This window comes from Phyllostomus discolor, chromosome 1 (genome assembly GCF_004126475.2).
Source record: "Phyllostomus discolor isolate MPI-MPIP mPhyDis1 chromosome 1, mPhyDis1.pri.v3, whole genome shotgun sequence".
Taxonomy (NCBI): Eukaryota; Metazoa; Chordata; class Mammalia; order Chiroptera; family Phyllostomidae; genus Phyllostomus; species Phyllostomus discolor.
Window position 1 is genome coordinate 163584675 of NC_040903.2, and position 62261 is coordinate 163646935.

A 62261-nucleotide genomic window follows, 5' to 3' on the forward strand; every position below is an offset into this window, starting at 1 on the left:
TGGGTGCCCAGGGCCTTGCATGTAGTAGATGCACAGCAAATGGTCATAAGAGGTATGACACTTTGTGCTCTAGTGCTGGGGAAAACAGAAGAGAGGAGGCCGTTTGTCCGCTTCCCCGCCACCCAGGCCCAACCCAGTGAGGCAGCTGATGAGCCCGCGTGCCTCTAGCCACCCCCGCAGCACGCAGCGACCAGTCACGGTTGTTGGAAATTCCAGCGCGTGCAGACGCGGGGCTGGGCGGGGGCGGGGGAACTCGTGGAGTGAGCCTGTGACGTGTGGGGGCGTGTCACCGGGAGGCCCCGCCCCTCTCCCTCGCCCTCTCTCGCGGGTCGGGGTTACATGGCGGCGACTGCGGCAAAGCGAGAGCCTCGGAGACTCCGCTGCCGCCAGCACAGCCGGAGACCTGAGCCGACATTGGGGGCTGTCCGCGGGCCCCGCACTCCCTCGATGAGTCGGAGAAGTCCCGTGAGTGTGTGTGTGTACGTGTGTTGGGCGCGCCGGCGGGGCGGCTCGGGAGGGCGCCGCGGCGGGCCCGGCAGTGGCAGAGCTGGCTCCCTCCTCCATTGTATGTGACCCTCTGGCGGCCGCGGCTCAACAAAGGCGCTTTTGTTCCATCTCTCACCCGCCCCCTGCCCGCCTGCCGACTCGCCAGCTTGGGCCTGGCCGGCGTGTCCCCGCGCGGCCGGTGGGCCGGGGGTCCCCGCGTGGGGCCGGCAAAGCGGCTGGCGCGCCCCTCCCACCCGGCACGCCCCTCGCCGGCGGCGGGTCTGGGCCGCGCCCGCCTTTCCCAGAGCCCCGCTTGCTGGTTGCAGTATCTCCACCCGCTCTTGGGTCCGCGGGTTCGAAGCCCAGCCGGGCTGCGAGTTAGGGGCGGCGGCTGGGAGGGGCGCGTCCCGGAGAGCTTGAGGTGGCGCGGAGTCTGGCCTTTCTGGCACGCTGCCTGTCGAACTGCGCCCGCGTCTCCTCCCCCATCCCATTCCAGTGACTCGGCCTCAGCTGACTCCGGCCGGGCAAAGTCTCCAGTGCACTCTGCAAATTGCGTAGCGCGCACCACTTAACCGGCTTGTCTTGGAGCCCTGAAGTCCTCTGCCCAAGTTTTGAGTCTAGCCATAAATGAGATACAGAAAACTCGTGAGTCGGAATTCTTAATTTCCTACCCTCTTCTGCTGCAGCTTTTCCTTAGCCGCTTTCGGGACAATGAGCTGTGGTCTGTGAAAGTACCCAAATGAAAAACTTATTTTTTATCAGTTCACTAAAAAGGGACTTCACTGTGCGTTTTTATCTGATTTGGTGAGGTGCACAGAAAAGTAAAGATGTTTGGGCCGCCTTTTGTTCCTGATTTTAGTAATGAGACGCGACTGATTCAGGTGTTAGGTGGGAGTTCTATGAAGCAGGATCTTTTTGATTCCTGTTTTTTCTTTTGCTTGCTTATTGGAAAAAGTCCAGTGAAGGGAACTGGTGATGTGGACTTGGAAGCCTACTGCATTTGCAGCAAAATTCGTGTTCTTTCCTTCAGTGGTAAAAATGCCTTTAAAAGTCAGACTCAGTATTAACTTTTTTAAAAGAACGGATACAAGATGATTTGTTGAAAAAAGTTAACAAGGGACGAAATGAAGCGTAAACAGCTTCAGAGTAATTTTCTGATTGCTTGATTCTTTTTGCCTTATTTTTTTAAGTTCTGATTAGACGTAGCCTCTCTTTCAACGCTGGGAAACTGAGATAGGAAGAGTAATCTGACTAGGTGAATGTAGGGTCCAAAGAGGGAATTACCACTATATTTCTCTTAGGAACGTCAGATTTTTAATGTCTGAAAAGTAATTTTGAATTGGTTGGAAGAAACTTTACATATTTTTGGCACTCAGTTCAAACATATTTATGCGGGACTTGCTATGTGCCAAGACATGTGAAGTCCTTTCACACACATACATGCTACATCACTTAATGAGTATTGTCTTATGAAACTTGTAAAATTGCTTATTGGTGTTCTACATTCAGTAATTGCTGTCATCTAGAAAAAGCCAGATTTGAGCAGGATATGTTTTATCATCTATTCTAGATCATTACTATTAAGGGGGAAAAAGAAAAACAAAAAACCTCTGGGAAATGGAGAATTGTTTATAAAATTTTTATATATCATCATAATTTGGAGTTCACTTGTTGCAAAGGAGGATTAAAAGTAGCTTTTGACCACTATCTGTAATTAAGAATCTAGAGGAGATTGATTTGAAGATCAGTTAATTTTGCAATAGAAAAAGCACATGTTCTAATGACAAGTGCTAGTACTAAATGTGTTTCAGTGTTCTGCATGTTCATTTAAGCATCGTGAGAATTCATAACTGACAAAATGGTAAGGTTTGCTGACTCAGGGTACATTGCTGAAGGGGATGGGGTCGGGTAGGAGGAAGCTTGAAGTGCTGCAAGTCTTGAGTTGGTGATGATGACTCATCCTGCCCACGGACTGCTACGTGGCCTTTTTTTATACACTGTATTTTTTAAATGATAGGCTAAAATGTTTCTGTCCACATTACATTTCTCTCTCTCTCTCAGGAGTAGCTGCAATTTCTCTAAAAACAAAATTACTTCTTAAATTGCATTTTTTAAAGATTGTATATCCTACAGGTGGAATTTTATAATGTTTGTTGAGAGGAAAGGTAAAATTAGCTGGTCAGTTCCTACAAGTAAATGTTTGATCCCAATTGAGAGAGACTTGTTACAGATTATTTACAAAGGACAGATAGTACTTTTATGGTGTGGGTAGACATTAACCTTTTGTTTTCATTGGTAATGTAAAAGTTATCTTTAAAAAATATGTAGAAATTAGTTTAAATGAGTAAGTGGTAAAGGTAGAATATAGTTCACGTGAATATGAGCTTTTCATTCTGGTGGAATTTATACATAGTGCTTTCTCCTGATCTGTATGAATTTTCAGTTTTAATGAAGACAACTTGAAGTAGGTATTGTTTATAGGCACTGTTTTTCATCAGTCTTTTTAAAAGATATGTTGGCTCTACAGTTTCACATTTAGGACATACACTGAAATTTGGTATTAAAATATTTTGACTGATTCTAAAAAGCAACTGTTTAAGCTGATTGGCTTAAAATAAGACTGAGAAGAAAAAGATTGAGAATAGCAGTTTGTTTTAAAAATGAGAATAGAAAACTCCTATGTACACTATTTTCTCAAAGTGACTTCCTTGAAGAGTTTTGTGGGCAATAAAGTGTATTGTTAATGTGAATTAAATCTTTGGAGAGATTTTGGAAAAGCATTTCATGATTTATATAGAGGAACTTTAATAAAGTTTAACTTAAACTTTAAAATATATTTCCTACTAAAGAAAATATAAAAATACAAATATAAATGTGTACAGATTTTCAAAGCATCCTGTCACCTAGAAGTTGAACAAGTACTTCCTGTGTATGTGTTTTTAAGAATATAGGTAATTAGCTGTCATACATAATTCAGAATTTATAAACAAACTGGATATCTTAGCTTTTTTACTGTGAGGTATATTGCCTTATGAAATGTTTAGCCTTACCACTGCTATCTGGCTCCGTGTTCTTGTTGCCTGCTTGAACCATGTGTTTTTCTAGGGCCCCTGTTAACATAGAAAGAAGATGCCTCAAAAGCAAATTCTTTGTGGCATTGTTGGCTGTCTCCTGTCAGCTCCTTCAGCCTGTTTTGTGGGCAGTTACATTACTCTACAGCCTGCCAGTGTTTTGGGGATTTTGATCAGTTTCATGGCTCACAGTCATGACTTACAAAAACAACAATAATGTTATTATAATTAATGGCCTTTTCCAGGGAGTTGCTTTTCATGTGAGACTGATGCTTTTAAGGTAACTGTATAGACTGTATCCAGCATTGTTTTTTTATCCATGAACTGCATATTTGGAAAATACAAGGTGTCACTCTGATAGTTTTTAGAAGTATGTCTTTCATACATGCCAGCTTTTTAAATCCAATTCAGAAAAGTTGTATAGAGATTGAAAGTTTATATAGCAAATAACATTTTTAAATTTGATATGTCTTTTCATGGGGAAAAATGACATCACAAAAATTGTTTGTTAGAATTCTAGCATTTACTTTAGGAAAGATACTGACTCTGCAGAGAGTATGAAATCTCCATGAATTTAATTCTGTATAACCAAAAAAACTGTAAAATGTTAGTGTATACAGAGAGGTCATGGGCATTATCTTGCTCCTGGTACATCATTTGACAACTGAAGAAACAGGTGCACAGAGATCTAAGACTTTGGTACTCAGAGTGTGGTTTCTGGACCAGCAGTGTTAGCATCACATGGCAGTTTGTTAGAAGTGCAGAATCTTGACCCCATCTTATGACCTACTGAATTAGAATCTACATTTTAACAGGATTTGCAGATGATTCAAAATGTACATTTTTAGAAGCACTGCTAAGCGATATATACATAGTTGCTCAGCTGATTAGTGACCAATTTGGAAAAGTCAGGTCTTGAGTTGCCCTTTCCATTGGCCCTCCTGAAAAAGTCAAAAGGAAAATTGAAGATCTAATCACTGTCCAACAAGATTTTCTGTGATGATTAAAGGATTCTGTGCTGTCCAGTGAGTAGCCACTAGCCACAGGTGACTTTTGGGCACTTGACAGGTGGTGTACCTGAGGAACTGAATTTTTAATTTTCTTTAATTTATATTTAAGTAGCAGCAGTGGCTACCATACTGGACGGCACAAATCTGGATGATCTTACCCACACAAAATATAAAATAACCTAAGCTGTAATTTAATAACTGATTAGGTTCAATTTAATAATTTCTGTCTTCATTTACAAACTGGAGAGATGGTAGGTTTCTACTTACTTTTCTATGATGCTCAAATATTATTTAATACTTACGGTAAAGCAATGCCAGTTTTCTGATTGATAACTCCTGTGTTCGGTATAGTGATAACCTAAGTTACAAGAATGTACATTTTCCCTCTTGTCTCAATAAAGGTATTTTCCACTGGATTAAAACATTTAAAAATAGCTGTTAAATAAGTGATCCTTAACTATCTTTGTGGATAGTATTGAGGGGACAGTTTTTGCTGTTGGCCTAGTACCTCCAGGCTTGTTGGCACTAGTAGATGGCTATATCAGATTGGTATGTCACTTGTTATTTATTTCCAGGTACAGAAGCATTTGAGTGGTTCTTAATCTAGCACCTTATGGAGTGGGGATATTCTAATTTTCGAGTAAGTCAGTAGGCCTGTGTTCAGATCTTGACCTTCTCTAAATGTGTGATTTCAGTGAAGTTGCTTTACCCCTCAGGGCATCAGTGCTCTTGCTTGGTAATGTTTGGGAATAACAGAAATAATTTGTTACTTAGAACATGCCTGGCTCTTAATAGGTACTCAATAGGTATGAATTACCTTCCCTTTTTCTACTACTTAGCTTTTAAAGCTTTCTGTAGTTTAGCCTGTGCTTCGGATTCCAACCAGGTTTAAGATATATCCTGATTTTAGGTTTCATTGTTTCCTATGGTTCTGTAATTTCGGGCCTTGCTTCACTTGTGTTGTATCATATCATTTGTAGGTTCCCCCACTTGTGCTCTGGATTCCTTCTCCAATATTTCTTTTTCTGTTGGGTCATTTTTAGTAGTATACAAATATGCCCCAAAGTTACACTGTCCAATATGGTAGCCACATTTCAGTTGTTCAGTAGCTATATGTGACTGTTGGCTACCTTACTGGACAGTGGAGATACAGAAATCTCTTAACAGACCCTCTCATGGTTCCACATTCTTATCCTCTGGCTATTGTCCCATTTCTCTCATCTTCTTTCAAGCAAATTTTTATGAGTTGTCTTTGTATGCTCTTTCCACTTTCCTTTGCTCTTCAACCTACTCCAGCACCATCTCACCACTGAAATTGTTCTAGTCAAGGTTACCAGTGAATTGCATTTACCAAACCCACATCTTGCTGTAGCATTCAGTATTGTTGACCAGTATTTTCTGCCCATCTACTTGCTTCTGTTAGCTTATGAGACATAGTCTTTGTTTTTCTCCTACCTCATACCTTGTCATACTATTTTAGAATCTTCTATCCTCTTCCTGCCTCTAAGAATTGGCAAATCCCAGAGTTTAGTCCTGGACTTTTTTCCCTTCTCTTTCTAAATTCTTTCCCTACGCCGTCTCATTCAACTTACTGTTTTAAATGCAATGTATATGTGGATAAGTCTCAATTTATGTTTCTGGTTTTGACTTCTTGGTTGAGCTCTGGACACATTATTCATTTGCCTGCTTCCTATTACCACTCATTTATGTAAATGATCTAATAGGCTGAAGAGTTCCAAAATAAAACTCTTTCTCCTGTTTTATTCTTCTCTCAGTCTTTCCAATCTCAGTAATTGGAACCTAGGAGTTATCCCTGAATCCTCTTGGTTCCTTATGCCTCATATCTACTCGATCATCAGTTTTTCTTGGTCTCTAAAATATCATTTGAATCTGTCTCCTATTTGACATCTTCATTTCTACCAGCCTAGTCTCAGCCACCATCATCTCATAGGCCTACTGAAATAGCTTTTAACTGATTTCAGTTCATTCTCTTCTCAGTCACCAGAATCATCTTTTAAAAATGTAAATTAAACCATACCAAAGTTTTCATTACCTCTTAGTTATGAAATTTAAAATCCTGTCTTGTGTGTTCTTTCAACCTATCCAGTCTTATCTCCACTTAGTTCCCACTGCCTCTCCTCAAGACTCTGTGGGTACACTGGCATCTTTTCTTTTCCTTCAAAATACTGAGTCCTGTCTTTGCTCTTCCCTCTGTTTGTGATGCTCTTCTCCCAGTGCTGGTATGTTCTCCTCATTCAGGTTTCAGCTTCTTAGATGGCCATTTCCCAGCTATCCAGTCATAGATAGCACTTGGCCAAATCTGAAATTATTAGTTTACTTATTAGTCATTCTTCACTAGAATGTAAACTCTTTGGAAGTAGAAGAACCTTAACTGTCTTATTGTCCGCTGTGCCATCAAACAGTGCCTTGCACATGTCACATGCTCAGTGACTTTTTGTAGACTAGATAAAGTAATTGATTCCTTTCAACTTCTAAAGGGTTGTATTGGGTTGGCCAAAAAGTCTCTATGGTGTTTTCCATAAAATAAAAGACACATTTTTAATTTTCACCAGTAACTTTATTGATTTGGATATTTGGAGTATGTCGGCTATATCCCACTGTTGGCTTCTAGTGGGTAGAGACCAGGGGTGCTGCCGGAATGTCAGTAGTACCAAGAAACTTCACAAACCACATGGACATGTTTGATCAGTCACAGCATCTTTTTCACATGCTGCACAAATATTTTTTTTTTTTTTTTGCATTTTGGTTGTGTTTTTACCTTTTTTGAAATAATAAAGCATAATATACTGAAAATGTTGCATATTTTCTTCCATCTTCATTATTAAAATGGCTGAACAAAAATTCACCAGTTTTGATAAGTTTTTTTTTTTAATGCACACCAGTATGACAGTTGTCCCAATGCAGTCTAACAGAATTGTTTTGAGTGAAGTTTAAGACAACTGAGTACTACTAGAGCCATTGTATGGAAAGAAGGTAATGGACTTTCTGGCCAACCCAGTTAATGTAACATGGGATTCTGGAATGTTTTTTTTTCCCCTTTCAAGTATATTATTGGTACAGTGGCAGAAACTTAAACAGGATCTGAGTGTTAGTTGGTTGTACTATACCAGTATTAACTTCATGATACTTAAAAAAATTTTTTAAGAAAGATTTTATTTACTTATTTTTAAAGATTTTATTTATTTATTTTAGAGAGGGGAAGGGACGGAGAAAGAGAGGGAGAGAAACATCAATGTGTGGTTGCCTCTCATGCGCCCCTTGTGGGGGACCTGGCCTGCAACCCAGGTATGTTCCCTGACTGGGAATCAAACTGACAACCGTTTGGTTTGTAGACTGGCGCTCAATCTACTGAGCCACACCAGCCAGGGCAGATTTTATTTATTGTTAGAGAGAGGGGAAGGGAGGGAGAAAGAGAGGGAGATAAACATCAACCCATTGCCTCTTACATACCCCCAACCAGGGATCTGGCCTGCAACCCCGGGCACGTGCCCTGACTGGGAATCGAACTGGCAATGTTCCGGTTCACAGGCCGGTGCTCAATCCACTGAGCCACAACACCTAGGGCTAATTTTCCGATTTTGATTATTATATTTGGTTATGCAAAATGTTCTGCCGGAAATACACTCTACTCTTAAAGGGTTGGGGGTGGTGGTGCATGTGTACTGCATTTGTCAATTAAAAAGTTACATTATTGCTTGAGAGAAGATCATGGGCTTTGATTTAAAAACCTGAAGTTCAAATCCTGGCTCTCTCACTGATGTGTGATCTTGAATGCATTATTTAAATTTTCTAGAATAAAGATCTTATGACCCACCTTGCAGTGTTGTTAGAAGGACTTAGTGTAAGACTATATGCCCAGCACAATGCTTCACATATAATATGTACTTAATAAAGTTTGCTGTTCCTTATATTCTTTTTTTTTTTTGCTCCTTATATTCTTTTAAAATTCAAATAGTAAAAAAATTTATTGTTCAGTCTTAGCTGATGTGGCTCAATGGATTGAGTGCCAGCCTGCAAACCAAATGGTTGCTGGTTTGATTCCCAGTTAGGGTACATGCCTGGGTTGTGGGTCAGGTCCCTGGTAGGGGGCACACAAGAGGCAACCACATATTGATGTTTCTCTCCCTCTCTTTCTCCCTCCCTTCTCCTCTCTCTAAAAATAAATAAAATCTTTAAAAAAAATTTTATTGTTCAGTACTATGGCTTTCTTTATAATATAAACAAATATGTTTAAAAATTAATTGCTTTTATAATTGTTCATAATGTGTTATAGCTATGAACTAAATATGTTCTTTATATCTTCAAGTTAGAATTTTGGGGCCATATTCCATAACATAATTTTTTTAATATCTTCAAACTGTATACTTTTAAAGCAGAAAGTAGAACCCCTTGAAATTATTTCAATTAAAATATGTACATGTATCCTCCTGGCTGGTGTGGCACAGTCGATTGAGTGCCGGCCTGTAAACCACAGGTTCGCAGGTTGATTCCCAGTCAGGGCACATGCCTGGGTGGCAGGCCCGGCCCCCTATAGGGGGTGCATGACTCCTACCCTCTCACTCTCTCTCTCCCTTCCCTTCTCTCTAAAAATAAATAAATCAAACCTTAAAAAAATATGTATATCTATCCTGCTTCACATGGTTAATTACCATTTCCTTTGGAATTGCCAATGAACCTGTGATATTTAAATGTTTAGTAGTTTTATTATTATTGATGTAAAAGTACATAAAAACTGCATGGCAAAATAAATCATTACTTAAAATTGGTTTAGTTTTCTCTCTCTTCCTTTACTCCTCATTGATGGATATGTTATTAGTAAACATAATGATCAGAAAAGAGAAGTGTTTAAAGATGACCCACGAGCCTTTCATTAATTATAGTTTGTTTTAAATACTAAAGTTACTTCACCAATACTGTAAACTTTACAATTGCATGATTCAGTTTGCCCTCTTTTATTTTGTCTTATATTTTACTTGTATCAACACGTGTGCTGTAAATCCGTGATACATTATTTTTGGCTTTAAACAACAGTCTCTTAGAGATATTTAAACATGTGGGTAGATTTTTTAAGACTTTTAATAGTTTTCAGTAATTTACCCTTTGTTGTTTGGGATTTTGTTCCTTTCTGAATACCAATGGATGTCATTTTCCTTCAGCCTAAAGAAATTCTTTTAGCATTTCTTGTAATGTAAGTCTGCTGCGGACAAATTCTTTCTGCTTTTGTGTCTTTGAAAATGTCTTTAATTTATCCTCAGTTTTGAAATAGATTTCCTTAGATATAGAATTATGGATTGATTTAGTTTCTCTTTTCTTTTTGGTGCTTCAAAGATAATGTTCTATTCTCTTCTGGCTTTCAATACTTCTAGTGAATATTAGTAAACATTAAATGGGGAATCAAACCAGTGACCTTTCAGTTCACAGGCTGGCACTCAGTCCACTGAGCCACACCAGCCAGGGCTGCCCATTATTTCTTCATATGCTTCTGCCCTATTAATTTTCTGAACCTTGGGGCTTTCTGCTTTTCAGCCTTAGCTTCCAGCTCTTTGGAGTACTTGGACGTTTCCTTTGTTTTCCAGTCCCACCTCAGTTTTTCTTTACCTCATGTTTTTGCTGTATTTCTTTGCTTTACATTCAGAATGCCTCAGAGGGGCTTATCTCATGCTTTCTGTTTTTGTCCCCACCTTTAGAGGGTAGCTGCCTTGGACCTGGTGGTGGCCCATATACTTCATGAGATTCTCTCAACTTCCTTGACTTGGCCTTAGACTTGTGCACTCATTGAAGACTCACAGGGAAGAGTTGGCAGGTGGGGCTTGTAACTGGACCTCCTCTGAATTGTAATCTGTTATCTGAATCCACATGTAGCCATTAAAAGTTGGTTATAAATTTGGTTGGTTTCTTCTTAATCCTGTTAGTGGAAAATTTCTGTTTTTTGTTCATTTGTTTGTTTGTTTTTAACAATTTGCCAGGAATGAGAACAGCCATGGTCTCTTCTCTTATGAAGGACTTGGCATTTTCTGGAATTTATTTAGATTTCTTTGCATCCTTAGCTTTTTGATGGTTTTTTAAAAAAACTGATTTTGTAGCTTATCCATCTTGTCATGGTTTATAGGGCAAGAGTAATGATGTCTTTCATCTTTCAGCATTCTAATTAGAAATGGAAATCCTGAGCCTTTCTTTAAAACTATAAAATTTCAGAGCTGGAAAAGACTATAGAAATCATATAGTTTAGCTACATCATTTACCTGATGAGAAACTGAGACCTAGGAATGTGAAATGCTTTGATTGCCAACTGATTAACTGATTAGTCACGGATCCTGGTTAGATGTCAGATCCTTTTTTTTTTTTTTTTTTTTTTTAGATTTTTAATTTATTTTTAGAGACAGGAAAGCAGGAAGAGAGAAACATCGATTGTGAGAGAGACATCCATTGATTGCTTTTGACACGACCCCAACTGGGGACCTGGCTCACAACCCAGGCATGTGCCCTGACTGGGAATCAAACTGGCAATCTTTTGGTTCAAAGGCTGGCACTCAATTGACTGAGCCACAACAGCCAGGGCTAGATGTTAGATCTTTTTGACTTGTGTTTTTTTCTTTTAATACGAGCTTAGTAAAATCAGATAGGAATTTTTCAAAGTGATGCACTGTAGTGTGAATCTGATGGTAAACTTACACTCTCTTTCTCTCTCTCTTTTTTTAAGCTTTGTTCAGATCTGGAGAAAATGAGAAACAAAGGAGGAAAGATATTCCAGAAAAGCTATATGCCATTTTGAAATCACTTTTTAGAATTGGGAACTCTGCAACCAATCATGTGGTTCTCTCCATTTGATCAGAGTCCAAAAATGTTTTGCATGGTCTTGTACAGTGTAGCCTCCCTTCAGACCCTCAACAGGGTTAGATGAAAAATGACAGCAGTTGTATTTGATATGCAGTCTGGAAAGCTGTGGTGCTAGATGCTGTAGACCCTGCTAAGATGCACTGAAAAAGAGTAAAATCAGTAATTCAAGGTCTTGTGTATCTTTATGATACCTATGTATTATATGAACTGATAGGACTTTTTATAGAATTTTACTTTCTGGTTGTATAGGACACTGTTTCAGTGGCACAGTTCCTTCCCATTACCTCAACAAAACAAAACGGGCTATAACAAACTGAAGTGTGTGGGGGTTTTATTTTTTTCCCAGTCTGAGTGGGTTGAAATCAGTTGCTTTTGCATGTGTTGGCAGACAGACTTATGTGTTCACTGTAGGGCACAAGTGGCAAACACAAGGCCCGAGGGCTGAATCCGGCTCCACCTTGTTTTATCTGGCCTGGCACCTTGTTTCTACCTGGCAGCAGTGCCAAGTTCCTTGCCCCTAGCTAAGGAGTAGTTATATTTATACAGTCCTAAAATTACATTTGGCCCTTTGCAGGCAACCACTAGGCTGATGTGGCCCCCAGTGAAAATGAGTTTGACACCCCTGCCATAGGGTATAGCTCCTGGGGGAATGCCTAAAAAAGAAAGTACCATATCTAGGGGTCATCACTGATGTTTCCCCATGGTAGGTCAGAATGTGATCAGATTCTAAAAAAGTTGTGGGTAGAGGTTATCTTTTCTGAAAATTCCTACTATCAAAGAGCATATACTTTATATACTAATTCATTCAGGACAGGCTTTTTTTTTCTAATCCTCACCTGAGGATATATCTATTGCTTTCAGAGAGAGAGAAAGAGAGAAACCATCAATGTAAGAGAGAAACATTGATTAGTTGCCTCTTGTGTGCGTTCCAACCAGGGATCAAACCCATAACCTTTTTGGTGCAAGGGATGATGTTCCAACCAACTGAGCCACCTGGCCAGGGCCATTCAGTACAGTTAAGTTGCCTTCTAAGTACCAGGTACTATGCTCAGAAAATATCAGTAAAACTACTCAATACTTACTCCCAAACCTTTTATTTTAAAATAGTGCTATAGGACTTCAGCCAAAATGGAGGCATAAGTGGATACACTTTACCTCCTCACACAACCAAAAGAAGGACAATGAATAATTTAAAAACAAAAAATAACCAGAACTGCCAGAAAACCGAACTGTATGGAAGTTCAATGACCAGGAAATTAAAAAAGAAACATTCACCCAGACTGTAGGAGGGGTGGAGATGAGCAGTCAAGGGGACAGGACTCGGGGCAAGGCAGTGGCTGGAGGCCTGGGTGGCTGCTGGCAGACCAGAACAGGCAGGGTAGTGGCTGGCGGACTGAGTGGTCCTACATTTGTGTGTGGGTAACTAGGAGGAACAACTGGGGTACAAAACAGACTGAGCAACCCAGGGTTCTGGCACGGGAAATAAAGCCTCATAACCTCTGGCTGTAAAAACCTATGGGGGTTGCTTCGGTGGTAGGGGAAACTCCCAGCCTCATAGGAGAGTTTGTTGGAGAGGTCCTGGGGTCCTAGAACATACACAGACCCACCCACCTGGAAATCAGCACCAGAAGGGACTAATTTGATTGTGGGTAGCAGGGGAAGTGACTGAAAACTCGCCAGAGCTGAGCAAACAGCATTATCCCCTCTCTGACCCCTCCCCCACATATAATGCCATGCCACAGCGATATGGGTTGCCCCACCCTGGTGAATAACTAAGCCTCCACTCCTTACAACATAACAGGTGCACCGAGAAAAAGAAAATAAGGCCCTAATGAAAGAACAGATCAAAGCTCCAATAATAGAACTAAGCGACAAAGAGAGAGCCAACTTAACAGATGCAGTGTTCAAAACACTGGTAATCAGGATGCTCACAGAAATGTCTGAGTATGGTCGCAAGATGGAGGAAAAAGTGAAGGCTATGAAAAGTGAAATGGAAGAGAAATGTACCAGGAACCAACAGTGAAGGGAACGAAACCAGGACTCAAATCAACAGTTTGGAGCAGAAGAAAGAAAGAAACATTCAAACAGAACAGAATGAAGAAATAAGAATTCAAAAAAAAATGAGGAGAGGCTTTAGAACTTCTGGGACAACTTTAAATGTTCCAACATCTGAATCATAGAGGTGCCAGAAGGAGAAGAGGAAGAGCAAGAAATGGAAAACGTATTTTTAAAAAAGTAAAGGAGAACTTCCCCAATGTAGCAAAGGAAATAAACTTCCAGGAAGTCCAGGAAGCTCAGAGAGTCCCAGAGAAGTTGGACCCAAGGAGGCACACATCAAGGCACATCATAATTACATTACCCAAGATTAAAGATAAAGAGAGAATCTTAAAAGCAGCAAGAGAAAAGGAGACAGTTACATACAAAGGAGTTCCCATGAGACTATCAGCTGATTTCTCAAAAGAAACCTTGCAGGCAAGGAGAGGCTAGAAGGAAGTATTTGAAGTCATGAAAGACAGGACCTACATCCAAGATTGCTCTATCCAATAAACCTATCATTTAGAATGGAAGGACAAAGTGCTTCCCAGATAAGGTCAAGTTAAAGGAGTTCATCCTCACCAAGCCCTTACTGTATGAAATGTTAAGGGGATTTATCTAAGAAAAAGAAGATCAAACCTTGAACAGTAAAATGACAACAAACTCACAACTATCAACAACTGAACCTAAAAAATAAAATAAAATAAAAACAAAGCAAACACCCAGAACAGGAACAGAATCACAGAAATGGACATCACATGGAGGGTTATCAGTGAGGACGGGGAGGAGGGAGGATGGGGAAAAGGTACAGGGAATAAGAAGAATAAATGGTAGGTACAAAATAGACAGGGCAGTTAAGAATAGTATGGGAAATAGAGACGCCAAAGAATTTTTATGTACAACCCGTGGACATGAACTAACAGGTGGGATGTGGGTGGGAGGGGATTGCAGGGCAGAGGAGAAAAGAGTGGGGGAAATGGGACAACTGTAATAACATAATCAATAAAATATATTAAAAATAAAATTTTTTATTTTATTCAGCAAAGGGGAAGGTCATGGTGCCCTGGAAAATAAAGAGTAGAGGATCTGAAGAATAGGGATTAAATTAAATTAGATTGGGGAAGATGGCCAAGACAAGAAAAAGAAAATGCTATTAGAAAAAAGAGGAGAAAGAAATGTTAGTAGGACAGGGAAGAATCTACTACAGTGCTCTAGCAGGGCACAGTCAGTGAGGTTAGGTTTTTGTTTTATTTTCTGATCAGCTCCTGCTCTACCTTAATGCCTAAAACAAGGCCTGACATTTGGTAAGCACTTAATAAGGTGTTTTTTTTTTCACATTTATTTTTAGAAAGAGGGGTTTGGAGGGAGAAAGAGGGAAAGAGACATCGATGTGAGAAACATCAGTTGCTTCTTGTAGGTGCCCTGATAGGGGATCAAACCCACAACCCAGGTATGTGCCCTGACAGTGAGTCAAACCTATGACCCTTCACTGTGTGTGATGTTGCCCAAGCAGTTGTGCCACACCAGTCCGGGCCTTAATACAGTTTTTTTGAGTAAAAATGTAACGGATGGATGGAAGAATGAAAGATGTTTTACTCAAAGTTGTTCAAAGCATCTTGGTTCTCTCTGCTTTGGGGCCATGGTGGGATTGCATTTCCCTTCTCCTTGAAGTAGGTGTTACTGTGTGATCAGAGGTGAATAAAATGTGAATACAAGTGAAATGTATTATTTTTGGATGTAAGTTTTCGGCACCAGTGATATATTTCCATCTTTCCTTTGGGGCACATTGAGTTGCAATGGTAGAATTGATGGTGGCTACTTTGACATTCTGGATGACAGCTTTGTGGGGCTCGTTGGCATGAGCAAGACTTAATAAGTCACTGAGGGGTTATTTGTTACTAACCTATCCTGACTGCTACAGAAATTTCTACTAATTTTTGTTTGTTGGAATCCTCAGATATCCAAAGGTACTTGAAGAAGGAGGCTGTCTACATGTCTCCTGCATGTATATTTGCTCCAATGTTTCCTTAACGTTAGGAGAGGAGTCAGAAATGAAGGCTTGAGTAGGAAGTAGATCAGAGAGGAGATGAAGGGTTATTATAATTGTTTTTAAATTCCTAGCCATAAATTTGTAGAAGGGATTGTTTGTTTATTCAGTTTAGAATGGCTTCAGTCACATTTCTGCTGTTCTGGGTATATCATCATAATTGCTTGGGAACAAAAATCTGTGAAATAAAAGACTTGTACTGTGCTTTCATAGATCATCGATTTTTAGAATTGGAAGGGTCTGTAGAAATGCTTTGACTATCCTGTTTATCTGGTCTGTGAAGTACTGATAATTCCAGTATGGATATCCTAGAGTAAATGGAAACTAGGTATGAGCATCAAAATAAACACAGTGACATTTACTTTATAATGGCTTTTTGAAGAAAGGCAAATTAAAATGGATTTTGGCAAAGACTCAGACAATTTAAGCATGGAGGTTGGAAATGGAAGAGAAGTTTTGAAAATTTGGATACCGTGCAGCCTTGTAATCATCTGTTTTTGATTTTGAAAGTTTCTGTAACTAGCAGTAGTTAGTAGTTCCTGGTAGCAGGCAAAGCCTGTTGGGTTTTGGTGTTTTAATTTAAGGTCTTCCCTCCCACTCCAGGTTCCTAAGATCGTTCACTGACACTAATTTATTTGCACTCTAGGCCTCTTTGAAGTCCAAATCCTGAGACAGGTTCCTGATAACTCCTAGGACTGACTATTCTACATTAGCAGCCAGGGCATTGTCAAGAATACATATGAGCAGACAGTTAAGCTGTAGCTTTTGGCTTTCTGTGCCCTAGTAACTTAGTAGTTTTAATGAGAGCCTGAGATGTGATTTTAGGGAAGGGTGAATTTCCTATAACAACACCTCTCTGTGCCAGGGTTAGGAGGCAGCCCTGAGTGACTATAAGTAGAGCTAAACCTTTCCCTTCTCTCCAGTAGCAGCTGGGTTTTGGCTGAGATGTGAGGCTGGCTGGATTCCAGTTAACTCAAATTACTCACTTGACCCTGGAGAAGAGCAAAATAGGCAAGAGCTGTTGAGGAGAGAGGAGGGGGAGACCTGTCAGCAAGTGTGATCAGGCCAGATGACCCTCATCAGCATTTAACCTGAGAAGCTGCAGAGTGGAAAATGGAAGAGAGACCAGAAAAGTAACCTTTATGTTTAAGGCCCTCATCTTAAACTTGCTTTGCACATCCAGGCTCCCTTATGACACAGGCCAAGTTGTAACTGGATAAGAAAGGAAAGAAAACCCATTTTATATAGAATGGGGGTGATGGGGCAGAGTGAAGTTATTCTATATTATATTTTTTCATTTGCATTTTATAACTTTATTTCATACACTTAGGGTTGACTCAGAATACCTGTGTTTCTCTTGGTCTGGGGGCTGGGCTAAATTACAAGAAAGCAGGAGTAAATTTACAGAAGAAAGGAATGCTTGAAGAGACAGTTGTGTCTAATGCAGTTTCAGGGAACTGTCTCATAAATGTAGAAAGTTGCTGCCCAGCCTGGGCTACACAAAGAGCTTTTACCTCCATGTTATGGTGGATCACTGAAAGAAGACCACTGGTAGAGCACAAAGCCAGCTGCATTCTTATAAACCATTCTCTGTACTTTGTATTCATCAAATTGTTAAAAACAAAGCAGCGTTGACCTAATTAAAGCTTAATTAATGATCTCTCTCTAAGCAGCACAGTATTGGCACTAGGTTAGTAGTAATGGATAACATTTGGCAGTAGAGAAATTGGAAGGATGCTAAGAAGGGCCATTTTTAAAATTTTAAGTTACTGTGCTATCTTAGTGTTCCTTTTCTTCCCTTGAAGTGTGTGGAAAGTGCAAAAGGAATATGTAACCTCAGATCTTTCTTGAGCTTGAACTTTGCTTTATGAAGTTAAACATGAAAGATGGTGGTGAAAATGGTATAAATAGGACATTTCTAGAGGTTATTGATGTGGATGGAGGATGCTCTGACCAGTAATTTGCTGGTGGAGTAGAGTTGTACCTGCTTGCTTTAGTGATGCCAAGGAGCTCCATGATTGATGTGAAAGATGGAGGTGGTTGGAGAGATCAGGAATTGGAATATACCGGTAACTGCTGTAAGGGTCAAGGTGTGATAAGGATAAGGAGGAAGCTGTTTTCATGGTCACTAAGTGAGCATGGGAGGCTTCTGCTTTTTTTTTTTTTTTTTGACTCTTAAAGGCACACACACATCCTGACTTCCCTAATTAGGTCAGCTCCCCCAGTGTGTGGGCTTTCATAGCATCCTGTACCACCCCTTGGTACCGTACCACTATTCCCTTTGCATTCCCCTTTTTGCTGTGTTACTTTATTGTTTGTCTCCAACCATACTGTAAACTCCATGAGGGCAGGGCTCAAGTTTATTTTTACTTACCATTTTATCTCTGGTTTCTAGTACATTATATTGACAGGTACATAATATGTAATTAGCAAATACTTGCTGAATGGAGTGTGACTAAATTTGAAACATTTGCTGGACCTACTTTATCGTGCAGAAGTATAACATTACCTCCAACTTAACTAATTAAGGTGGGCTTACTTTCTAAGCTCTCGGATGAAAAGGTGCTCCAGTAGCTTTTGGTCTAATGGATATTGAAAGACTTTGAAGAATACTATTCAGGGAATAATGAGGCAGATCACTGGGAAAGCAGTTATTGTCAATAATGGCTTCTTTTTTCCCCAACTTTTTTGATTGGCACAGACCTCACTGTCTAGTGGAATTACAGTTTTGTTGATAAATGTTACGATCTCTCTTTAGAATGGTCTCATATTTCTGAAGTCTGTTGAAGACTTTCAGTATAGTCATCGTCTGAATCTATTGATATAATGAGGACTCGGCAATTCTCAGCATAGACACAGTCTCCTACCTTCCCCTAAAGATGAAGTTTTACCCACTCTCTGCCCTTATAAGTGCTGATCAGTCATTGAGATTTCTAAAAAGGCATTTTCACCCTTTTACTTGTTTCCAGTCTGTGATGTTTCTTCGTCTCGCAAAAATTTAAAGGGGGCAGATATGGATGGGGAGGGGTTCTTGAGAAAGATCTCATTCTCATGCCTCTCTCTAATCTGGCTGCAGTTCCTACTATAGTGCTATTCTGTCAGATAATATTGGTGTCATTTTTGACAAAGCGTTATTTGTGCTTGACTATGATTGCTCTATTAGTGAAGTAGAAACTTAAGAGAGTACTTAGAGATTTTATTGTTCTTACGTCAAGTTTATAGAATTGACTTAAAAAGGTATATTTATCAGAAAAACTCAACTGAGCTTTAAGGAATTGTCTACATTAGGGCAGGAAAGCAGGTGTGAATAATCACCCTATTTCAGGTGGAAACTAGAAATAAAATTTCAAACTACTGTAGCTTTTGAAAAATTCTGCTTTTCTAGGATATTTGGTAGAAAATAAAAACTGTCAACATGTATACAAATAGGAAATTTGACAGGGGGCATACAGTATTAATTAAAGCCCTTTACAAATCTGAAGTATTTTTTTAAAGTCAAAAGTTTATTTGCAAACTTTAGCTTTTCAGTGCTTTACTACCAATAGACTGACAAGCTACAGAATTTTTAGGAGTCTGCTTTTTTTAAGTGTGATTTCTGAAAAGCCCACAAAAACTTTCGGAGGAAACCATCTCTGTCATAGTAAAACAAAGAAAGCTATTATACTATTGCTGTCCTTCACAATATTAAGCAGATACAAGAAGCGCCCATATTTGTTAAAAGATCTCAGGGATAGTAAATACTAATTTTTGTTAAATAAAGTTGCTGCCATCAGGATCGTTTATCTACTTAGTCTCTGAGTTATTAGTATCATCAGTTTCTCTTTTACACAGTAATTTTTCATGTTTGTTGATTTCTCAAAATTGAAGATTTGTTCAGATTGAGGCAAGTGCTCTTACCATATTATGTTTTTTAGAATATTGTATTTCCACATGTGAAGTGTGTAGGAATATGAAGCAGGTGGGAAATTAAGCCAGCTTCCCTGTAGAATTATACGAAAGCTTTCCTGCTGTGAAACAGCTGATATGTTTGAGAGTCTCAGTGGTTCTCTTATGCCACAGCTGAAGGTGATTGAAGTTCTCATTGCCTTTAAATGATTGGCCCTTTGAATAAAGGAATTCTGCATCTGTATCACCTTTTTAGATCAAAAGTCAGCAACAGGAAGCTTTTCCATTTAGGGGTTAGGCTGTATTACTTGCATATACATTTAAATGAGCTACTACCTTGGCCTCCTAGCTGTTTCTCTGGGATGCATACTCACCTTCAGTGCTAGTCCCTCTGTCTGGAACAGTTACTCCTACATAACATCCCTGAGGCCCATCCACTCCTGAACTTCCTACTGTAGAGTTTTGTTGCAATACCACCAAAGAGGCATTCCCTAACCAACCCCCTGCTCCCTTTCTTTATTTTTCCCACACCACTTACTGCCTCTGACATCTGTACATCTGTGTGTTTTTGCTTGTCAACCTATTTTCCCCCCCACTATAATATGAGCTCTTCACATACATACCACTCAGCTCTATAAGATTCTAATAATTTGTCATACTTCAGTTTTTCAAGAAGAAATAATACATTAGAGATATATTTTTAAGCATCCTGTGTGATACTATTCTGATCATAATCCCTTCCCTTATTCTTCAAGAAAATTACTATGAATTTGTTAGTCAATCTCATGTATGTTTTTTATACTTTGGGTTATATGTATGCAACCATAAAATAACATTATTTTGCGTTTTTATGAACCTGATATAACTGGTTTCAGCATGCACATTTCCATCTGCAATTTACTTTTTTAAATTTAGTGTATATTTAGTGATTTCAACCATCTTTATTCAGTTTTTTATTATATAGTAGTCCACTAAATGAATTTTTCTGTATTCTATTGTTGAAAGTTTGGCTGTCTTTAATATTTTGCTACTACAAGAAAAGTGAGCATTTTGTATGTTGTCAAGGATTTCAGTAGGAAGTGCTCCTTGAAGGGAAATTGCAAGTCAAATGGACTGTTTATTCTTTTATGTTACTAATGTTTTAACCATCAAAAAATTCTGAAGAATTCTGTAAAAATATTCTGAACTTCCCTTCCTTTACTTACTGGCTTTTAAGAATTAATACAACCTAATGAGCCTAAATATTACAAAGAACCTAGTGTGGTGAGATCTGGAGTCTGAGCCAACACATGGGAATTACTTACAACACAGATAGCTATTTCTGATTAAAGGTAATCTTAACGTTTAGTGACTATAAAATAAGTTGAATGTACCAGTAGTAGCTTATAGCTAAATGCCCAATTCATGTCATTTACAGAGTTGAAGAAAAGAGCATTTCCTGCAATGTTAACTATTTTCCTTTTTTCTTATCCCCTAGGTTGTATCAGAGTAAGATGGACGGTAGTTTTGACTGTGATTGTGGTGAGCTGGAGCCACCTGATCACTAACAAAAGACATCTGTTAACCAACAGCTGCCAGGGCTTCCTGTTGAAATATACAGCAACAAAGGAAGAAAAGAAGCAAAACAGAAATAGTGCTTACTGGCACCTTAGAACGATGCTGCTCAGGACCAGTCCAACACTGAATGTATCTGCACTGTGAGGAGAATGTTCATAGAAGCCTGTTGTGTGCATATTTATTCACATTTTGTTAAATGTTAAATCGTTTAGCACAGTAAATCTGAGTGCATAGTATGTCATTTCATTCCGTTTGAGTTTCTCGAGTGTTTTCTTTAGATGTCTGCAGAGTTGCTGCCCCTTTCTTGAACTATGAGTACTGCAATCTATTTAATTCTCAATATGAGGAGAGCTTTTTGAGCTTTAAATCTAAGGGGAACTCAACGGGCCTGGTTGGCATATGCAATGAACATCAAGAAACCATCTTGCTGTGGAAGCAAAATTATTTTTCTTCTCCCTTTTTGAAAGATCTTTCCTTTTGATGCCAGTTTTCTTCCTTGTTTACACAAGTTCAACAATTGGAAAGGAAAAGGCAATAGTAAGAGTTTCAAAATGGCAGAGAAATTTGAAAGTCTCATGAACATTCATGGTTTTGATCTGGGCTCTAGGTATATGGACTTAAAACCATTGGGTTGTGGAGGCAATGGCTTGGTTTTTTCTGCTGTAGACAATGACTGTGACAAAAGAGTAGCCATCAAGAAAATTGTCCTTACTGATCCCCAGAGTGTCAAACATGCTCTACGTGAAATCAAAATTATTAGAAGACTTGACCATGATAACATTGTGAAAGTGTTTGAAATTCTTGGTCCTAGTGGAAGCCAGTTAACAGATGATGTGGGCTCTCTTACCGAACAGAACAGTGTTTACATTGTTCAGGAGTATATGGAGACAGACTTGGCTAATGTGCTAGAGCAGGGCCCTTTACTGGAGGAGCATGCCCGGCTTTTCATGTATCAGCTGCTACGTGGGCTCAAATATATTCACTCTGCAAACGTACTGCACAGAGATCTCAAACCAGCTAATCTTTTCATTAACACTGAAGACTTGGTGCTGAAGATAGGTGACTTTGGTCTTGCGCGGATCATGGATCCCCATTATTCCCATAAGGTATGTGGAAAGCCAGCTGAGACAGACCTTTACTTGTACATCATTAGAAATAGGTACTTTTGTATTTCCTTTACATATTGGTGGCAGAGTTTCTAGTTAGTTGTATTAAACTTTACACAGTACCTTTTCTTCTGATAGAGATCTTTCATTCACAATCTCCTGTGTTTGAAATGAAAATTGAGTTGGTTTCTAATTAAATACAAATTCCTAAAAATGTATGGTTATTTATTATAATTGAAATTCTCCCTTATTTAAAAGTAAAATACATTCTTCTGTATTTAGGGCAAAAGTGTAGTCTTACCTAAAGGTAAGAGAAGATGCTATTTCAAATTTTAGGTCTTTTATTTCTTTGATTTTATAAAATAGGCAGTAATACTAGCCAAAGAATTCACAGTAGCTTTGCCTTAGGTAACTTGCTTTTGTACAAGAAGTTAATATTTTCCAAGTCAAACCCTGGTCTTTTAGTTTTCAAATGAAATGATGTACAGGACTCTGATGTTTAAAATATAAAAGTGGAGCTGCTTTGGTTATAAAGTACCCCTCGGAGTCCTGCTTGTTTGGCTGCCATAGCACGTGTCTAAAATCTTTTTATTCATTTATCAGCTCATGTTAAGTATAACTTATTAAAAAAAAACCCAATAACATAGAAATTGAGTATTAAAATGAAATGGATGACCACACCCTCCTTATGGGCAACCATGAAGTATTGTGGGGAGAACCCTGAACAACTGAACCAGAGTTACACTATCTAAAATTGAATTCCATTTCTACATCCATCTGAGCTATATGACTTTTAGGCAGATTCCTTATCTCTCTATTATTGCCCCTGCAGATGGAATTAATATCTACCATCACAATTTCTCAGGGTTCTTTTGAGGATGAAATAAGACAATATATGTATAACTTTTTGTCAAATGCTTTATAACGTAAAGTAGTAAAGTTGATTACAAATGGGTTGTGTAGTAGAGCCTGGTCCCCTGGGTTGTGAGTAACGTGGTTGGTGTTGGTTTATAAGGAGCACCTCTGGTGCCCTTTCTTACCTTTCATTGATTTGAAGCATACCTGCTCCTTAATTAACAAGACTTACAGTGAAAAATGGCTCCTGTTCTGAAACATGTTTCGAATGTATGACCTAGAATTATAGTATATTTTGGTAAGCATCATAAGATGATGTGAGCATCGTCTTATAGATGATATACCCCAGGGGGAGTTTAACCTCAGCATTGCAAGAGACTTGAAAATAGGCATAGAACTCGACAGTATTGTTTTAAGATTTAACAATTATGTGTTTTCGTGGGTTTTTTTGTAGATCAAGGATTCTTTAATAAATCAAGTTTTATGTGCTGTTCTTCAGCTATAGTAAAAAATTAAAGTATGTCTTTGTTTCTTTTGCAGGGTCATCTTTCTGAAGGATTGGTTACTAAATGGTACAGATCTCCACGCCTTTTACTTTCTCCCAATAATTATACTAAAGCCATTGACATGTGGGCTGCAGGCTGCATCTTTGCTGAAATGCTGACTGGTAAAACCCTCTTTGCAGGTTAGAAATTTAAAATATATGGGGAAAAATTCCCAAGAGAAATAATTTTGCATATATCTATGAAGAAAGATTTATAACAATTTATTATAGTCTAGAATATTAAAATGTAAAATGGTGTTTTTAATATTTAAAAAAATTGAGGAAACTTATTTACATATTCACTGAATTGTTCACTCAGGAAATTTAGTCAGAATTCTAGTGTTCTTTTATATATATTCTTTTTTAAAAGATTTATTTATTTATTTACTTTTAGAAAGAGGGAAGGGAGGGAGAAAGAGAGGGAAACAAATATCAATGTGGGGTTGTTTCTCTTGAGCCTCCCACTGGGTACCTGGCCCCAAATCCCAGGCATGTGCCCTGATTAGGAATCGAATCAGCAACCTTTGGTTTGCAGGCTGGCACTCAATCCACTGAGCTACGCCAGCCAGGGCTACATATTATTTGTTAAACATAATTTTATATTTCATTGCTCCATAATACTTGGTAATCTCTGTTAAATGGTATGTAAGTGAGTTTGTCTTGTGCTGTCAGTTTTTGTCACTTCCTGGTGAAACTTTTTAGCTATCATTAAAAACCTAGTAATTCCTTCTTTGTCTGCCATGCCCAGTCATCTCTGTTGCTTGAGCTGCCATTTCCTGTTGTTTGACTACTCTGACCTTTCAGAAAAAAACATGCAAGTAATTTTTTGCTGAGTTTAGTGCTGTGAGGGAGTCGGAAGTATAAGAGAGGGAATTTAGTCAAAAGGGGAAGAAGTGAATAATCCATGAAAAACACCAACCTATATCATACAGCAAAGTATGAGTCTGTATAAGATTACCTAATATAGCCTATAAGAGTTGCAAACTTAGAGAAGCTACATCTGTGATAGCTGGAACAGAAGACATGAAGGAGTCAGGATTTTTCACTACATAGGAATAGTGAAGAGAGAGGTGAAAAGAGAAAAAAGTAGTATCTCTTTAAGGGTATCTGTGTAAATAAGAGCATGAGCCTGGTATACTTATGAATTAGAAAAGTTTGATGAAAGCAAGGTATCAAAAATAATGAAGCTACTTATATCTGGTTAAGATGGGCCAGAACACTTAGAAAGTAGGCAGAGGAGTTTCCATTTGAAAAACTTAGAAGTAGTAAGGTACTGAAGATAGTTTTATTGAAGTAAGGTAATGGTGATTTAGGTCTTGTCTTCTCTTCTGACATTATTTTTTTTCCTTTCTCTAACCAATCTTAGAGTGGCCTTCCCAAAACTCCCAGTTTGTGCCAAGGGCAGAAAGAAGGGAATAGAACAGAGTCTGCTTACAAAAGGAGGGTTAATGAAAGAAAGATTAGTGTTTATAAGAGAGCATTGTTGAAGAAAGGATGGTACGCATAAATGCTGTTAAATTTTTAATACTGATTACTTGTTGTAGCCCACAGCTTACATAACATTAACAAATCCTTTGTAATTTCCTCCTAAATTTATTTAAAATTTCTCTCATAATGTGTGATAGTAATTGAATTTCATTGTAGAAAACTGAGAAAATACCAGTGATTACAAGATACTAAATTGTTAAGTGGATTGAAATTTTTCCAAGGTGTAATAGTGTGATTAGAGGTTGTAGTCCTGATATTCCAGCACCTTTGGCATATATAAAGTGATTATTGTATTATTTGTTGTTGTGTGACAAATTACCTCAAAACTTAGTGGCTTAAACTACAGTTATTATTTCACAGTTTCCATGGGTCAAGAATTTGCAAGTGGCTTAGCCAGGTAGTTCTAGCTTAGATTTGTGTAGTGTAGGTGGTGGTTGGGGCTACTCTCATTTGAAGCCTTGCCTGCATAAGAGGCTCCACTTCTGGATAACTTACTCACATGGTGTTAGCAGGAGTCCTCAGTTCCCACCATGTGGGCTTCTACATGGGATTGTCTGTGTCAATCCCATGACAACTGGTTTCCCGTAGAATACTTAGTGATCCGGAAGAAAGAGCAAAGAAAGTTAACATCTTTTAAAAAATTGTGTCAAAATATAATTCACAGACTTCTGGTCAAGATGGAGGTGTAGGTAGACATGCTTCACCTCCTAGTGCAACCACAAAAAGAATTACAACTAAATCTCAAAACCAGTAACACCATGAACTGTTAGAAAATAGAACTGTATGGAAGTTCAACAACCAAGGACTTAAAGGAGCCACATTCATCCAGATGGGTAGGAGGGGCAGAGAGATGAGGAGACATGGTGTGGTGCGGGGAGGTGGTGGTGGCAGTTGAACAGGCCCAGGTCATCCCACTTTCATGTGTGGTGGATAAAAATCAGGAGGGATTCCTTAGGAGTGAGTGTTCCCAGCCCCAGGCCAGACCACACAGCTCAGGGTTTCAGTGCCAGGAAGATAAATCCCCATAACTTCTGACTGTAAAAACCCATAGGGGTTGAGATGGTGGAAAAAACTGCCAGATTTTTAGGAAACTCTGTTTAAAGGGCTCACATGGTCTTAAAACGTATGCAGTCCCACCCACTCAGGGCAACAGATGGGAGGGTGCCAGTCATATATGGACAGTGAATCAAGTAACTGGAAATGGGGTGAGTGCCAGGCAAACCCCTAGAACCAAGTAGCACAGTCCCATCTCTGAGCCCTCCCCCCACAGAGAGCCACAAAGCTGTGAAACAGATTGCCCCACCCCGGCCAGTGAACCTAAGGCTTTGTCTCACAGAATTTACAGGTGCCTTTTACAGGGAGTCAAAGCAATTCTACCTAATACACAGAAACAAACACAGGGAGGCTGCCAAATTGAGGAGACAAAGAAATATGGCCCAAATGAAAGAACACAACAAAACCCCAGGAAAAGAACTAAATGAAATGGAGATAGCCAACCTATCAGATGCAGAGTTCAAAACACTGATGATCAGGATGCTCAAAAAACTCATTGGGTATGGCAACAACATAAAAAAGAAGTGAAGTTTATACTATGTGAAATTAAGAAAAATGTTCAGGAAACCAACAATGTAGGGAAGGAAGCCAGGATTCAAACTAATGATTTGGAACATAAGGAAGAAATAAACATTCAACCAGAACAGAAAGGAGAAACAAGAATTAAAAACAAACAAACAAAAAACAAGGGTGTTATAAGAAGGCTCTGGGACATCACCAAACAGGCCAGTATCCATATCATAGGGATGCCAGAAGGAGTAAAGGAAGAGCAAGAAATTGGGGAAAGAAAACTTCCCTAATGTGAAGGAAATAGACATGTCCAGGAAGCACAGGAAGACCCAAACAAGTTGGACCCAAAGAGGACCACACAAAGACACATCATAATTAAAATGTCAAAGGTCAAAGATAAAGAAACATAAAAGCAGTAAGAAAAAAGCAGAGAGTTACCTACAAAGGAGTTCCCATAAGACTGTCAGCTGATTTCTCAAAAGAAACTTTGCAGGCAAGAACAAACTGGCAAGAAGTATTCAAAACGACGAAAAGCAAGGACCTACAACTTAGATTCGTCTATCCAGCAAAGCTATCATTTAGAATGGAAGGGCATTAAAGTGCTTCCCAGACAAGGTAAAGCTAAAGGAGTTCACCATTATCAAGCCTTTATTACATGAAATGTTAAAGGAACTTACTTGAGAAAAAGAAGAGCTCTGGCTAGAGTGGCTCAGTGGATTAAGTGCCGGCCAGTGAACCAAAGGATCTATGGTTTGATTCCTAGTGAAGGCACATGCCTAGGTTGCGGGACATGTAAGAGGCAGCCACATATTGATGTTTCTCACTCTTTTTTCTCCTTTCCCGTCTCTGAATATAAATAAAATCTTTTAAAAAGGTCAAAACTGTGAACAGTTAAAAGGCAACAAATTCACAACTATCAACAACTGACTCAAAACAAAACAAACTAAGCAAACAACCAGAGTAGGAACAGAATCGTAGGTATGGAGGTCATTGGAGAGTTTTCACCTCGGAGCAGGGAAGGGAGAGAATGGGGAAAAACAGTGCAGGGATTAAAAAGCATAATTGGTAGGTACAAAACAGGCAGGGATGTTAAGAACAGTATAGGAAATGGAGAAGCCAAACAATTTACATGCACAACCCATGGACATGAACAAAGGTAGGGTGTATAGCTGGAGGGAAAGGGGGTACTGGGTGGAGGGGTGATGTGGACTCCTACCAGTGGTGTCTTCAGTGTTGTGGATTTGACGAACAAATTCATATGGACTGCAGAAGTCCTGTGGAGAAAAAGAAGCAGCATGGCCACTCTCTGAGCCCTTGCCTGGACAGGCTTTTATTGCTTTTCTGGGAGCATTACCTCAAGGAAGGTCTTCATTCATCATTGTCAGGCAGTAAGGATCAAACAGTAGATAACATTCAAAGAACTATGAAGGCTTATTCTGAGTCAGGGTCAGTTAGCTAAAGAGCCATAAAACTTTGGGAAACAAACTCATTTCATTCTTGGACCTTATCAGAAAATTGAGGACATTCTTAGCAAAGCCGGTTTCACAGGATTTTATGCATTTTTTCTTAGGCCTGATTGCCCTGTGGAACCGCCCTTTCCTGCCCAGGGCTGCACCGCCCTCCGTCATTGTTTCAGGCTTAAGTCAGGCAGGGGAAGTAAGGCAGCCAAGAGATTAGGAGACCTTGCAGACAGAATGAGGACTCAAGCTATATCAAAGCCAAGGGGCAAGGATCTATTACCCCCTTTTCCTATAGCCTCCCCAAGTTCTTCCCTGAGGACCCCTTTGCAACTGTGCCTGTCTTAGGTCATCCTTCCCTTGAGGAATCTTACCTGTCATTGGCTAACTGGTCATCCGCCTGGGGCCAGGCAGGGTGAAGTAAAGTGGGCAGAGGCAGCGCCCATGCCTGGGAGATAGCTTTGTCTCCTTAGTGGCTTATGGTCCCAAGGTCTCTTTACTCAGCCTTAGCCATGGCGGGGGGGGGGGGGGGAGCAGGTTACAGCTCCTGAAACCAGTCAGGGCAATTCCCAGCAGAGGGGGACAAAGGGAAAAATTGGGACAACTGTAATAGCATAATCAATAATACATACTTTAAAAAAGTTATAATTCACATACCATACAATTTACCCACTTAAAATATACAGTTCAGTATTTTTAAAGTATAGTCACAGGGTCTTATAACCATCTAATTTTAGAACATTTTTTCCCTTCTAAAAGATACTTTGTAACATTAGCAGTGTCATATGATAACTCTGCTTAACTGAAGAAATGCCAGACCATTTTCCAAAGCAGTTGTACCATTCCCATTAGCAATTATGAGTTCCAGTTTCTCCACATTTTCACCAATACTTAATTAAAGTGTAGTCTGTCCTGTTTTCTGCCTTTTTGGATGTGAGGTAGTGATAGGAAGTAGTATTTCATTGTGGTTTTGACTTGCATTTTCCCTAATGACTAATGATGTTGAGCATATGTTTATTGGCCATACCTACTTTGGAGAAATAATCTATCCAGACCCATTGACTACTTTTTAATTGGGTTATCTTTTATAATTGAGGTGTAAGAGTTCTTTACATATACTGGATATAGATCACTTACCAAATACATGGTTTGCACATATTTTCTCCCTTTCTACATGTTATTTTTTCATTTTCTTTATTGTGTCTTTTGAGACAGAAGATTTTAACTCTGATTAAGTCCAATTTATCTGTATGTTTGGCTTTTGGGGGTCACTTCTGCTTTTGGTGTCATATCTGTGAAACTATTGCCCAATCCCTAAGAGTTTTATAGTTTTAGCATTTACTTACTTATTTAAATTGATCTTAGAGAGAGGAAAGGAGATGGGATGGGGGAGAGAGAGAAAGTGAAACATTTGTTGTTCCACTTACACATTCATTGGTTGCTTCCTGTATATGCCCTGCCCAGAGATCAAACCTGCAACCTTGGCATATTGGGACTACACTCTAACCAACTGAGCTGCCCAGACAGGGCTGTAGTTTTAGCTTTTAAATTTAGGTCTGTGATCCACTGTAAATGAATTTTTATGCATGGTGTGAGGTAAGGGTTCAACCCCATTGTTTTACATGTTAATTGGCTAGATATTCCAGCACCATTTGTACAAAATATTGTTCTTTCTTCATTGAATTGTTCTGCCTTGTCAAAAATTAGTTGGCCATGAATGCAAATTATCTTTTTGTGACCTAGACTTAAAAGCATCACACTGTCACTTCAGCTTTATTTGGTGTTAGAAGCAAGTCACTAAGTACACCTTACACACAAGGGGGGTGGGATTGTATTCCATTGCTGGAAGGAAAGGGTATCAAAGCATTTGTGGACATATTTTAAAGCTACCAGAATAATATTGTATCAAGAAAACAAAAATTTATGCCCTGGCTGGTATAGCTCAGTGGATAGAGCGCGGGCTGCGAACCCAAGTGTCGCAGGTTCAATTCCCAGCCAGGGTACATGCCTGGGTTGCAGGCCATAACCCCCAGCAACCACACATTGATGTTTCTCTCTCTGTCTCTATCTCCCTCCCTTCCCTCTCTAAAAATAAGCAAATGAAATCTTTAAAAAAAAAAGAAAGAAAACAAAAATTTAATTTGTTTCATTTAGAATCATTAGATCATGCTCCGAGCTGTGTGTAATGAGGTCAGAATTTACTGCTGTATTGATTATACAAAGGTGGTGTCTTTTTTAATGTTAATTTGGCATATTCAGACTGCTTATGTATAGCAATGAAAAATTAGATTAAAAAACCCATCTTTGAGAAACATAATTTTGATTGTAAACCCATGTAAACTTGAAACATTTAATGGAATTGTGAAATTATGTAAAAGTTCCAGTTGTAGTTTCCTTCTAATGCTCTATTGGATTTGTGAACATTCAGTAAAAATAGCATGAGGGAGATCTAAGTGTTTTAGGTATAGGCCTCAAATGAACAGAGCAACAAATGGCAAGTACTAAGCATTCATTGGAAATCTGTATTTTTAACCTGTAGGTAGTGTCCTAGTCTTATTTTTTTTTTTTTTTGGTTCAACTTAATATATCCATTGGATGTCTAATAGGTTCTCAAATTTCACCTTTCCAAAACTGAACTGATATTTCTCCCTCATACTTTTTCTTTTTGCTGTCTTCCTCATCATAGCAAATCAAAACCACTTTTTAGTTCCTCAAACCAAAATCTTGGCATTGTCCTTCACCTTTATTAGTACAGATCCTGTGAGCTTTTTCTTCAAAATATACCCAGAATCTAACTGCTTATTATCTTTATCACTACACCCCTTCCTCCAGTTCAGTCAGCCATTAATGTCTTCCGTGGTCTAATGCAGGACCATCTAACTTGCTTTCCTGCTTCAATATTTGCCATCTGTAGTCTAGTTACCACATAGCAACTATAGTAGTTCTCTGAAAACAAATCAGATCATGTAATTTCCCTGCTCAGACTCTGTAATGGCTTCCTGTCCAATTCAGGATAAAGCAGACCCTTTGTATTCTGGTGCCACAGTAACCTCACCCCTGTTATTTCCCCCCAGCCATCCATTTCAGCTACACTTGCCTGATTGTTTCTTAGGCATGCCAAGCCTACTATCTCCTCAGGGCTTTCGGCCTTTTCCCGTCTTTCTGGAATTCCTTTCCTCTATATGAATGTATGGTGTGTTCCCTAATTTCCTTAACTTCCAGCTTCTCAGTGAGGTATTCCTTGATCATCTTCTATGTATTCACAATCCTACCCCCAACAATCCTCCTTCCCCCTTAGCTTACTCTATTTTTCTTCATAGCATTTGTTACCATGTGACATAAATGTTTATAGTTATTATCTGTTTTCCTCCACTAGATTATAAGCTTGAAGGTAGGAACTTGGTCTGTTTTGTTTCACAGCTATCTTCTAAAGTGCTGGCTTATAGTAGGCCCTCAAGAAAAATTTGAATGTTGAATGAATTTCCAGAAATTAGTGGAAAAGTAAAGTGAGTGGGTTTTCTTTCTTTTTTTCTTTTTGTGTCATCCATTTAGCCTAAAGGTTCCTCTTTTATTTCTTTAATAGTGGTTTTGAAATACTGAGCCTGATACATAACGATAAAAACTTTTTTGTTTCAACCTATTTTTTCGATGATAAAATCAAGTCATCACTGTGTTAAGTATTCCCATAGTTTTAGCCAGTTAGATAGTGGTACAGCTAACACTAGAACACAAGTCGCTTGAGTCACAATTCATTGATTTTTTTTCACTACTTTGTGGTACCGTAATATGAGACCAGACTTCAAGAGTCAGTTTCTTAAAGAAACAAAGAGCTAAAACTAAATATATTACTGAGTAGAAATTGAAATAGATAAGCCTTTTGAGAAGATTGATGATATTCTAAACAACGAAATCTGCTAACTAATGATTCAGTTAAAACCATTTACCCCCAGTGGTCATTACAATATTTAAGTTGATTTCTTATAACTTTAGACTCTGCTTATTGTTTGTTTATATTCTCTTTGTTGTTCCTTTTTTTAATATCATTCAGGTGCACATGAACTTGAACAGATGCAGCTAATTTTAGAATCTATTCCTGTTGTACATGAGGAAGATCGTCAGGAGCTTCTCAGTGTAATTCCAGTTTACATTAGAAACGACATGACTGAGCCACACAAACCTTTAACTCAGCTGCTTCCAGGAATTAGTCGAGAAGGTATTGTGACTCAAGAATAACCGTCACGAATTGGGGGGTGGGAGTGTGTATAACTAAGCAGGATCTGTGTAGGAAGCTTCAGCTTTTTATCCTTAGATACGTGGCTTTCTCCTGAATGGTCTTTAGATACTTAAGGTATACCTAACACTTAAACACTGTCTCTTTTTTTGGCCTGGCATTTAGACTGGTATCTATTTCTTTGCTCCTTTAAATAATTTTCCAGATTGCAAAAGTTTATTCCTCTTTCTTGGTTCTAACTCCATTTACTTTTCCAGCTTATACCTCTGGTTATCTACTATTAGGTGAGCATATTGAATAACTGGCACTCACTAAGCTGGAATGGAGTTCTGTGAGGGTTATGTGATAAGTAAGTGTGGGTATGAGTAAGAATGTGATTTAGATATGAAGAGTGAATTTAGTTGGGTGGTGAGGCAGGGGAGCAAAGCCTTAGGACAAGGAGAAGGTGGAGGAATAAGCAAACTCCATAATGAGCAAACACATTATGTAAGCGTTTGTGGATTGGTATTAGGAGTATTCGGTGCCAAAGTGAGAGTTTGTGTAAGCTCGAAAGTAGTAGGAACTTGGAGAGAATCAAAACTTTGTTAACCACTAAAGCAGTTAATTTCATGTCTCAATAGTGACATTTTTAGATTTGATATTATAAATAAGATATGAAAGTCTTTAACGCTTGTAGTAATCTGTAATATTTTTTCAGGAAGAACCCTAGATATGAAAAATATCTTTTTAAAAAGTTGATTTTGTCTTACATCTTTAAGAATTACTCTGTAGTAAGGTACATCAGTGTCAGGATTGTATAATTCTGTCATGAATCAAAATGTTAGGGATATATAGTTTCCTAAACATCTTAAACTTTCTCTGAATTATATACCCATTATTCATATCACCAACTCTGATCATTCTCTGTGGTTCAGGTGAGTATGTATCAAAGTGTTTTAAAGTAGCAAATGTTTTGAGAAGTAGGCACTAGATGGCAAAATCATGTTAATATGGTCTTTCCTCCCCACTCAAATATACTTGGAATTCCTTTAGTAAATGCTTAAATATAAAGGAATTGGCTGTATTTAATTTCGACAAGTTGTAGGCTTCCTTTTAAGTAGTGTTACATTCTTACCCAGTCTTCCAGTCTGTCTTCACAGTCAGATTCCATTGCTGGCTCTCATGCTGTTATCCCTGTAGCCACTCTGGTGACATCCCTGTTTGTAACTGAACAGTAGCTACATAGCACTTGACTATGCCTCAGAGTTTTCTGTGGGAGCTCTTTAAAACTTCAGGCTACTAAATTAGAATCCAGAGATATGGGGTAGGGAGCAGGGCGACTATCTTATGTTTTTAAAACTCTCTACAGGTAATGACACTGCTTAGAGATAAGTGGTTAGGCTCTGGAATGTCACTGGTTCTGTTACTCTGTCTAACCAAAAGAGACACACTAGGAATATAAGACTTGGCTGTTGCAGCATTTGCAATCTGGCTAAATTTGCATCTTCTTTTTTCCTACCCTCATTAGGGTGGGGACCTGTCTCAGTCACCTATAAAACAACCTGAAAATTAGGCTTATGCTAAGATTCATTCATAATGTGTTGAATGGCTGTCTTTGATAATGGATCCATTAAGTTAATTGTGCAAAGATCCTTGTTTTTCCCAAGTGGCTGAGCTGTGCTCACAAGTGCAATGCAGAGTGTTTCAAGTTTCTGAGACTAAAGATTTACTTCATAGATATGCTCCATATGAATGAACACATTAAGACTGGGAACCCTTCTCTGGTTAATGGCTTTAGTTGAATAATACCCTCTTTTTCATTTTTCTCCATACTTACCTCTCATCCTCCCTTTCTCTATAGTTTACCATATACTCCTACATCTTAGCACACTTCAACACCATTGTTACAGATTTCCTCCAGAGCCCTGCTGTTCTATGGAACTACCTACGTGATGTAAACGTGCTATGTGTGCATACACTTGGAAGCTCAGCCTGCCTAATTTCTTTCTTATTTCTTCCTCTTTTCTTTTTTAAAGATTTTATTTATTTATTTTTAGAGAAGGGAAGGGAGGAAGAGAGGGAGAGAAACAATTGATGTGTGGTTGCCTCTCATGCTCCCTACTGGGGCTCTGGCCCGCAACTCAGCCATGTACCCTGACTAGGAATCGAACCTGCAACCCTTTAGTTCTCAGGTGGGCACTCAATCCACTGAGCCACACCAGGGCTTTTTTTTTTTTTTTTTTTAAGATTTTATTTATTAATTTTTAGAGAGAAGGAAAGGGAGAAAGAGAGAGGGAGAGAAACGTCAGTGTATGGGGCTTATTTCTTCCTCTTTTTATTTGCTGCCTACAGTTCCTAAATGCTAGGTATTTTACAATACATTCCTCTTGTGTAGTTGACTTTATCTCCTCCCCTGTTCTGAGAATGGTGTTGTGCAGAGTCACCATCCAATAACTCTATGCCTAGAGTCTCTTTTGCCTTGAGACATGTGGGCCCTGGACTAATTAAGACTGATTTTTTTTTCCAGGAGAACCAAGAATAGCTTGATATATTTGTGAAATGACCTCCTAGATTAGAATAATATAATAGAGGGGAGTGGGGAAAGAGCGGGGAGTACAGGAAGGAATCTCAGCCCAGGGCCATGAGTGTACCTCAGGGGTACTCACCCCTGAGGGGCATGAGTACCAATGAGCCTTAGGTTTTTCCTGTGTAGTCTTCTTTTAATTTTTTTTTTTTTTTTTTTTTTTTTTTTTGAGAGAGAGAGATTTGATGATCCACTTACTTGTGCATTCATTGATTGATTCTTGTGTGTGCCTTAACTGGGTAACCCCTAACCTTGACCTATTGGGATGATGCTGTAACCAACTGAGTTGCCCGGCCAGGGCCTCTTTAGTCTTTATTGGACTCATTTGAGGGTTGAATGAGATAATGTAATATGGTCTTTTCCATAGTACAGCTTAGTTTTTAGAGAGAAGGACTATCTTCTCCTTTGAGACAGAAGGTAAAGATAAGAGGATGTGTTACAGACCATAGTGAAGGAGGAGGAATGGAGATTAATATGAAATCAGTTTATCTGTTGAGAATGATAGAGGAGATTGAGAGCGTAAAGGGATGATGTGAAATATTGCTGAGCACAATAGCAAAGGCCAAATTGAAATTGCATAGTATGAATTGGTAGTGAGCCAGATATATGTGCTTTTCTATCTTGTTTTCATCAGTACTATATGGCTAGGGAGGAAAGTAGATGGTGGAAATGATTCAGAACTGAAGATTGGTCGAAGTCGCATGGCATAGGAATGTGTGGTGGAAGGGCAGTCTTTAGGCTGGTGATAGATAGTGTGGTTCAGGCTGGGGAAGGAGCTTAGCAAATCTAACAGACGGTGTTATTGGGAAGAATTGGGTGTATGGTAGTTCCACCAGGGCCCTAAAATGATCGGGTGCATTGTGTGATATGCTGGCATGAGATTGGTGTGAGCAGAGATCAACAAGTTAGTATAATAGACAATGAGGTGAGGTTACGACAGGGGAAAGTCTTTTTATTAAGCACTAGATACTATGTTTTCAAATTTTTATACCTTATAAGATGTCTATATATCTATTTTATACATGAAGAAACTGAAGTTCAGCAAATTCAAGTAATTTAGTAATTCAGTGAAATTAGTGAGTTGTGAAGCTGATACTAGGACCTATGTATTAGGTTTAGCCACATGGAATTGCTGTTATTTGACTATTTTTAACTAACAAAACTGGTAGTTTCATATGGTTCAAATTAATATATTCCTCTTCTTTTATAATTGGCCATAAAAAGGAGATTGGGGTGCATTTCAAATTTTGGCTAGGTTTATTGAATAAATGTCTTCTCTTTTTAATCTGTAAATCAGGTGAACTAGTTTTGTTTCTCTGATAAACTTATATTAACTTACCTTTTAATTTTGGAGTCCTTTGTTTTCCTTTACAGGTTGGTGGACCTTCAGTATAGTTAAGGAGTTTTATCTGCTTCCCTTTGCAGCACTGGATTTCCTGGAACAAATTTTGACGTTTAGCCCCATGGATCGATTGACAGCAGAAGAGGCACTTTCCCATCCTTACATGAGCATCTATTCTTTTCCAATGGATGAGCCAATTTCCAGTCATCCTTTTCATATTGAAGATGAAGTTGATGATATTTTGCTTATGGATGAAACTCATAGCCACATTTATAACTGGGAAAGGTAAATTAATCCTAAGTTAGAAAAAATATTAATTTTTTTAATAAACCACAATACAATGATTTTTATTTTTAAATTATATATAACACAGTATAGAATTCTTTAAAATTTAGTAAACATCTCTTTGAGTTTCTGCTAAACTTATCTTTAAATAGTAGACATTGTGGAATTTAACTATTATTCAATAGTTACTAGTTAGGATATACATAGTAGGAAAAGCTAAATGCTAATTTAAAAACATTTTCAAAGCAATTAAGACATATTTAGTTAATAAAATTATATGATCCTTTAAATGTGGAGGTTGAAAGTTGAGCGTGAACCATTTTCAACTATTGCTTTTGTGAACATTACAGTTTTTTTAAGATGTTGGATGAGAAGACTCAATCTTATGCAATAGGGTATCTCCATAATTGTCTCAAGTTTTTTACATAAAGATTATTATGTCTTAAATATAAATTATGATGATATATTCAAATGTTTTTTCTCATGACAAAATAAGTTTTGGGATCCTTAACTTAGGCTCAGTATAAGGATCTTTTTAGTCTGAACAGTATAAAACATCAAAATGGATAATATACATTTTAGTTAAAGAATTCCTTAGCCTTCTTTTAGGATTCCTAAATTTTTAAGGAAGTTTGGATATAATTCTGCTTCAAAGTGAGGGGGCAGCATATAATAATGAATCAATATTATTTAAATCTTAAGGTGATTTTGATGTTTAGCCAGGTTTGGGAATCACTAATGACAATCTTAAAAACTTTAGGATTTTATATATTTCTGTGTTTAAAAGGTAGATGATTGCCAATTAACAATTAAAGAAGTAGTTAATGTTGAAACTAGTTTACCCATTGCATTTTTTAAAAATATTTTATTTACTTTTAGAGAGGGAGAAAGAGAGGGAGAGAAATATCAATGTGTGGTTGCTTCTTGTGCACTCCCTACTTGGGACCTGGCCCACAACCCAGGTGTGTGCCCTGATTGGAAATCTAACAGGCAACCCTTTGGTTCACAGGCCGGCACTCAGTCCACTGAGCTACGCCAGCCAGGGCAACCCATTGCATTTTTTTCCCTAAAATGTGGAGGTGTTTGTGAATATGTTTATATACATCTGCCAACCTTTTTTTTTTCTTCTGCATGAACATTTCTACTCTGTACATACAGTTCTTTCCGTACATACCCAAATGTTTTTTTCAGTCTGTACTTTTTAAAAAATATATTGATTTTTAGAGAGAGGAGAGGATGGAAGAGAGACAGACATTGATTTTTGTTGTTCCAGTTATTATGCATTCATTGGTTGATTCTGAATGTGCCCTGGCCAGGGAATTGAACCCACAACCCTGATGTATGGGGATGACACTCTAACCAACTGAGCTACCTGGTCAGGGCTCTTCATTTTTTATCATACTTAAGTTATCTAATCTCTTTATGGTTTCCTCCTTCCCATCTCCCAGCCGTTTCATGTATGTGTCTCCATCTGCCTCTACCTGGGCATGGCGTGGTCACCTTGCTGTGAGGTATCAGGAGATGATACTCACATCTCTATATATGTGTTACATTCAGTAACACATATATATGGAGAGTTTTTGTTTTTGTTTTTTTTCCAGTTTGTTAGTGATGAGTTCCAGGAAGTCTTCCTCTAAGTCTAGTATGGCTATTACCAGTGGAGTGAAAATCTGTAGGAGACCTGATTACGATTAGAGATCTGAATTTTGTGGCCATAAAATGTTTTGTCTCTGTGTGAAATTGTGTTAGAATTAAACTATAAAGATGCCAGCCATTCAGATGTTTATCTGCAGTTGTGTTTGAGGTAGATAAAAAAATAGAACAGAGAAAAGAGGAAATAAGTTTGAAATGATAGTTGGTCTCATTTAAGAATAGAGGACTCCACCTGGCTGGCGTAGATCAGTGGATTGAGCGCAGGCTTCGAACCAAAGCATCGCAGGTTCAATTCCCAGTCAGGGCACATGCCTGGGTTGTAGGCCATGGCCCCCAGCAACCGCACACTGATGTTTCTCTCTCTCTCTCTTTCTCCCTCCCTTCCCTCTCTAAAAACAAATAAATAAAATAAAAAATTAAATAATTCATAATGGTAATCTTAAAAAAAATAGAGGACTCCAGAGTTTTATTACATCATTGGTAATTACTAAATATTGCCTCATATTGTTATGTTGTTCTATATGGTTACAGATATTACCTATTAATTAAGATTATAAGTTCCTAGAGGGCAAGGAAGGCTCATGACTTAGGCTCCTATTATCCCTTGATAGGCCTACCCTAGTGCTTGTACAAGGCACTCATTGAATTTGGAAATGAAATTAGATACCTGGACTAACAGTAATATATTGGCTTTTTTCTTTCAGGTATCATGATTGTCAATTTTCAGAGCATGATTGGCCTATACATAACAACTTTGATGTTGATGAAGTTCAGCGTGACCCAAGAGCTTTGTCTGATGTCACCGAAGAAGAAGAAGTACAAGTTGATCCGAGAAAATATTTGGATGGAGAGCGTGAAAAGTATTTGGAGGATCCTGCTTTTGATACCAATTACTCTACTGAGCCTTGTTGGCAGTACCCAGATCATCACGAAAACAAATACTGTGATCTGGAGTGTAGCCATACTTGTAACTACAAAATGAGGTCATCATCATATTTAGATAATTTAGTTTGGAGAGAGAGTGAAGTTAACCATTACTATGAACCCAAGCTTATTATAGACCTTTCCAATTGGAAAGAACAGAGCAAAGAAAAATCTGATAAGAAAGGCAAGTCAAAATGTGAAAGGAATGGGTTGGTTAAAGCCCAGATAGCTCTAGAGGAAGCATCACAGCAACTGGCTGAAAAAGAAAGGGAAAAGAACCAGGGATTTGACTTTGATTCTTTTATTGCAGGAACTATTCAGCTTAGTTCACAACATGAGCCTACTGATGTTGTTGATAAATTAAATGACTTGAATAGCTCAGTGTCCCATCTAGAATTGAAAAGTTTGATATCAAAGTCAGTAAGTCAAGAAAAACAGGAAAAGGGAATGGCAAATTTGGCTCAGTTAGAAGCCTTGTACCAATCTTCTTGGGATAGCCAGTTTGTGGGTAGTGGGGATGACTGTTTTCTCATAAATCAGTTTTGTTGTGAGGTAAGGAAGGATGAACAGATTGAGAAGGAAAACACTTACACCAGTTACTTGGACAAGTTCTTCAGTAGGAAAGAAGATACTGAAATGCTAGAAACTGAGCCTGTAGAAGATGGGAAGCTTGGGGAGAGAGGAAATGAGGAAGGATTTCTGAGTAACAGTGGTGAGTTCCTCTTTAACAAGCAGCTTGAGTCCATAGGCATCCCACAGTTTCACAGTCCAGTTGGGTCACCACTTAAGTCAATACAGGCCACATTAACACCTTCTGCTATGAAATCTTCCCCTCAGATTGCTCATAAAACATACAGCAGCATTCTGAAACATCTGAACTAAAACACTCAGCAGACATTTCTCTTTGTATTCTTCATGAAATGTGTTTGTCTTTTATATTACTAGTGTTTTAAGTCATTTTTTTTTTACTTGAATCAGGTGGTGTCATTTAGAAAGGATTTTATTAGTTCTTGGTTTTTAAAATCCAGACTTTTTTCTACATGTGAGATGGTTTTCATTTTAACTGGCATGTCGTTTGCACACAAAAATAAAGAATAGAGCAAAATAATGCAATGCAGGAGGAGACAAAAAAATGCACTAGACAAGTAAAAAACATTCTCTCATAGAACAGTGATCTGTTTTACAGGAAACAAAAATCTTGCCTTGAAATTTACACAGTGAGTCTGTACATAGTTGCATGAAAATATCTATTTTTTTCCTAAAACATTTTTCATTCATGAGTATTTTCAAGTTTTTCATACTGTACACATTTCTTAAAACACATGATACCAGCAGCAACTGAAAATGAATGCCGAATTTGGTACACATGTGTTATCTACCTCAAGGTAACAAAAGTATGTGGCAAAACATATACCACCCCTAGTGCTTCGCAATATGCACTTCTCTTTAGCCAGCGTCTATTGTAGTGAACTGTTCTTAAGATTCACTCACCATTTATAAATGTTCTGGTATGCATTCTTTATAGTGAGGTGTTACTACATCACATCTTATTTATTTTAGCAAATCAGTATATTTTCTGTATTAAATTATAAAAAGTTAACTTAGTTTTTGAGATTTATTTGCAAATACACTTTTTCCATTTGGCACTATGGTTTGTTGCCTACTTAGCTGAATATATAATGTCAGCTTATTCTAAGGCTGTCCACGTACTTAATTCACTTAAGTATTCATTTTAAGTAAAGTGCTCACTGTGTATAGGAATTTGTATTTTGGAGGTGCTTGATCTATCTACAAAGAAAAATTAGGAATTACTTTATTATAAAATGCTCCTAGAAGTCTTAATTGTGTTTATTTTTAAAAAAACTGTAATGTTAGACTTGTGTGCATGAAAGTAATTAAGGTACATCATTATTGTAGTTTAAAAGTTGTACACGATAAGACATATTTTGTTTTTACTGTATGTTTTTACTGAATGATCTATTCCCATCCCAAGGCAAGCATGAATAAAATTAGGTTAAATGTAGCATGTGGCATTGGAGTTTCTTAGAATTTGTTTCATCCATTTTATTTTATTGAATACTATTTGTATCTTTGGTTATCCTGTTTGAAGAAAAAGGACAAATAAAACCTGGCCAGCAAATATGGCTCCTGTATAACTCCTTAGATCATTAAAATTACCTGCTAGAATGAAAATTACTGGCAGAATCTTTGTCTAGTTCCACGTTAGAACATTTTGAATTGTGGCTATAGTTTAAACTATATTAGGCTAAAAGGTTTAAAAGAAAAAGGATTTTTGTTTCCATGCAATTCTTTTGCTGATGTAAACCTTCACATAATTAAGTGGAATGAAGGCTGTGTCGTCATGTGCAGAACCAGAGGGGAATATGTTCTGAGAAACGTGTCATGGGTGATTTTGTTGTGCAAAGTCAGAGTTCCATCACCTAGATGGTGTGGCCTAGTGCACATCCAGGCTGTAAGGTGTACCATTGTCTTATACGTGCTCTGTCACTGACTGAAATGTTAGTGGCACATGCCTGTGTATTTAAAAACTTAAGGTGTGTGTGGAAGCTTTGAACTACACAGAGGAACCTCCTTTAAATGTATTTGTTTTACGTCTGTCTTTTGCTCAAGAACTTACCCTTTTACCTATCTAAATATAAAACCATTCTTCTTTCACCTCACTTTTCTGTCTCCCACCTGTGTTTTGTACAGAGCCATTTCTAGTAACACCTGGACTTCCTCCTACGCAAGACCTGTTCCTTGGTTTCATTTGGGTTCACAATTTTCAAAAAAGCAAATACTATCTGGATGAATATCATTGTCATTGTTGGGAATTTAAATATATACCCAAGTCACCTTAAAGAGGCATGCTCTCAGAGGGGAAGCTTTCACATGTCACCATTAGACACGATGTTAGCTGTGGATCTTCACTTATGGCCTTTATTACGTTGAAGTAATTTTCTCCTATTTTGTTGAGTTTTTTAATCGTAAACAAGTGTTGAATTTTGTCATATGCTTTTTCTGTCAATTGAGATAATCATATGGTTTTGTCCTTCACTTTGATAATGTGGCATCTCAAATTGGGTTTTATATGTTGAATTGTCCTTGTATTCCAGGAATCCCACTTGATCGTGATACATTGTTCTTTTAATGTGTTGTTGGATTCAGTTTGCTGGTATTTTTTTTTAACCTCACCAGAGAACATGCTTATTGATTTTAGAGAGAGGGGAAGGGAGCGGGAGAGAGAGGTTGAGAAACACTGATTGGCTGCCTCTTGCACATGCGCCAGCTGGTGATAGAACCCACAACCTAGATGTGTGTTCTCACCAGGAATTGAAACCACTTAATTTTGGCTAGTTTATGGAGATTTTTAAAATTCTCACCAAAGACATGTTTTATTGATTTGAGAGAGAGAGAGAGATCAGTTGGCTGCCTCCTGTACGCGCCCCTCCGGGGATCCAACCTGTAACCCAGGTACGTGCCCTGACTGGAAATTGAGCCTGCAGCCTTTTGGTGTACAGGGTGACAACTCCAACCAACTGAGCCGATCAGCCACGGCTGGAGATTTCTTTTGTTTCTTTGATTGGGCTCTGTTTTCCCTGTTTCTTCATGTGTCTTATTTTTTTGTTGTGATTTTTGCATTTGAAGAAGCAGCCACCTCTGCCTGTGTTTATAGCCTGGCTTTGTACAGGATCCTGGGGCACCTCAAACCTTTCGTGGGGATGTGTCATCTCTGTATTAGTGTGTGTAATCCCCTTGCCCCCAACAGACTTGGCAGTTTCTTTTAAATGGAGGTTGTAGTCTTATTCCTTCTGTCTGAAGACTGCAGGTTCTCTGGCACTACAGCTCACTGAACCCACTTCTCTCAGTGGCCCCCAGGCATCCAAATTAGTGCTTTGAGTCAGGCCACACTGGAATCAGTGTCCTGGGCAGTCCTCCCAAAGCTTGGAACATTGGATGTTTTTCTCTCTCCCTCCTGAGGAAGAAGCTGTGAGGTGAGTGAGCTTTTTCTCCTGATTGTGAGCTATGCTGGCTTGGGGGAGGGGCTGACATAGTGGAAGTGAAACAGTTTTTCTTACCCTTTTCAATGCACCTATTCTTGGCTCTGAGGTTGTCTGGGGTAATGTGACTTCCTGCTGGTTTCTAGAGTTCTCCTAAAGGTTTTATGGACCATATATTGTTAGACTGATATTTCTGTTGGGATAGTGAGGTCTCAGGCTTCCTATTCTGCCATCTTGCTTATGTCCAAAAATAACTCACTTTTTAAATGACTAATTCTGACTTAGAACAATGTCCTGCCGTCTTGCAGCTTTCAGACTTCTGGTATGGCCATTGTCAATAGATTTGGCACACCTCTGAACTGATGGCATCACAATTTTTAGAGCCATTTGTGAAGCCTGGATGTCAGGTTTAATTTGCAGCCTGCATTGTAACCTGCCCCTCCACTTTTTAAAAAAATATTTTATTTACTTATTTTTTAGAGAGAGGGGAAGGAAGGGAAAAGGAGAGGGACAGAAACAGTAATGTGTGAGGGAAACATCAATCGGTTGCTCTGAGCGGGAATCGAACCAGTGACCTTTTGTTTTGCAGGACAACACCCAATCAACTGAGCCATACCAGTCAGGGTGGTTGTTATTTTTTGAAATGAGATTTCAGGCATACAGAAAAAGTATACATTTTTTTTAAATGTATATACCACTTGCTTTTGTCTGTTCATCTAATTTTGATTTGTATCAGATGAACATCTACAGAATACAACTGAATCCCTCTATTTAAATGCCCTGCACCTCATTTCCCTGCCTCCTCAGAGGTAGATACTTTTTGCTTATCATTCTCATGCATAGTTTTATACTTTCTGTGATTTTATAAACATGTAATATTTTGCATGGTTTAAAATCTCATATTTTTCACATCTTTTTTGCAATTCACATTCTTTGCTCAACATGTCTGAAATTTAATATGTTGATACATGAGGTTCTAATTCCATTAACTGCTGTGTTGTAGTGTATCCATTTTTAAAATGACGTTTGTTTTCAAAATGTTTCTCCTACACACACATTTGCAGTGAGAATTCTTGTAAACATGTATGAGTGTCTTTAGGGAATATATCTAGAAGTAGAATTGTTGGGTCACAGAGAATCCATGTCTTCAAGTTTCTGAGTGACGCGGACACCAGCCTGCAGTGTCCACGGCGTTGTGGCTGAGACAAGACAAATTCACATGGACTACCAAGTCCTGTCGAGGAAAAGGGACAGCCCGGCCACTCTCTCCAGGGGAGAGCACCTCGGAGCACCTCGGCCACTCTCTGAAGAGAAGAGTGTGCCAACCCTTGCTTTGACATACTGCTTTTCTGGGCACATTACATGATGGTCCTCATTTACTATGCACAGGTTTGCTTTAGGTGGTTACCTTTTATGGAAAACAAAGGAGAGGATGTTGCTAATTACATCAAAATAAAAGGATATTTGCAACCGTAAAGGGAAAAGTGGTTGAATTGGTTACACTCATCCTTGGAAGGTTTAGCACAGATTTTAGGAAGTTACTTTAAAGATATGCAGCAAATGTTTGCTGCCTCAATTCAGGGTGAGGGAGTTTTAGCAAAAGCACATCTCAAAGTGGCCTAGGTACAATGCAGGCCTAATTTCCCATGGGAGAACCTATCTGTGGATGTGGGTTCTGTGTATCGGACCTCGCTTTCCACTGGCCTTTTTGAGTGGGAGCTGGGCCCATGCCACAAACAGTCTCCTATATCTGAAATGTCATATTGCTGTCCAAAAGGGATAGATTTACACAGATTGACACTCCTGCCAGTGGGATGGATGAGTTCCTGTTCATACACATCCTCCCAAACAAGAAACCAAGTCTTTTTCATTCAGTTAATTCTACCAGGTTTGCTGTGTTTAGTGTACTTTAACTACAATAGGAATTGGACTTCTAATTCCAAATAACGATGACAAAGTCATGAGTGCACCCCAGGGATCCTTGTGCAGCCACATCAATAATGATGAGATAGTCTTGTTTTTTATTTCCTATTGCAGTCATTGTAGCTTGGGGACAGGTGGTTTACATCTTGAAGGCTGAGCCAATTACATATCTACGGAGGCAAAGAGTATCATGAATCGAAGTGTTACTGAACAGTGGGGGTGGGGTGGGTGGGTATGATATACTATTACCAAAAGGACTCCCCACTAGGTTTGCTATGCCCGCTGCCAGGGGAAAGACAGCTCTCAATGCCAAAGATTTATGAAAAGGAAAGGAAATATTTATTTAAAGCTATACAGACTTAAAGTAGTGACCTAATGTCTTCATTAAAATATTAAAGTCCTTTAGGATACCCACAGACGCATGCAGTCCTTCCTTCTCCCTCTGCCCTAATCTGGGGTACTGTATCTCAGGAAAAGAAGTAGAAGTACATGATCTTGGCTCCTGGCACCATCAGCTGTGTTGCCGCCACAATCTCCAGTTAATCCAAAGCCATGTGGCACCTTCTCATGGCCCACCAGCGAGAGTCCTTTCACCCCTTTTCTTCCAGGCAAAGTCCTGCTTCCTAAGCCACATGGCAAAAGGGAGCACCCCAAAGCCTTATGGTTCTCCCGGCAAACCAGGGGTCCCCACTCTGGTCAAAGCCACATGGTTCTCTCCCGGCAAAGCTGTGTTGCGGGGGGAGGGGGGTGCGGGGGGGTGTCTCCATTCTGCCAAAACCAAATGGTTCTCTCCTCCCACCAAAGCTGTGGGGGTCCCCACTCTCGCCAAAGCCACATGGTTCTCTCCTTGACTGCTACAGCCGCGTGGTCCTCCTCAATGGCTGCTGTGTCTGGGTTTAAATCCCCGCACCAATCTTCCTCTGCAGACCCATTTCTGATGAATCCTACAATCAGTCACACTTGCCAGTATCTCCATATCCTTCCAGCTTTACTGGGCTGTCATAGCAAGTCTGGGCAGGCGTGGCCCTATGGCATGGAGCCAGTCATCTCCAAGCTCTCACACAGGCTCTGTAACCAGGGGGGAGCTACCTCCCAGTTACATCTTGGGTGGAAGTCACTCCCATACCCCTGGCTCAAAGCATGGCCACAGCTATTTAACATATCTATGAAACCAGTTAAAGGTTATAGATATGTTAAATGACCATGCCAGGGGTTAGCAGCAAAGCTGTTGCTGTACAAAACAGCTCTTCAATGGCCCTGATCCATGTGTCCCTTCCCCCAACTCATACCTGTGGGGAGGGGGATGAGGACATCCTATATATCTTTCTAATATTTCCTGAGCACCTTGAGTTCTGGACCCCATTCCAAATCCTTACTTGCCCCCCGCCTTGGCTGCACCCTGTTACAAAAGTGTTTTCAAAATGAAATGCAACATGGGGGGGATCACCTTTGCTTCTAGGTTAAATAATGTAGGTGCTGCATGGTACTGCTCTTTATAAAATTAGTGTTTTACTTAAAAGTCCTGTTTTCTGTCAGCTGCCTTCACGTGTATTTGCAGCATGTTTAACGAATGGGCTCATCCTCGTGTTCTTTGACTGGATGGCTCACCTCTGATCTTAGTCTTTTCAGTTCCCGTTTGCTGTTGAGTCAAAATCAAGAGAGGTTCTACCCTCAGTGAGTCTATTGTGTATCTAATATTAGCTAGTTGTACTTGTACCCTGTGCTTGTTCATGCCAGGATTGCTTGTCAGTCAGGTCTACTGTCATTGAAATCTGGCTGGAGAAACAAAAGGACAAACTGGGAAGTGGGAGATCTGAATTCTGGATCCAGTTTCCCTGCCGCTTTTGTGGGGGTGTCACATCTCTGTGGGTCTAAGTTCCTTATTAACTGCAAGGTGCAAATTACTTGAGCCCAACAGCGTAGGCCACTGGGGACAAGTGAACAGGAGAGTGCCATGTTGGGTTCTAACCCACTGTAGCAGTCACAGTGATTAGACCCTTGTGTAATAGCTACATTGGCCTGGGTGTATTAATGTGCCCTTTAAGCAGACTGAGAGTGAAATTTTATGTTTGATACACCCTTACCACTTGACTGTTAGCGGTAAAAGTATCGGAACCCCATGATTGTGTACCTTTGAGAGAGCAGTGTGAACTCACCTAGCTCTTGGCTCACAGTGCCTGAGGCAGTCTCCTTAACTAAGCCAGGTGGAGAGAAGGATCTGCGAGCTCTTCCAAGGGTTGGTACGAAAAGCTCGTCCAGAAGAGGCGTCTGATCCACATGTTGGAGCACTGGCTCAATCCCAACGCAGAGGTCTAGCAGTCAGGATTCTAATGGTTTGCGTGTTTGTTTCCAGTGCCTTGGTGGTAGCAGCAGTGTTACAAATCTGGCTAAGAATACTTACCTTCCATTACAACTGCCCTCTGCAATGCCTTGCCGCCTCTTGGTGCTCTGCCAGATCCTGGTTCAAACGCTAGACCAAGCCTGCTTCTTCCTGTCCAGCTTAAACCACAAACTTGGATCCATATTTATCTGTATACTTGGACCTTGCTTCCAACCGTGCTCACCACTCCCACACCCACCTAACCTGAACCCTACAGACGACCTCGGCTGCCAGCTGAGATGTAGAACTTTGCCGAATTGCATAGTCTTTAAGCACACGTGCTTCAGAGTCAGATCCAAACTAAAAAAACTGCATTCTGCTGCTTACCAGCCTTGTATAGGTTTTTCAGCCTCTTCATTTTTGTCACTTGTAAAACAGGGCAAATGACAATTTCTGGGGTGGTTGTAAGGATTTTAAAAGGCTGTATACACAAAACTGTTTAGCATAATGCCTGGTATTTCATTAATTATCATTGCTCTTGTCCTGTTTGCATTATTGCCCTTGTCCCTCACAATGGAGTAAAGCTGACATTGATTTTGCTTTCAGTATTGTAGCCCCCTATCTAAGTACCTTAACTTCTGTTCCAGCCTTACTGCTCATTGGCTCTGCCCAGCTCCTGGCTCCAGTTTTTGGTCTTTGTTAGCCGCCCAGACCTGTAGCTGAACAAACTTGTTCACTTGGAAGCCAAAGCCTGGGAGTTGTCTTGTACCCTTCCTTCTGAAAACCCCCTGAGCCCCCAGGGGGTACTATGGCAATGTCAGAATCCGGCCATTTCTCACCACTGCTCCACTGCTGTGTGATCTGATCCATCATCATCATCATGTGTCTCTCGGGACTTTGTCAGGAGCCTCCTTGCGGGTCTCCCTGGGCCCCCTACAGTTTATTACAGTTTATTTACATAGCAGCAAAAGTGATCCTTCTGAATCTTACCCTGTTGCTTCTCTAGTTAAACCTGATTGACCCCTTCGTAGAGGAAATGTGAAAGTTTTTTTTTTCAATAGTTTATTTTTTAACGAAAGTCTTTACCAAAACTGGCAAGGCACCATTCCCTGCTCTCTCCCGAGCTCACCCCCACCACGGGGGGTTTGCCGGCTCTTCCTCCAAGTGGAAAGCTCCTGGCGCAGAGCTGCACCACTGTCAGCCTCCCTTCCTAGAAGGGAGGGTGTCCCACTGGCCCCGTGTCTCAGGGGCTGTGCCTGACCAGCGGATGCAGAGTAGCACATCCATCACTGCTGTACACCTGCCCCGCCTGGTTTTTCTTTCCAGCACATATGCTAACGTGTTACATCGTCTCTCCCTCCACTTAAAATACAAGCTTCTCGAGGCAGGGGCCTCATTGGTTTTGTCCGCTGCCATATCTCCAGCCCCTAGCAAGTGTTCAGCACACAGTAAGCACTCAGTATTCGCTGGATGGATGCAGGCATGAAGGGAACGAATGATGAGTGCCTTTTAAAAAATTTTATTTTAATCATTGTTCAATTACAGTTTTCTGCCTTTTACTCCCATTGCAGCCTGCCCACCCATCCCTCCCCACTTCCCTCCCATTACCAGCCTCCCCCTAGTTTTTGTCCATGTGTCCTTTAAATTTGTTTCTGTACATGCTTTTTTCTAAGTTCCTTCTGCATCGATGGGGCTCAGGAGCAGTGAGACTCAGTGATAGGTCCGGGGTTTGCTTATTAGCTTTGAGGTTGTGCTATGGTACCACCATCCATGGTTCTCCAACTTTATATAATTTGCAGGGGAACTCTAACTTTGGGGTTCCTTAGGTGTCCAGACCCAGAAGACTCTTAAGTTGTAGTCCCAAGAGCAGTTAGAAATCCTCAGGAAGCCCTGGCTGGTGTAGCTCAGTGGATTGAGTGCGGGCTGCGAGCCAAAGCATCGCAGGTTCGATTCCCAGTAAGGATACATGCCTGGGTTGCAGGCCATGACCCCCAGCAACTGCACATTGATGTCTCTCTCTCTCTCTCTCTTTCTCCCTCCCTTCCCTCTAAAAAATAAATAAATAAATAAAATCTTTTTTAAAAATCCTCAGGAAATGTGTTGTGGTTTGGCAGGTTTATTACCCTGAATTTCATTTTCAAATGTGGGTGCAGTTTAGGTTAGCCACTGTATTGCTCCTAACTCAGTTGCCCGCCCGTTCTCCTGTTCTCTGTTGGAAGGACTGTACCTGTCAGGGTTGCACAATATGCTCATGACCCAGTTAGGAGGGTGGCAGGCGGTTTGCTTTTTAAACTGCCTCTTTACTATCCCTGTTAATCATAATGTTGCCACATGAGCCAGGCCTAGATTATATGTGTAGTTAAGGATCTTTGGCAACAGAAACCAGCTCATGCTAGCCTTTAAAAGGAGGAAGTTTATGAGGACTCATGGAGCCCAAGAACTGGGCCTTAGAACCAGGCTGGAAGGCACGGGCAGCCCGAGGAGGATTAGGCCGTTTCTCATCTCTGCCTCCTTTTGTCCTGACCAGCCGGGCCTCCGGGTCCAAAGACGGCTGCTCCTTGCTCTGACTTTAACTGTAACTCCAGCTCTGTAGAATTCTGTCTGGCTCTCCAGCCCTCTGCCTATTCCTCCCTTCCAATTAGAAGTTTTTCTGGAAGGAAATCATACTAGCCTGCCCCTTGTGCGGTTTATTGCGGCCAGGTGCAGGGGTATGCCGAGGAAACACTGCCTCTGGGAGTCCGCCCTGGCTGGAGAGCGAAGGGCAGACAGCAGGGCTGGGTCCAGCTGGCCGGCCCTAGATGTGCCTGCAGCACGTGGTGACGGGCCGTCTCGTTCTTCTCAGTCTGTAGTCCCCCGAGGACCGTTCTGAGGGCACTGCTGCTCCAACAGGAGCCACTGGGGGCCACCGGGCACTCATTCCACTGACTTGTCTCTTGCTGGCTTCATCAGGTCGATCTGGAGCTTTATTAATCACAGTCTTTGACTTGTATGGTGTTTAATGATTTTTAAAGCCTACTTTTTTTAATAAAATACAACATACGAGTTTCCCAATAGCTAACTGAAGAGGTCAAGTGGGCCAGATAGCATCTGCATCTGCATGTTAAGGCTACATAAATAGAAAAACCGAGTAACCTGCCACGTTTGGGCAGTGGTGGAACCAGGATTAGAATTCAGGCCACCTCATTCTTAGGTGCTTTTTCAGTTTTTGTTTTTTATAGTAGAATAAAAATGTACCTATATGTCTGCTAGGTGTCACACCACTCAATGTATTTCTTTTTTTGTTGTTGGTCGTATTAAATTCTAAATCATTGGTTTAGCAATTTTTAATTTTAAAACATGTATGTTTTGTTTTATACACTTACTAGTATATCATTATTCTGAAAATTATTCATTGTGAGATAATAGAAAAATATTACTAAAACCCTTGTAATTTCCTAAGCGAAAAGGGCACTAGGATCATGTTTTTTTCTAATATTTGGTCTTTGACTCCACTTCCTGGGCCTCTGGGTGGGGGCGTCTGGCTGCCAGAAAGACCAAGCCATGATTCGAGAAGCCTGTATGTTCAGCCCACCCTCACTCTCTAGGGAGGAGAAAGGGGCTGGAAGTGGAGCTAATGACCAGTCATGCCTATGTGATGAAGCCTCATGGAAATCTCCAAAGCATGGGGTTCAGAGAGCTTGCAAGTTGGTGAACACGTCCGTATGCCAGGAGGGTGGTGCATCCCAAGTCCATGGGATCCCTCCCAGACCTCACCCTGTGTATAGCACCTCTTTATCTGGCTGTTCACCTGTGTGTAATAGCTGGTAAGTGTGAATAAGTGTTTCCCTGAGTTCTGTAAGCTGTTCTAGCAGATAATTGAGTCCAAGGGTGAGGAGGTCATGGACACCTCTGATTTACAGCCAAGGTGGTCAGAAGTTGTGGGTAATCTGGGACCGGCTATTTGTGATTGCCCTCTGAAGTGGAGGGTGGTTTCACGGGACTGAGAGCTCTTAACCTGTGGCATCCGATGCTATCTCCAGGTAGAAAGCATCAGAATTGTGTCAGGCCCTGGCCAAGTAGCTCAGCTGGTTAGAGCGTTGTCCCAATAAGCCAAAGTTGTGGATTTGATCCCCATCAGAGCACATACAAGAAGTAACCAATGAATGCATAAGTGGAACAACAAATGGATGTTTTTCCCTTTCTCAAAACAACAACAACAACAACAACAATAACAAAAAAAACACAAAACCCTGTAGGACACCTGGCTAGTGTGGCAGAATTACTTGGTGAGGGAACCCGTCCACCCCACACACACCTGGTATCAGTGTTGTGAGTGTGGTAGTGGTGTGAGAGTCAAAGAGAGACACAAGTGAAGTGTAGGTTTTGACTCATTCACTTAGTATTTTTATCTAATTTCCTTATACATGGTCACAGTTGTGTGATTTATGACTTACTCTATCTATGGTTTATTATCTTCTGGAATGTAAGCTCCACAGGATAGGGATCTGTTCCCTGATGTACCTCAACACCTAGAACAGGACCTGCATCTGGTGAACCCTCAAATATTGGTCTAATCTATCTTTGATCTAACAGAAATGTGTAAGTGTAATTTCACACATTTTTAGTGCATTTTATTTTCTTTGCTTGTTTCTTCCCAGTTCTCTACTCTCCCTCTCAGAAAGCCCCACCATACCCATATGGTAATCATATGCATTCTTACAGAGTGTTCCTGTTTTATATGTACCCCTACATACACACAACATGTATGCATGCACACACACATACACTTTCTAGAGTTTAAACGAATGGTGGTTTTTCAAAAATGCCGGATTGTTGGAATAAACTTCTTGTACATACCACTTTAAGACAGGGAACCTGTCTGACTCATTGGTTTAGCTACCTTCATGCTCAGCAGGAGAAAAAGGAGTTCTAAGACTTCTAACTTTAAAATGTTCATTTTTACACCAGCTGGACTCACAGATGTCAGTTGGGTTCTGTTGTCCATAATGGTCAAGTAGCATAATAGAACTTCAGAGGCTCACGTCCATGTTTCACAAAATTTACATTAAACACTTCAAGTCCTGATGTCTCAGGGAGACACACTCATGATTACTCTAGTACACAGGACTCAGGATTTAGTTGTTATCAGTGTTTCCAGCACTGACTCTCTCAGCGTGATCTTCTAAATGGCTTGATTGTTCCAAATCTGTCTCCTTTTGCAATGACACCACTGGGGCTTATCTGTCCACCTGGGGAACAGAAGGTCGCACAGATAAGGAAAAATTATCTGTGATCCCATCTCGTAATCACTGTTAATCACTCTTCACATACTGTAATGTCCCTCTCTCCTTCCTCATTTTCTCTCAAGCTTAATTGCTTGTTCTTCCATATTTAAAAATTATAGAACTAATCCAAAAGTGCATAAGATAATGTCCTCTTTTTTCCTCTCTCTTTGCTCCAAATAGTCCAACCTGCACAGGACACTACCACTAGCAGTTTGTTGTGAGTTTACCCAGAATCTTTTCTATGCATTTATAAACATACATAAAAATTTTTTTTTCAAAATTGGGATCATGTTATATATACTGTTCTGCAATTTACTTTTCTTCTGTAATACATTTTAAGAATCTATGTCAGGAGTTTTTGAGTTCTGTTTGTCTTTTTAATGACTTTTTAATGGACGTGTCATTTATATAACCAATTTCCTATGAATACACATGAATTGTTTACTGTCACAAACACTGCTGAAGCAACATTCTTTGTGTGCCTTTGAAACATTTCTGAAGAATATAATTCTAGAACTAGAAATCCTGGGACAGAAATCTGCTTGCACTGGGCCTGCTGATAGAGCCCCCCACGGCTGACTTGAGGCCTGTCTGACTCTGTGTGGCAGCCTCATTTTTCTCAGCTGGTGCTCCTGACTGTTCCACGCCCACTGGGAACGTTTTGCGGATGGGACCTGGATTCCAAATGGCTGCACTAATATATTCTCACTCTTTCTCCACACGAGTACCCCTTTCCCCCTCACTCTGGCCAGCACTGTAGACCTTTGGGGAGTTCACCTTTTTCATAATGATTTTAAAGAGCACTCTCTAAATACATCTGTTACACATGTTGCAAAAGTCCTTCATGATTTAAAAATATATATTTTATGTATGTATTTTTAGAGAGAGGGGAAAGGAGGGAGAAAGAGTAAGAGAGATGTCAGTATATATGTGCTTGCCTTTCGTGCACTCCCTACTCGGGACCTGGCCCACACCCTAGGCAGGTGCCCTGACTAGGAATGCAATGCAACTAGCGACCCTTCAGTTCACAGGCTGGCACTTAATCCACTGAGCCACACCAGCCCGGGGATGATTTTTATATATGTGTTTATATGTATATATGTTGACATACATTTATATTTTACAGTGTCTTTTCACACTGAAGATTATTTGAATGCACTCAATCTGTCAATGTTATCCTTTATATATTGTGAATTTTGTATCATATTTAGAATGGCCTGCTCCACACCGAAATTATTGAGCCAGTGTTCTATATTTTTTTTATTTTTAAGGTTTATTTTACATTTCTATACCTTTAATCTACCTCTGATGTACATTTTTAGCAGCTTAATTTCGGTATGATTTACATAGCATACAATTCGTCCTTTTTAAAGTATACAATGAATGCTTTTTACTGTATTCACACGCTTGTGCAACCATCGCCATGCTCCTGTTTCAGAGCTTTCCCGCCCCCCCCCCCCCCCCCCCCCGCCCCCGCCACAAGTCCTGTAGTGGAGTCACACTGTATGTGGTCTTCTCTGAAGGATTGTTTCACTGAGCGTAAAGTTGTCAAGGTTCACCCAGGTTGTCGCCTTTGTCAGTACTTTGTTTCTTCTTTGCTGAATAATTAACATTCCTTTGGAGACATGTCTATCCAGATTCTTTGCCCATTTTTAAATTGGGTTGTTTTTTTATTATTGAGTTGTTAAGTATTCTTTAGATTCTAGATACAAATCTCTTATCAGACATGTGATTTGAAAATATTTTCTCCTAGTCTGTGGGTTGTATTTCATAGATCAAGCAGGGAAAGATTCCTTTCTCTTCTGTTTTTTTTTTTGTTTTTTTTTTTTAGAAGAGTTTGTGAAAGATCAGTATTAATTCTTTGAATGTTTGCTAGCATTCACCAATCAGATCATCTGAATCTGGGCTTTTCTTAGACGTTTTTAATTAATTGCTAATTATCAGATGTATTTTTGAGTGTCATGTTAGGGTAGGACTCTTAAATTTTTTTAAAAATAGCAAATTCTTCTAACATCATTTATTGAACAATCTACTTATTCCTACTAATTTTAAATGCTACTTCTTAAGACCATTTCACCTCTTAATTGCCACCTTACTCCTGATGAGACTCAAAAAGAATTTGCTTTATCAGTAGCCGCAATGTTGGCGCCTGGAGAAATTCTTTGTCCTGTTGGCAGGAGAGGTTGGAGAACAAAAGGGACCAGGATTGGCGCATGACTACCCTGCCTGCCGTGGCTGCGTCAGTGTGGTCGGGGCGGTACACAGAGCCCTCCTCGCACTCCCGCGCCATTGTTCGCCAGGCCGGGCGCACATCCCTGGATGCCTGCCTGCCTGAGCTGCAGCAGAGACCCAAGCCAGGCCAGAGGCCATCCCAGGCCGCTGGCCTTTCTCCTGTGCCTTGGACACATTGCCTCAAGTGACATCCTGGACTTCGGAACCAGCTTGCCCTGCTGGACCTACCCATCTTTCTCGCACCTCCTGGCATTATATTTCTTCTCAGATCTTGGACTGGGTTTATTTTTATTTTTATTTTTATTTTTTAAACACACATCAGTGTATCTACCACTCCCTGCACACTTGGGAGCAGTGAGCTCTGGAGTCGGCTTTCTTTCAGATCCAGGACACTGACTGCAGTAATTAGCAGCTCTCGTTCTACTCAGTACAAGCCTCTGCTTATCCCTGACCTACTCGCGCTGACTGTCTCCACCCTGACTCATCCCACAGTTGCTCAGGATCCGGCATGAACATGTTCGCTCAGCATCAACGCCCAGGACATATGACCCCATTCTTGATTCTGGACCCTCCACCCTCCCCTGATGCTATTACACATAGTAGATGCATTCGAAGCCACAGGAATAAGCAAGGAAGTTGAGAGCAAGTGTGAATGGTGAGAAGGGACCGAGGCAAGGCCCGGTGGAACACCAGCACTCCCAGGCCAGAGGGCAGAGGAGCAGCCAGTGTGGGTGCTGAGGAGGAATGACCAGTGGTGGACAGACAGCCAGGAGGAGCACGTGGTGACTGAGAGGTCCAGACCTGAGAGTGCTCCGGGACAGAGGCAAAGGGGGTAGTACCACGTACTGAGAGAATTCACTTAGGACGCAGATTGGAAAGTATGCATGGATTCGGCAACACAAGTGTCATTGGTGACTTTAGAGAACTTCCATGTCAGTGATCTGGGAACTCAAGGCTTCCCAGTGTCTGCAGATAAAGGGGCCTCTACTCCAGCATCACCTCTCACCGCTTGTCCTCACTGACCCCAGACTCCAGCCAGGCTGAGCTACTTGCAGGAACAGATGTCACATTCTCTCTGCCTGGAACCCTTTCCTTCCCCCAAATTCCCACAGGCCCTCCCCGACTAGCTCGCATACCATCTCTTCCAGGAAGCATTATTTGACCCCCAGGTTGGGTTAGGTGATCTTTCCTCTTTTCTCTTCCCATTACATTGTGTATTGGAATCAACAAGGTGCATTCCCCCGACCCCGGGAGCCTGTCTTGTCCACCTTTGTTCCCCAGTCCGGCCATTGTGTTCCTAAGCATGCAGATGTTGTTTTATTTCTGGTAATAAAAGCAAGTCTTGGAAATGGAAGTGGGTGCGCATCCAGCCTCCCTCTGTCCAGATAAGTAAACACCTGCAGGCCAAATAGGCTGGCGGTGACGGAGGGGCTGCGTCATCACCGAGCCACAGACGTCTCTTTGCTCTTTGGTTTCAGATAAGTTGGGTTTGCTGAGACAGGCCAGGAGCGCAGCTCCTGGCAACCCAGTCCTTGGGGTCATTAGGTTGCAAAATTCCCAGCACCGTCCAGGTCAGTGGCTTTTCACAGCATTACCTGTGCCCTTCTCCCGTACACCCTAGCCTCTGTCTCCCTCTCCCCCTCTCCCCTCTCCCTGCAGCCCTTCCCTTTTTTCTGCACCCATCTTCCAAGTATCGGATAACAGCCCGCCGACTCACATCTGCTTCTGCACGCATTAATCTCTTCTGGCTCTTCCCCACCCCCAGGTCTCCTCCTCTCCAACCGCCGTTACACTGTGAAAAGGTGACTGAGTTAGGCCTTTCTGGTTGGTTCAGTTAACTCCCCAAGGGAGAGGAACATTCACTTCTTGTTTTTTGGTTTGTTTTTTTTTTTTTTTTTCCGTGAGCTCATGCCTTGCTAAACTGTATTTATTTGCTAATCGATTTCAGGGAAAATGGATTATATTACTACTGACCAAGGAGACAAGCTTTAGAGTGCCAGAAGCTATCTTGAGCCACTCTGAGCATGGTTCTTAGGCGTGGGAGTGGAATTATGCAACATTTACCCTTTACACACCGCTCCCTTAAAATCCAATCCAAACTCCTGGCTCAGGCAGCTCCTTACTGGAAGGCAAGGCGCCCCCTTGTGGAAGAACGTTGTCCCAGAAGGGTTAGACAGCTCCCCACACTTGAACGTCTTGTCCCTTTTGGAAAGCCCTTTCTGAGGTTAAAGGTAGATTAACTCTGCTTTTTAAAACATGTAATAGCATGCATTGCTTTATTTCTGATAATGAAACTGGGCCTACTCATGTTGTAAAATTTAGCAAGTATAGTAAACTATTAAAAAGATAAAATAATCACCATTATCCCACCCTCCACAGGTAGCCATTGCTGTCATTTTGATGTCTTTTCTCTATGGAAATGTGTGAGAGGTGTGAAGAACCTATGTGCAATATAGAAGTTAGCACACAAACTTAACAGGTGAGGTCACAGATGTACTTTTGCACACAGATGTCTCCTCCTCTCAGCAAGTGTGGCCCTGCCCCAGGCCTTCGGGTCCCAGAGCCCCAGTTCAGCCCGGCCACCTGCCCTTGCCCCCCTCAGCCTTCCGGCTCCCCTGTCCTGCTCTCCTTTGCTTTCTTCAACACATCACCTTTGACCTGTTGTACAGCTGTCTTATTTCTTACGTTTCTTCACTGGGTTTCTTCGTTGCCTCTCACACACCCTCAATGTGAGCTCTAAGAAGGCAGGGTCTTGCCAGCTTTGTCCCACGATGTATGTGTCCCAAATGCCGTGCGCAGCAGCAAGCACGTAGTGGGCGCTGCATAACTCTTTTGGAAGGATGACTTAAGATGATAGGTTTTCCATGTTCATTATTGGCAATTATTTGTGAACATGTGTATTAAACAAAAATGTATAATATTCCATTTTATGATTATATATCAGGATTTAACTACCCTCCTATTGTATGTCATTTAGACTGATTATAGTTTTCCATCATGATAAATAATATTTTGATAGACATCTTTGTACTTAAATCTCTTGTTCTTATTTCTCCTTATTTTCTTAGAGTGTTTTCCCAGAAGGTTAATTTCTGGGTTGTATGGTAGTAACATTTAAAGTCTGCCTGATGGCCCTGGCCAGTGTGACTCGGTTGGAGCATCGCCCCGTGCACCTAAACGTTGTGGGTTTGATCCCCAGTCGGGGTGTTTATGGAGGCAACTGATTGATGTTTCTCTCTCACATCAATGTTTCTCTCTCCCTTTCCCTTCCTTTCTCTCTAAAAGCAATGAAAAAAAATGTCCTTGATGAAGGATAAAAAAATAGAAAAATAAAGTTGTGCTGGTGGCCAATATCAAGCTGATTTCCACAGTGTTTGTACTGTATCACAGTCCCCTAGTCCCACCCAATCTTGCTGGCATGGGATAGGTCCTCTTTTTAGTTTTGGTTCGTGTCCAAGCAAAAAAAACTTTTATTTCAGTTTTCACGTCTCTGATTTTTAAAGAAGTTATAAGAATTGTCACAGGTATTGGCCATTTGGTTTTCCCCCCTGTGGTATGTCAGTTTATATATTTGTCCAATTTTTCAGGGATTTATTTTTTTATTGAACAATATGAGCTCTTTATACTTAATATTTATATCTTTAGGTATTGCCCTTTGCTCCTTTGTCAGTATATTTTGCTGAAGTTTAACTTTTTTTTATCCTCACCTGAAGACATGCTTATTGATCTTAAAGAGAGGAGGAGGGAGGGGAAGCAAGAGAGGGAGAGAAACACTAACTGGTTGCCTCCCACACACGCCCCGACCAGGGACTGAACCCTCGAGCTAGGCACATGCCCTGCCCGGGAATCAAACCAGTGACTTTTCTGTTTTGGGGGCAATGCTCCAACCAACTGAGCCACACTGGCCAGGGCTGATGTTTCACTTTCAATTTAATTATGGCTTTAAAAAATCTAGGAGTTAGGAAGTTCTTTTTATATTTAAATTTATTGGCTTTTTTTTTTTGCTATGTGTTTTACTGCTTTTATGCTTAGAAAGTCATTCTAAATGCAGAGGAAGCTTTTCCTGTAGTCCTAGTCTTCATATTTGGTTCTTAAATTAGTCTTGGCATATAGTGTGTGTAAGGTAGGTATCTCAGTTAATTTTCTCCCCCAGATGATCAAATTTCCAATGATACTTATTAAACAATTAATGCCCTTCTGATTTATTTCTGATTATTATCATTTATAAAGTATTTAAGTGTATTTAGGTTTATTCTTGGGGTAATGATTAATTTGCCAGTTTGTCTAGGTTATTGTAGTATTATAATACTTTTAGTATTTGTATTTTCAACTTTCTCCTTATCTTTCAAAAAAAATTTTTAGCTACTCTCCACTTTCCAACATTTTAATGAGATTCTAAGAAGATGATTCAATTTAATTAATTTAACACACACATTTGCACAGGTTCAGGCTTAACGACAGTTCCCATTTGCACTACACTTTGCAGATTATAGCTCACCAGTGTCAGTAACTTTACTCTCTCCCTTTTAAAGATGAGAAAGCAAAGGTGAAATAATGTCAGGCTCTGTTCTGCCTCTCAGACTGTCCCCCCGGAGCTGCTGGAGACCCGAGGGTGAGAGGTCCCAGCCTGTGAAGCCCCCAGTGTGTGACTCTGGTTGCAGGAGCAGCCGAGTCAGGACTTACCTCCACGGGTTCCTGGAGTCAGATCCTCAAGTGCGTCAGTTCCCTGAATTTTCTCTGCTTTTACAGAGATATTTGAATACGGCTCCCAAATGTGTTTGCTAAACTTGGAAGAAAATCAGCAAATTTTACATAGAAATCCAGGCTTCCAACTTTGCTTGAAAAAACCCAGAGAATGTTGGCATTCTCACCTGGCAAAAATCAATGAGAACGTCCACTTTTAGGTGAGCCAGGAGTTCGCTGGCCCACCTCACCTGCTTGGTTTCTTCACTGGCCTTGCAGGCATCTGAGGGGACCATCCCAGAGGCTTGGGGCCCAGGAGCAGAACTCGAGTTCAGCCCCCACTTCATCGACGCCATCGGCGTGAACACCGGAACAGGTACCTAGTTAAGAAGTTCCTTGGGAGGTTGTCACAGCTCCTGCCTCCCACTCCCTGGGCGATGGTCCTTGTGGCCTTCCAGAGCCCCACCCCAGCCTTCGCTTTGCTCTGTGCTCTATGACAGTGAGCTTGACTTTTTGGGGCTCAGGAAACTCCCACATTGGAAGAAGAGGCTTTCGCTAAAGGAAAGCAGTGGGAATTGCTGCTGGGGTCTCACAGGACTTGGAGTATTTCTGTAAAAGCAAACTTCTACTCCTTGTAAGGCAGAGGGGCTTGGACGGACAGCTGTCCCTGACCCTTAAGCTCTCAGAGTTTCTTGGTATAGTAGTGCCCCCACTAATTCTGCAGAGACAAATTAAGACGGACCAAATGAGAACACACGAAAGCTAACTACTGAGAGTTGGCCATCAAGGGGAGTCAGCCACCACATGGCCCCTGGGAACCCAGAGAAGGCCAATGTCACTTTCTGTTGGTCCATCTGAGATCTTTGAAGCTAAAAGGCACCTTAGCAGTTACCAAGGCCAACCCACTGGAGTAAGGCACGAGCCAGCTCCCCACTCCCCCCAAAAGATGGGAGCATAGGCTTTTTCTTGCGCTTCTATTTGTAAAACACTAGAAATAACCCACATCTCCATCGGTCAGGGACTGGTTGAATCAAATATGGCAAATCTACACCAGTGTGCTAACATTAAATAACACGATATAATACCATAGAGTGATCTCCAAAATATATAGTTAAGTGGAAAAAGCAAGGTAAGTGGATAAATAAAATGTGGTATATCCAGACAATGGAGCATTTTGTGGCAATGAAAGAAATGGAGTGCTGAGGCATGCCACAATGTGGACAAACCCTGAAAACACTGTGCTAAGTGAAAGAGGCCAGACACAAAAGGTCACATACTGTATGATTTCATTTATATGAATTACGCACAACAGCCATTTCCATAGAGAGAGAGTGGATTAGCAGTGCCCAGGGCCAGGGTTGGGGAGCTGCGGAAAGTGGCAAGTGGGGTGTGACTGCTAGTGGGTACACAGTTTTCTCCTGGAGAACTGAAGCTGTTGTAGGACAGTGGTCGCCAAGTCTGAGTGTTCTAAGAAATCATTGAGTTGTGCACTTCGAACAGGTGACTTGTAAGTTATATCTCAATAAAGCTTCTCTATTAAAATTGAATTTGAAAATAAGCAAGGTTAGAGAAGGGTATGATATGCTACTGTCTTCCCAAGATGGGGTCTAGAACTACAGTGAAAAATCTCAATGGAGTGGGGAAACTATAACACAAAAATAAATTGTTGTCTATGGGGAGAAAGAGGGAACAGGGTCAAAGGATCAAAGATAGAAGGTAGAATTCTGTGAAGAGACTTTGTAGATTTGGTTTTGGACATATGAAAATGTTTGTATAATTATATAACAAATTAAAAAATAAATCCCTGCCCTGGCTGATGTGGCTTAGTGGATTGAGCACCAGCCTGTGAACCAAAGGGTCACTGGTTCGATTCCCAGTCAGGGCACATGCCTGGGTTGTGGGCCGGTCCCAGGTGCAGGGCGTGCTAGAGGCAAGCACATATTGATGTTTCTCTCCCTCTCTTTTTCCCTCCCTTCCCCTCTCTCTAAAAATAAATAAATAAAATATTTTAAAAATCATTTTTCATTTCCTTTGGAGTTTACTTTCTAGTTCTGTTCTCCCGGAAATCTGATAAAGGTGAAATGTCAGCTGTGTTGCTAGGCAATACAGCTTGTGATAAAAATCACCCACTGCCTTGGAACAGTGAGAACAGTGAATGAATTAGAAAGACCTGGTGGGGAGCTGTGGCTTTGGAGTTTCCAGAGAACGACTCTTGGAACTGGACATGTCCCTCGAGAGGCGATGGAGGCAAGCTAGTCCAATAAAATTGTTACTACACATATTGGTTCCTAAGCAGGACATGAGGCTTTATTCATTGTTTATCTGACATTGGAGTTTAAGCTGCCACCCCGTGTTTTACCTGGCAGCCCAAGGGGCTGGGGTGCCTAGAGAACTGGTGTGCTGTGCTTCCTCTCCTTAAATCCTCATTCTAAGTGAAGCCAGTGCCAAGTGTGTGGCCTATTGTAGGTGTGAGTCCCAATGTCTGTCAGAAACGGGAAAGAATACCAAAGTGGGCACTGTAACCTAGAGACAGTGACCAGCTCGGGAGCAAAATGCCCGATGAACCCAAACTGTGGTCTCTAAATACAGTTTTGTATTTAAAGGAGTTGGCTAATTCCATTGGGAAGCAAAGGTACAGGATGAACCTGGAACAGCTTGTCACACCAGAAAGCAGGACCACATGTTCATGCCAAAAACACTCGGGAGCTTGCACAGCAAGGCTGGCATTTGCCTGGAAGAATCAGGGTGCAGGGAGAATACTGATGAAACAAGGGTGGCTGTGAGCTGGCAATTGTTTAAGCTGAGTGTCATATAGGATTCATTACATTACTTCCTTTAAATTTGTGTTTTTACTATTGTCCATAATCAAAATCTAAAAA

At 40.3% G+C, this 62261-nt stretch overlaps 1 protein-coding gene across 2 annotated transcripts; it reads left to right on the forward strand.

The window, feature by feature from the left end:
• Positions 1-293: 293 nt before the first annotated feature.
• Positions 294-41152, forward strand: MAPK6 (mitogen-activated protein kinase 6). Of its 2 annotated transcripts, none has more exons than XM_028507520.2 (6): positions 294-465; positions 20869-22054; positions 23450-23594; positions 32010-32174; positions 36181-36382; positions 38740-41152. In XM_028507520.2, the coding sequence occupies exons 2-6, from the start codon at positions 21500-21502 to the stop codon at positions 39839-39841; spliced, it is 2169 nt and encodes a 722-aa protein (XP_028363321.1). In that variant the 5' UTR covers positions 294-465; positions 20869-21499; the 3' UTR covers positions 39842-41152. The 2 variants fall into 2 exon arrangements, with proteins under 2 accessions (XP_028363321.1, XP_028363322.1); XM_028507521.2 differs by lacking the exon at positions 294-465 and adding an exon at positions 983-1131 and having other exon boundaries at positions 38740-39841.
• Positions 41153-62261: the final 21109 nt, after the last annotated feature.

What these genes read in the sequence shown, in the direction of transcription:
- MAPK6 (XM_028507520.2), top strand. Translation starts at nt 21,500, where the DNA reads ATGGCAGAGAAATTTGAAAGTCTCATGAACATTCATGGTTTTGATCTG. An exon ending in ATCCCCATTATTCCCATAAG is followed by an intron (nt 22,055 to 23,449) that starts GTATGTGGAAAG and finishes TTTCTTTTGCAG; the next exon opens with GGTCATCTTTCTGAAGGATT. An exon ending in TCCAGGAATTAGTCGAGAAG is followed by an intron (nt 32,175 to 36,180) that starts GTATTGTGACTC and finishes TTCCCTTTGCAG; the next exon opens with CACTGGATTTCCTGGAACAA.